General features: G+C 43.6%; 1 pseudogene; it reads left to right on the top strand.

The window, feature by feature from the left end:
• Positions 1–53,229: 53,229 nt before the first annotated feature.
• On the top strand, positions 53,230–53,384 carry LOC114696275 (annotated as a pseudogene).
• Positions 53,385–72,089: the final 18,705 nt, after the last annotated feature.

Raw genomic sequence — 72,089 nt, 5'->3', positions numbered from 1 at the left:
GCGCTCTGAGTGAATTCTGTCCCGCAGCGTCCTCCGGTCCACCACATCGGGGATGTCTTTTTAATAACAGCTCCCAGGATCCACTTTACAGTCCAATGCTGGGAACAGAACCTACTGCTCAAGGAGATAGTAAGAAACTCCAAGCAGACCACACACCCAGGGATTGGTTTTTGTTGTTGTTGCTGTTTTTGTTTGTTTGTTTTTGTTTCTAGTTTTCCGTAGTTGTTGGTAACTCTTCCAGAGCCAAAGTGAGGTAAAATAATTTACACAGCCCCCAGTCCTAGAGTAGAGCTACTTCCAGCTGGATCAGAAGCAAAGCCAACAGAGTCCTCTGCTTCAATATTATGTCCATGGCACATTTTTATCCCCTGCACCAACGTGGTTACTTTCAACACCTCCTTAAGTAATCCAGCCCACTCCATTATTTCCTAGTAAGTTCCATGGGTGACCTCTCTCAAGTGTGGCAGACAGGTGGCTTACTATTAGCTTAATGCAGCACAATTAATATCTTCTCAATGCCCCTTCTTATTCAGCAGGTACTACTGGTAAAAGCCTGCCCATCTTTTAAAGGTAAACCTTGTCCAGTTACACCCAGCAGAGGAATCACTGGAGATCTATGATTTCTCGGAACAGAATATCTCCATTTGCATAAAATATTTTTCCTTTGACAGGGTGCCAGGAAGAAGCACCCCATATGATTGCTCATGGTGCTCTTTCCGGGGCGTTAAAAACAGGAGACATTGCCACGGTGGCCTTAAAACAATTATTCTCTCCCCTGGAACCTTTCTGCCCCTTCCTGACTCAGGATACCATGACTTTGTGAGGGCTTGATCACCCAAGGGCCCAGGATAATGGACAAAGGGGACCGCCTACATGATGTAATTCCACACAAAGGAGACCAGGTCATTAGTGTAATAGTAAGGTCAAATGTAGTGACCATAACCCTTAAGTTGGTTGAGAAATAATGGCTGGAGTCAAAATTTAAATAAAATTGAAATCTGAGCAAGTCAAGAGATCTACAAGCCTTAGAGACAAGTGGTCTAGACAACCAAAATCACACTTAAACACCAAGAAAAAAAAATAGTCTCTATTTTCAAGGGTGTACTGTGTTATTAGCCAGAATATCAATGATTGAAAAACAAATACCTTTCTTTAAAATATCAAGCAGCCAAAGGAATCTGCCTAAATATAAGAGTCTGAATTTATGGGGAAATGGAGCATTGAAGGTTTGGGGTTAGAGACATTATTTATCAATACATAGAGGTGACAATCAAATTTGGGTTGTCCAGACTGGCCACAGTGTCTGCACAGTCACTCAGGCATTTCTCTGTGAAGGGTACTTCCTGAAGATATGAGTACCTGTCTGCCGGGCTGACTCCAGCTTTACAGTCTCTCCTTTGAGGCTGAGTCTCTTCCCAGGAGCTGGAAACCTAAATTTAACCAAAGGCCAGCTTCCACTGAGAAGGGTGTTGGTTCCTCTTGCACTGCTTTTGGGGCAGCGGTGTGTCCTGGCCTTTGTACCTGAGCTGAGAAAGCAGCTCCTCTCAGCCTGGAGCCTGGGCACTAAATTATCCTCTGTTCTGAACCTCCAGCTTGCTCCAAAGTGCAAGCACATGTGCACACCCACGCCCACGCCTGCACACGCACACATAGGTGTGCACTGAATTAGTTCTGTTTCTCTGGAGGATCCAGAGTGGACATTCCCATCAAGCCCTCATCTGACGGCTTGGAACCACCCCGCACACCTCAGTGTGGCATAAGCAACCTCCTCTCTGAAAAGGACAGGGGATCAGCACATCAGAGAGATCCAGAAGTGCTCGCCATGGTTTTAACCAGCGGTGGGCAACAATCCACAGGACAGCAGCAAAGCTTAAGTTCCCTTTCCATTTCTGCACCTCTAAAGAGAATAGTAATTTTTCCCAGTTGCCATTTACATGCCTGCGCTTGGCACATTTTGTTCTGAGGGGACTAGATGAGGCTCTGGCAGGACAGAGGACCCAGTCTGAAGTAGATTTTGCCTCTCATGGGCACCTTTACTACATCTTTAGTTCAACTCTGGAGATTAAAATACTGAGCTAGTTTGAGACATTGTTTACCTAAGGTAAAAGTGCTTCTGTGGGGACTAGGGATTGACTCAGTGAGTAAGAGTGCTTGCTGCTCAAGTGTGGGGGATTGAATGTGGATCCCAGAGTCTATGTAAGATCCACGATGGTTACAGGTACCCACAGCTCCGGAGCTGGGCAAAGAGAACTAGAGAATGGCTGGGGCTGGCTGGCTGCTAGGTTCAGGTTCAATGACAGACTCTAACTCAAGGGAATGGGGAGGGGTGGAGAGAATTCCTGCTCTGGCCTCACACGCAAGTGCAAAAGTGCAAGCACATGAAACCACATTCACATGCATAGAGCCGGATACACACACTGGGGGTGTGTGTGTGCAGGGTTAAGCTAGTCAATTGTTATGTTTCTCTTTATTTTGCTGTGAATATGTATGTGTATATCAAACAAACACCTTTATTCCTTCCTTCGTATTCCTCTCAAGATATCTTGACTTATTATCCCATCTAAGTATTGTTCGGTTTCACCATGGTCCTTATATTATGGTATGTTAAAGGGAAAAAGCTACAGCACTTGAGGATTTCACCTCTTCTTCAAGGGAGAGGTTGGAGCATGTTGTGCTGGATGCTGGATAATTGTGTCAATCAGGAGGCATCAGGTCCTTGGTACTGTGTCTATTCAGACTGCATGTATCATGTGAGAAAAAAATGTGCATGAATGCCAAGGTGATGAGTGGCTTGTGATAGTTAATATTACGTATCAACTTCACCCAGCCATGAGTGGCCAGATTCCTGGTTAAGTGTTTGTTCCTAGGGAGCAACTGCAGATATGTTTCGGAAGCAGAGACTGAGACAGGTGGATAGCCTACAGTGTGGAGGGCATCCTGCTATCCAGGGAGAGCCGAGAGAGCAGATGGCAGAGGGAAAGACTATTCCCTCTGCCTGTTTCCCGTTGATCCGGCCATCTTCTTGACTAAGATCAGAATCTACATTATCAGCCCCCCCCCCCAAGTACTCCCATGTGCAGACAGACCTCCATCACTGCATGGACAATTCTGGGGAGCAGATCTCTTTGCCTTATGTATGTGTGTATGTACATGTGTTCATACACATGTGTTTGTTGGTTTTGTTCCTCTGGGGGTCCTAATGCATCAACCAGACAGCTAAAAAAAAAAAAAAAAAAACCAATAAAAGAAATTCCAAGACAGAATGTGGTGGCTTCTGGACTTCACTGTGGTTCACGTAGATCCACTTTAGAAACAGTCAAGGGACAGGTGCCTGTGAGCACAGCTTATTTTAATTACAGTTGTCATTTATTCCTCCTCAGCCGTCTGAATTTAGACAGGCTACAAAAGCTCACTAAGCCACAGAGTCTGCACATGTGCAATGGGAACCCCATTAGCTTCCCAGGATGACTGCATAAAGCACCGGGGTCCCAGCACCACAAACAACAGAAAGGCATTGACCCTCAGTCTGGAGGCCACAACGACAGTGTCATCAAGGTGAGCTCCACTATGCTCTCCCAGGTAAAATAGTCCCAGGCTCCTCTCCCGTCCTTGGGCAGTGGCCAGCCAGCTTTGGTGGTGACCCTTGGCTTATGGAGATGTCCCCTGGTCCAACCCTCTACCTCTGTCACTAACCATCATCTGACCACCTGTCCTCTGGCTCCCATATGTGTCTCTTCCTCCCTCTCTTTACGAGGTGTTACAGTGAGCTTCATTCTACAGGGTCAGCTACCTGCTGAGCCTCAAGCCTCTTGGGTCACTTATTGCAGGATCCCTTTGTGACAAACGACATACCAGCCCTCTCTCCTTGCCCACTTCTCATTTTCCTCCCCAGCCCTTAGGACCATGTGACCTGTTGTATATTTGTTATTAATAATTTATGGCCTCTTCTCCCTATGGCAATATACAAGGTTCGGGAGACCAGCATACCTTAGAAGTTGCTCGCTTCCTATATCCCACAGCTTCTTAAACCAGCTCTGGGTCCAGCCATCATATGGGGCTGCACAACTGAATGTAAGGGCTGTGAGAATCTGCCACCAGGAAAGGATTTCTGAAAGGAGCAAAACTTAGCTGAAAATCAAACGTGTAATGAATTGAGATTGCATGGGCTGCCTTCACAGAGGCCTTGGTTCTGAACACACAGCACGTGTATTCTGCACCGTGTAGTCTGCCAGTGCCGAAGAGCACTGCCCGGAGCCCCTAGGCTCAGATTGAAGACCATTCTACGCTGCAAACCACAGTGTTTTCACTGCACATACAAAGTGATCTGCTCTTAGAGAAACATAATAGTTTAATTACAGAAAACAGAGACTGTTCATATTTTCATACTGCCATCCTCAGCATGTAAGCACCAAATTGGTGTATTTTTGGATTGCATTGCGTTAAGATGCTAGATTTTAAAATTTGCTATTTGAGCTGCTCACTCAAGTTTCACGGAAAAAAAAAATCACTACATGAATTTTGGCTTGAGATTAGGATAGGATTTCAGCAATTTCTGAAATGGCCCTAAATATAATTCTACCATTTTGTACTACATATTTATGCAAAGCGCCTTTCTCAGCACTAGTGATTATAAAATCAAAATAATGATCAACTCTGAAAAACACTGAAGATGTTCTGCATCCTTCAGTATCAAATATTCAGCCAAGATTTAATTATTGATATAAAAATAAGCAAGCACATCCATCTCATTAGTATGCAGATTTCCCTTCATCTTTAACAAATGGTAAAGTTATACTTATACCAACCATTTTACAATAAATTTCCTTATGAGTTATTATCAGAAAATGTTTGATTTGTATACCTAGTTTACACATCTACAGACCTGGGAATCACACATACACACATAAAATTCTCCAGCAGGAAGAGGTCATGGATAGACAGGGGGTGAGAACGCCTTACTTTGTCCCTGCGGCTTAGGACAAAACAGGAAAGACCAGATTGAGAAACAGAAGCAAGAAATTATCTGAATCGTGAATTCAAGATTCAAGCCACGTTTTTCTGCTGAATGGCCCACATTGTCCATCTGCAATAAAGTCCAGCCTCAGAATGTGGGGACAGCACAGAGTTGACCCAGAATGCACAAGGTCTTAACATTGACATTTCCCTGGTTTGTATTCATATACACCCCAAATACCATGATAGGTAAAAACCACTAATTCAGAAGACTAACATTTATAGGTGAAAAATGTCCAGGTTGTCTGTGACAGGTGCTGTTTGTCCAAATACCATGGGAAACATCAAGAGTTGGAAAATATGAGAGAGGATTTTTGCCTCTAATTCTCGGGAACCATCTGAACCTCCCTTCCTCCCAGATAGTTGAAACACAGGCAGACAGGTTGTACATAGTTCCTTTATATTTTCTTTTATTGGCTCACAGGACATTATGTGGTGTTTCTTTAACAACTGAAAAGGTTGCATGTACTAGAGAACAGTCTACAATTCTTTTGTATCCTTCATAACAGTTATCAAAATAAAGTACTATTATTTCTTAATCATTAATTGTTCAGATTTTTCCCCCTTGAACAGCTTGAATTTTTTATTGTTTTTCAGGATTTGGGAAACAAGGACCCTTTGCTGGGCTTATTGGCCAATTATTTTGCTTTGAAAATATGACAGCAGGAGGAAGTCTGTCTTTGCCAAAGAAAAAGGCCTCCATGGAGCCGGCTCTGCTGGGCCCAGTCAACTCATCTTCAGGCACAGAGCTTGGAGGTTAGGCCAGGGACAACAGGCCTACAGCTATCCTTTTTTCTGGATGCTGGTTGGAAATTGTTCCCTAAGAGAAACATCTAAGTTACTCCGGTGTGTGTGTGTGTGTGTGTGTGTGTGTGTGTGTGTGTGTGTGTGTGCCTGCCTGTGCATGTGCACGTGTGGGCTCACATGCTCACTACACAGGCACAGTAGGTATTTCGGGCTAATTTCCCTTCTCAAGAAGGGCATCCTGTGGTATTTATGAAATGGAGAAATGTAGGTGACCCAGCATTTAACATCGCTGCATTCAGCATGCTGTGGGTAAGCCCAGAGCTGAGAAAAAGAACACCTGCGGGCATTTGTTCCCCCTGGGAAGTGGAAGAGCTCTCCTTATGAATGGCTCTTCTTTTTCTTCTTGTTTTAGCCTAAGGTCCAGCCTGGTGCCTGGGGAACAGAGAAAGCCCTGTGCTAAGGGAGGGCTGACTGCTGAGCTGACACTTCCTGCTTTCCCCTGGGCAGCCCTCTGGAGGGGACACCCTCAATCTGGATGCGGGCCTGCCTGTCAGCTCACGACTGGAAAGGCCTGTTAGACCACACTGCTTTGCCAAATTTGCTGTTAGTAACATTTAGATTCTATATTTACTGTCTGGAGCTCGCCAACCCTGCCACCCCATGAACGCTAAAAATTAGAGATGCCAACAGACGGGAGGGTGGGACAGTCCCTTTCAAAAACCTGGCCGCTTTGGCTATCAACGCCTGGCAAGCCAAGCGGCTCCTGGAGCCAGGCTCCCGCGGGCCCTGCCTCCCGCCCACCATGCTGCCTGCCAGGGACGCTGTGTGCCTCCCAGGAGCCAAGTGCAGCCGGCCTGCCCAAAGCCTTTCAGGGAGAATTAAATTACCTGCTAACTACCTAAACAGCTCCTGTGTGGGTAGGGGTCTTCATTCATTTTATTCCTTGGGCCAGGGGAGAGCTAAGGCAGCAGGAAGGGACACAGGTGGAAATGGGGAAAGAGAGAACTACCCAGGAAGAATACAGTGGCTGGCCTGGCTCCTGGCGGCTGGTCCTGGCAGCAGCTCCCGCGGGGCACAGCAGCTCTTGGGCGAGGCAACCTGGACCCGGTTACCCTGGCAACCCGTTTCCCTGGTTACCCGAGGCAGGCGGTCCAGGAGGAGCGGCAGCACCAAGGGTGAGCTGATGCATGGCTGTTGTTTGCAGGGAGGTGATGATGCTGGGCTCCAGGGAGAAGCGTCCTGGGGAAACTAGAGGGCGCTGCTCTGTTCCGGAGCAGGAACTTAACCCCACAGCCAAGGCCATTGCACTTTCACTTATTCTGCAAGGCCTCTAGGGAGCTTCAGAGGGCCCTCGTGCTTGCAAAGGCAAGAGTAGCGCCCCCCCACCCCCCACCCCCGCCATCTGCATTCTGGACATAAGCCTAAGCTTGTGTTCAAGAACTATGAGAAGAGATAGAAAGGAAAAAAAAAAAAACACCAAAAAACAAAATAAAGGGTTGGGGATAGTAATGGAATTCATAGTAATATAATTAGCATGGAAACAGAAGAGGATTTTAGGGGGAGAGATAGACTCATGGACAGAGGACTTGTGGTGTGGGAGACACTGGTGGGGGGGGAATAAGAAAATACATGGCATACATGCATGAAAATGGCATAATGAAGCCCATCATGACGCATAGTGACTTACAAAATTATTTTTAAAAATAAAAAGAAATCTTTTGAAGGCTTTGCACATCCCCTGGCATGGAGAGTGTATCTTAAAACCTCAGGGCTTGGTTTATATTAGCGTGATTCAGAAAACTGTAGGACAACAGGACATTTCAAAAATGGCAGAAAAGCCTTTTCCTAAAAGGTAGGATAAAATTGGTACATTGTGGTAAGAAGGTGAATTTGAGGTCCTCCAGAGCTTCCTGCATCTCCCGTTCCTATACCCAAATAACTCCGGCATTTTCCCTTTGGTATTGCCCAGTGTCCTTTCATTATTGAAGAAAGCCAGGAAGATTTAGCACAGATCCTGTAACTACTTTCAAAGTCTGCCAGCTTATTTCTTCTTTATAAAGACAAAAGAGACAAATAAAAACAAACCTACATGGCCCAGAAGCAAAAAACCTAGGAGGCTGCTTCCTGGCTAGGCAGCTTCCAACCTCTGGAGAGTGCCTTCCTCAGACACAGCTGGTGCTGCATCTCAGGAAAAGGAGCCATGGAAGCCACCAGGAGCACTGGCTTCCTGCAGGTGGTTTCCTGTGGAAACCCCTTAGGTCATGAACAGATCACCACAGATGTTTATATCGACTTCCTCAGCTACCTGAACACACAACTGTGGCCCAAGACTCCAGTGACCCATGTCTCTAGGGTCTCTGCAATGGCCACATACCTCCGGGGAGGCAAGGATAAGGCAGGGAATCAGAACCCTAACCTGTGAACATTGTGGGAACCCTTCCCCTGGGCTGGCGTGCCCAAAGAGTGTGGCTCTCCACACCTAGAGAGCACAGGATAAATGACAAGACTTTAGCCACTGGGTTGTGGGCAAGGAAGGTGGCAGGAAAGGGAGGCATGGGAGGGGGGGGAGTCATGCAGACCCTGTACCCCTTGGCCCACTGCAGTCATCTAAGCCCTTTACCAAACTTGACTGTGCCTGCTGGGCTAATTCCTGTGGCCTCCATAGTGAAAATGAGGCTGCTTCTGTGTTAGCTGATGCCACTCACACAGCCCTTCCCCAGAGCGAGAGTTGAGGGTAATCACTTACTATTTGTAAATTTGTAATTAGTAAAAGGGTCTGGGGGAAGAAACCATTGTTCATAACTGCTAAATGTTGTTAAGGGTATAACCACCATGATAATGAAATACAAACTACAAATGCCATGATGCATGCCTAATGGATCATGGTCCACAGGCCGGACATCAGCTACACAGTGGAGGCTCTTATGAACACTGGCTCTATACGAGGGTCCTGAAGAAATGAACTGACACAATTGAATTTAGGAAGTTGTTCAGGACTCCAACTTAGCCAGAAATATTACACAGGATCAGACAGAACCCTGCAACTTGGTTTAAATTTTCATTTTATATTTATTTATTTATTATGTGTGTACAAGCCTGTGTGTGTGTGTGTGTCTCTCTCTCTGTGTGTGTGTGTGTGTGTGTGTGTGTGTGTATGCACATGTCATGGCACATGTATCAATGTAGGGGTGGTAAGTTAAGTGTTTTGACAGAATCTACTGAGGAGATACTGCCGTTTGTTAAGTACAAACAGCAGTGATTTCAACAACTCCAAGTTTTTCAGCATTCTCACCAAAGGCCAATCATTCCTATGTCGGGCAAGCAAATGTTTTCCTTTCTGTTTGCTGATCAGAAGACCTGAGTTAGTAACTCACTTGTTAGTGCTGCCATGTCTATACCCTGCATGCTAAAGTCCACATGTGTGATACCCTGCATGCTAAAGTCCACATGTGTGATACCCTGCACACTAAAGTCCACATGTGTGATACCCTACCTACTGAAGTCCACATGTGTCATACCTTGCACACTGAAGTCTACATGTGTTATGCCCTGCATGCTAAGTCCAAATGTGTTATACTCTGCATGCTGGAGTTCACATGTGTGAAGTTTCATGGCCCCTAGGGAAAAAAAAAACTCCTTGAACTAGCTGAAGATGAGCATTCAAAAAAGAAAAGTGAATTATCTACATGTTCATCTGTTTAGAACAGAAATAACTTCCGGTTCTAAATCAAAGACCATTTTCCAGGGTTTGTTCTTGTTATTGTTGTTGTTTTTAGATTATGATTTCATTATAAAATTCTCCCTTTCCTCCTTCCAAACCCTCCCATATAACCTTCCCCACTTTCCTTCAAATACACTTATTGTTATTACATGCTTACATGTATATGTAGAAACATATATATTCCAAAATATAACCTGGTCAGTCCTTATAATGTTACTTACATGTATGTTTTCAGGGCTGACCATTTGGTACTATACAACTAACTGGTGTGATCTTCCCTGAAGGAGACCACCTCTCCTGGTCCCAGGTTCCTCTCTGTGTTGAGGCCTCAAAGGCTTTTCCCCACTCAATCTCACGTGTCTATCGGTGCAGTCATTGTTCAGCTCACATTTGAGCAACCATGTTGGTGAGACTTTATGAGTTGGCTTCTGATATTACTAGGAGACACAGTCTCACAGCAAACTCTCCAGGTTCTTACAGTCTTTCCACTCCCTCTTCCACAATATTCCCTGAGTCTTAGGTACTGGAGTGTTTTATAGATGTATCCACTGGGTCTGAGGCCCAAAACTCTGCATTTTGATTGGTTGTGATTTTCTGTAATGATCTCCATTGGTTGCAAATAGAATTTTCCTTGATGAGGGGTGAATACTACACTTATCTGTATGAATAAGAACAAATGCTTACAGATTGTTAATAGGGATCATGCTGGTTTAGTAAATTAGTGGTTGTAGATTCTCCTCCAATAACCATGGTTTTACTAGTACTGAGTAGTTAGCTGGGTTTCTAATACCAGACATAGTTTTTTGAGCAGTTCTTAAGACCACTAGTGGAGCTGTTGGTTAGTTTTGCATGCCACTACTGCACCCTTAGGGTTATCATGTCTTGCTGGTCATTGATGTAGTACATAGGTGTCATAGCTAGGTAGGAATGGTGATTGCTTATCTCCTTTGGAAGCTTTCATGGCACCTTCTGGTACTATGAAGTTAGTCCTCATGGAGGAGGCATTCAGGTCAGTTCCATCTCAGGGGATCTCTGGGCCCTGTTTCTGAAATGCATGGTGTCTTCAGCAACAAGGACTTACCTTCCACATCTTTGGGGCACCCAAAGATGACAGCAATAGGCTGTATGTTTGGGGAGTCTCTTGGACAGCCCTGGCTGTCAACTCAAGAGATGGCTTCTCATGCTTAATTGGAGTTTTTGTTAGGTTGTCTTTGACTTTTGGAGGGAGCACCATCAGCCCAGATAAGAAAAGTTCATTAAAACTATATGTGTGCATTTATACATACAAATAACATTATAAAGACTCAATAGGTTATATTCAGGAATATATATGTGTCTATACAAATACATATATGCATTCAATAACAATTGATGAAAAAAGAGGCCATGAATTTGAAGGAGAGCAGAGGGTTTTGAAGAAGGACAGAAAAAAATAAAAAGTAAAATAATAAATAAAAGAAAAAAGAAAAATGTTATTAAAATACAATCTCAAAAATAAAAAGTGATGTATGTGTATTTATACACAGAATTATATGTATTACAGTTTGTTTTAATAAGGCAGAAAGTTAATAGTATGATTCCTTTTGGCTTTTTCTTTATTGCTATTTTACCCTCCCTCTTTCTGCATTTACCTCCATCCTCTTCCCTAAAGAGCCCCTCTTTTTCATTCCCCTCTACTCTCCTCCTCACCCATCCCTCTCCCGAAGGAGCACCCTCCATGCACACCTGCCTACCTGCTTCCATCTCCCCTATCAGATCTCTTGATTGTGTGTTCAAACATACACCAACACAAAACTGACAGCCCAGTTGTGGACAGGACACCTGTGGAGCTGAGCTACAGAGCGTTTCGCATTAGATGAAAACAGAAAGGAGAAGGCATCAAGTGTGCTTGGACCTTAATCCCTAGGAGGCAATGGCGTTCTCCTGGGGCTAGGACACCTGTGAGGTGGAGAATGGGAGTACCCCAAGCCCACGATGTAGCAAAGGAAAGCAGGCAGGCAGAGAGAAAAGTAATCCTTCATCTTCTAAATTGATCATTTGAAAAGCACATCTATCCCCCCAAGCACTCACAGGCCTAATTAAGACTTTTTGAACCTGATCAAAACGTTAATTGCTTTGCACAAAGTAAGCAACATGTATAGATGTCAAAGCCTATGAATGTTTCTCTCAGTTGCTGTCCTGGGTTGATAGATAGAAACAAAAACTGCCAGTCTTTGGGATACCACACATCTCTCCTCTCCAAGCTCTCCCAGGCATGGCATCTCACTGACTGTTTTCCTTCACAGTCAACCTAAAGGGATGTTAGAATACTAATTACTAGCAGCTACTGAGCATCTCCCCGTCAGTCCCTCTATCCCAGTCTTCTGTTTATTAATCTGTCAAAGGAATGACAAGATAGCCTTCAGAAGTTTCATGTTACGCGCATTTACACTCAGAGGAACTAAGAACTCAGCAGTGAGGCTCCTGGACCAAAGCCAAGCCCATCAGACTCTGAGGACCGCCGACTGTCCTCTCCCCATACCACGTAAAGCCACTCTGAGAACAGCTGAGTCAGGTTCCTAGCTGGCTTACCTGTGAGCACGGAGCAGCTTCTATTTGTCTACAGTTAATTTAACATTGCTGCTGTAAAGAAATGTTCCTAGAAAGAAACCACTACTTACATCGACTCTTCTACAATTTGATTAACTGATTAGGACTTCAATAACTGTGGAGAAGTAAGAATGTTGCAGGTCCAGATCTTTTAATTACAATTTATCTTGGGCTATCTTGAGCACCTTAATAGCCATTCATTATCCACTTCTGTGTCTGACCTATAACATATTCGTACCTATCAGGTAAAAATCTTTCCGGAGTACATTAACCTAACAGATCACTAGCTTCCAAGAAACAAAAGACTAAAAAATGTTATCAGATAATATCTGAAGCCCATGGCAAAGACTTCCCCACTTAACCATGATGTGTCCAAAGTATTTGAAAAATGTCTTAAAATGTGGTTTCCTTTGTTCCATTAATGTAAAATGTCACCAAACAGTTACCATGTAGGAACTCAGTATTATTTGCAGAATCTAAATCTATGTTTCCAGACCATGGCTAATCTTGTGTGGCTCCTGAATAAACTCTTTTATGCTCTTTGAGGAAAGAGTTGTATCTTCATCTCTTTCCAGTGGTATTTACCCACAATCATGACTGAACCTACAGAGTCCTGGAGACAGGCAGGAAGGTGCTCACAGAAGTGGGTTTCCACACCAGCTCAGGACATTGCTCAGACATGGAATGTGCTGTGCATTTCTTTGAGTCAGCACATGGCACAGGCTGACAACCTAGAGAGTTCAGAACCAGACCAGTATTCTCTGACCCATGGACACGATAGCACAAGCAGCACAGGCCGGTTTCATGGGCTCTACTCACTAGACCCCTACAGAACCTCTCCGCTCTGTTGTAGACAGTACTAACAAACTTCAGACTGTGTTTCCCTTGCCCCGTTGTTATGTGGGGAAAACAAAACAAAACAAACAAACAAAAAAAACCCCAAACAATGAAGAGGCCTGGACTTTCACTCATGCATGGAACTATGGGAAAGGAGCTGGAAAACACAAGAGGAGGCAGAAAGTGTAAAAAGAATCAACCATCACTCAAAAGGCCTCTGGGGAAAACAGCAGGAGTCCTTCTGCTGCCCCCAGGGGCCAGAGCCCTGTGTGATCTGAGAATTAACATCCCCAAGAGGGGGCTCCGGCTGCCTAAGGTTCCCTTTGGCTCTGGAGGAGAGTCCCTGAGAGTTTGGGGGAAGAGCTTCAAAGCAATCGTAACCCCCAGAATGGTGTCTGTGGTGTTCAAAAATAACTTGGGGGAAAATCCCTCATTACTTCATTTTTCTCGGGGGAAGAAGCCACTTTGAAATCCAGTTTCTTCTGACGGGAGGCAAGGACGGCAGAAACCCAGCCTCAGCAGCCTCTTCGCCCACGTTGGCGGCTGGTCCTTGGTGGCACTCATTAGGAGAGAGAACGCCATCTTCACAGACACTTCAGTCAGAGTTGCTGGTTTGGTTTAATGTGCTGCAGGCACGCTCAACCATCCACATACATTATTTATGTGGCTAAAAAAAAAAAAATAAAGATCACTTCCTCCTCACATGTAAATAATAAAAGAAACCGTAAAATCAGTATTTATGCCTAACAAAGCCGGAATCATTTATTCACAGTGCTCTTTATCTAGTAGTGACACTGAAAATACCAATAGTCATAGCCAGCACGTATCCACGCTGCGTGCAGCGCATGCTCACACATTATCTTAGCTAAAGTACAAACCTCAGAAGGCTCACACTACCGTCATTCCCATTTTATAGACACAGCAGCTGAGGCTCGGTGGTGCATGTGGCTTGTCCGAAGTCACGCATCTAGTGAGGAGTCTTGTCCTTCATTCTACAGGTGACTTAAAGTCAGCGAAGAGCCCTGGGAGGCTGAATTGAGTGTGTGGCACCGCAAGCCCAAGGCCTGTCTCACACAGTAGGAGTCACTCTGTAGACAGACAGTCTCTTGGGCGGGGAGATTGCCCCCAAGTGTTAAAAATACTCCTCAGTCTAGAGCGCATCAGCTGAAAGAGGTTGTAACATGAGTGCTGTCACAGGCATTGTGACAAATATCAAGGACATGGCCCGTGGACACAAGAAGCTGGCAGCCTAGTTAAGAGGCAAGAGAAATGAAACAGAAAGACACTCTTGAAGTGGGGAGAGTGAAGTCACATGCACACGGGGGCCAGGGAAACACCAAGGGACACTTGGTGCAGCCTGGATGGCCAGGTAGACCCCTTAGAAGGGGTGAGAGATGGGTGAGTCCTGGATGCTAAGCATTGCCGCATTGGAGAAGGGACAGGTGGAAGGAACATGTCACATGGCAATACAGGACGGGAGAGCTGTAGTTACCTTTCCGGTCAACCGAGGGAAGACAAGAAACCCTTCAGGAAGGGAGGGTGGAGTCAGGATGTGTCTCACACCTTGTACAAGGAGCGTGGGTCTCACCCTTTGGCTCAGGGTTTCTCAGCTTCTGCACTGTGCACATTTGGAGACAGATATTTCCTTTCTGTGGGGGCAGCCATGTGCATGTAGGATACTCAGCACACCACTGGGCTCTTCCCACAAAACCATGGGAGCAAGGACTCCTCTCACTAACGATACCTCAAAGTGCCCAATGTCACTATGCTGTTTGGGGTGGGCAATGTCCCCCACAGGTTCATGTGCTTGACCAACCAGCCCCCAGCTGGTAGTACTATTTATGAAATTGTGAAATCCTTATGAGGTGGAGCCTAGAAGGAGGAACTTGAGATTTATAATTCAATCCCACATCCCAGCCTGTCTGTCCCTGGTTCTCCATCTTTTGAGATGTGAGTAAACAGCCCCCAAATCTCACTACCACAGCTATGAGCCATCACTTTAGATATTCTGTTACGCCATGATTCCCATAATGGATTGACCTAACAATGAGGATAGAGTTCTCATAACCAATTGCTTCTCATGGGCTCAACTCTGAAAACAGATGATTTGGGGGCTGAGCTGTCCACAAATGAGCTTTGGGGGAGCTTTATGATTCACATTATAATAATGTCCTCTATCTAAATGGGCCTCCCAACCCATGGCCTTAAAGGAACTTCAGAGAGGTTCTTGTTCTCTCATAGGTATCTGTCATGTATCTGTGACTATCCATCAATTTGCTCACTGCAGCCCAAGGAGGGTAGACAATGAATCCGGTATTATAACTCGACCCCCAGTGCCTCACTAGTGCCTGGAATAGTAGGCATACAACTAACATGATAATTATCTGACAATGTTAGTTGAGTGTATAAATAAAGGACTGATAACATGTATTATAATTAGAGCAGGAAATTGTAAATACTTTGACAAATGGTCTGTTTTGGCTGAAATTTTGAAACCGAATAGACCAGAGAATTAGAGGAGTTGGTTTGAATCTAACTGGGTTAGATCTAGAAGGGGACCTAATTTGATCTGTGAGTTTGGGCTTCTTCATGACAAACACATAGTGTTCTATGGATTTGAATCAAGGTAGAGACAGCCTTGTTCATACTTAAGTGGCTTTTCCTGTCATGCTGAGAACCCCATGGTGTGGACCTCACTCAAGGCAAGTCCCCTGAGAAGAAGCTTGTGTGTTTTCATAGCAAATAGCTTTGAACATGACATTCGGTTGAAACTTGAAGAATTAAACAAGATATGAAAATATGAGTAAATGCACTTGGTTTTATATGTAATAATAATTTTGTTACAATTATAGCTTAAAAATAATTCCTAGAATGAATATATTTTGGAAAAGGTATTTTTTTTTGGGGGGGGGTAGAATTCTTTCAGCTGATTTATAGGCTGCCCTAACACCTTGAAGGCTCAGTTCTGCTTCATGAGCATTAGTTTATCATTTCCCCTAAAGATCTCCTGAAGTTAATTATTATTCTCCTCCTGTCCAGTCAGTCCCCATTTGCCCACTGCACCGCCATCCCCAAAGCCCTTCCCTGCGGTTAAATCAACAATTGTTCTCAGCAAGGCACCTTTCACAGATGTGTTTGTAGGAGATTTAGGTAATCCCCAATATCGCTTCTATTGATTTCTCCAAGTTCCCTGTATTCTGCAATTTTTATAATGTTTCTTTAAGATTTAGCTGCATTTTCTTATCATTGAGTGTCCAATCCTGCTTTAGTCAAGAGTAAGTCATTGTTCACTCAATGGCAACCGAGTTGGAAACGTGGCCCGTTCATTAGTGAGAGCTTCCTGCTTGGACATCTCGCTTCCATTCCTGTGTGTCTGTGTACAAGGGCAATGACCTCCTCTGTGTGCCATGGTGTCAGTCCATTGAGGCTCTGTGTCCCCCTTCAGCCTCACTCCTTGTATCTTTCCTGTTTGGCTATCAGGAATGCCTCATGTCAGATATTCTTTGTAACATGAATCTTGAAAGGTCTTTTAGTAAAAAAAAAAAACAAAAAACTGGGAGCTGATACTGGGGTGAAAGCTGAAAGATCAGAGAAACAGAACAGCCAGCCACTAGTTCTTAGCTCTAGGAAATCCTCAGTCTAAAGAGAGTGAGTTCCTGTTTCCTCACACCTTATATACCTGTCTCCGACCTGCCATCACTTCCTGGGATTAAAGGCTTGTATGCTGGCACTGCTTGGCTCTGTTTCCAGTGTGAACTTGAGCTTACAGAGATCCAGAGGGATCTCTGCCTCCCAAGTGATAGGATTAAGGGTGTGTGTCACCACCGTCTGGCCTCTATGTCTAATCTAGTGGCTGGATCTGTCCTCTGACCCTCAGACAAGCTTTATTAGGGTACACAGTATATAACACAATTCTATCATGGTTTTGTCTAATCCAGCTAACCAGGTTTAGGTTTACTTCCTTTTTCTTCTGTGCTCTTCTTTTAACCTCTGAAAGACCAAATCAAAATGCCTTAATGTGGTAAACTGAGGTACATTTGCCTGCTAGCACTGGTCTCTCTCAGCTGCTGTCCAGCACTTGATGCTCAACTACATGAGGGAGTCTGGGGCTGGAGATATGGCTTAGGATTAAGTGTGCACACAGCTCTTGCAGAGAAACATGATTTGGTTGCCAGATCCCACATCAGGCAGCAGACAACTGCCCAGTACCCTTTTCTGATCTCTGCAGACACCTGCGCTCAAGTGCACATACTCATACACAGACACACACATGCACACACACACACACACACACACACACACACACAGAGAGAGAGAGAGAGAGAGAGAGAGAGAGAGAGAGAGAGAGAGAGATGTTGTTGGCTTTTTTTCCCTCTTGCTCTTTGCTCTTTGGGGGCCCACCACTCAGTTTCAAAATAATCACATGGAAACTTATTTTTTCTTATGAATGCCTATCCTTAGCTTGGCTTGTTTCTAGCCAGCTTTTCTTAAATTATCCCATCCTCCTTTTGCCTCTGGGATTTTACCTTTCTCTATTTCTGCATATCTTTCTTTCCTTCTTATTCCGTGGCTGGCTGTGTGGCTGTGTGGCTGTGTGGCTGGCCCCTGGCATTCTCCTCTCCTCCTTTTCTCACTCTTCTCAAATTTCTCTTCCTATTTATTCTCTCTGCCTGCCAGCCCTGCTTATCCTTTCTCCTGCCTAGCAATTGGTCATTTATCTCTTTATTAGACCAATCAGGTGTTTTAGACAGGCAAAGTAACACAGCTTCACAGAGTTAAACAAATTCAACATAAAAGAATGCAACACATCTTTGCATCATTAAAGAAATGTTCCACAGCATAAACAAATGTAACACATCTTCAATTAATATTCCACAACACTGACACACTTTTAAAATAAAAGAAAATTTTGAAATGTTTCTTAAAAGAAGAAACCTACTTAGACATCCCCTAGAAAGCACTATGTTTACTTCTGTGTTTTGCTCATTTCCAAACTAGTAGAGTTTGTGCATTCACAGAGTCACAGACACACAGACATGCAATGTTGTGGGATATTTGTACACTGTGTGAAAATCTATTGTTGTGATTGCTGTAGTAAAAAGCTGAATGGCCAATAGCTAGATAGGAGGTATAGGTGGGATTTCTAGGCAGAGAGAGAACTCTGGGAAGAAGAATGTGGAATCACCAACCAGACAGAGAGGAAACAGGAGATGCAAAATGAAAAAGAGGTAATGACACATGGCAGAACATAGATTAATATAAATGGGTTAATTTAATTTATAAAAGGTAGTTGAGACAAGGTTAAGCTAAAGACCAAGCTTTCATAATTAATAAGAAGTCTCCCCATCGTTATTTGGGGCTGGTGGCAGAAAAGAAAGTCTGTCTACAATGCATACCTCCACTGCTTCTGTTCAACTTTATCATAATTCACAGTCTTCCCATGGGTCTTCTCTTCAGAAAGTGCTTTTCTCTGCCATGGTCTGATAGTGTTCTCTAAAATCCACTCCTCTGCCATCTGATTCCTTGAGCCTACCCCTACTCCTGCTGCTTTAACACAGTGGTAAAATGACTCATAGCTGTTTTCAGCATGCTGGTCTCTCCAACTCAGTTGGGAATTCCTGGGGTGATATTGGACTGAACTGTTCTGTACATGCCAAATCTCTAGTAGAGGTTCTCATATAGCTAGTCCATACAAAGTGCCAGTTCAGTTGAGTAATCACACATCACAGCTCTTGATCCTGATTGTGTCTATACAAGTGTACTGAGCTGTGAACTCCTAAACATCACTGCTACACTCAATTAAGATGTAGTTTTGTGGCCAGTACCTATGCTACGAAAGATCTACGAAGGACTTTTCACTTCAGTATATTTCTTATCTTATTGGAGTGTGACTCAGGAGAGCCACTGAATGACAGTGCTCCCCACCCCCAGAAGATTGGACTTGTTAATCCACAGAACCTTCCTCAAGTCAACCACCTTGCATCCTGCAGTGCTTCCTATCCCTCTAATTGAAAGACTGACCAAAAGCAACTTGGGGAGGAAAGACTTCACTTCGTCTTCCAGGGCACAGTCCATCATCAAGGGAAGCCGAGACAGGAGCTTAGAGCAGAGACAATGGAGGACCACTGCTTACTGGTTTGCTCCCAGGCTCATGTTCAGCTACTTTTTATGTACCTGCCTAGTCACAATGCTGCCCACAGTGGGCTGGGACCTCCCACATCATTTACTAATTAAGAAAAGTCCCAGGCAAACACACCCACAGGCCGAATCAATGGAGGCAATTCTTCAAGTAAGGTTCTTTTTCCCAGGTGTTGACAACCAAGACTAGCCATCACATCCTATAAATCATTGAACATCACTTTTTCTGGTCATTTAAAGTTTTGTTACTTATTCATAAAATAATATATTTTAAATACTGAAGTGTACATTTCTCAGGAGTAATCAGTCAATGTGTAGCTTCCTCTCCTCTGTCTGGCATTTAATTGATAACCATCTGGCTTCAGTGACAAGTGAATTCACTATCACTTGCTGAAATTGGAGATCTGTAGTGGGTAGTGGTTTACCTTGGACAAAGTGGGTACAAGGATCTTCTTCTTTCAAAGTACTTAGCCTATTGTTCTAGTTTTATTTCTGTTGCTGTGAGAAAATGCCCTGACAAATGCCAGCTTAGGGGAGAGAGGATTGACTCTCGCTCACAATTCTAGGTGATGGTGTGTTATTAGGAGGGAGTCAAGGCTGGTGGGAACTGGAAGCAGCTGGCCCCGTTACAGTCACGGTCTCAAGCAGAGAGAAGTGAACGTATGAGTGCATCCACCTAGCCCACTTTTCCAGACAAACAGGGAACTGCACTGTCCATCTTCAGTCAAGGTTCTCTCACCTCAGCTAAGGCGATTAAGACAATCCCTCAAGACATGCCCACAGTCCTACCTGATAATCTGTTACTGTGACTCTCTTCACAGTTGACCCTAGACTGTGTCAAGGTAAAAATTAAAACTGTTATCACGCCAACTTTTTTTCCAGACTGACTCCCTACAGTGTTTAAATGTCACTAAAATGTACACAGTACCCTGGATCCTCACTTTGGAGAAGGAAAGACTAGCACCTGAGTTTCAACACAGAGGCGATGTTGACTAGAAGCCTTCACTGGGCCAACAGGACTGGTCATTTGTTTTTTGTTGTTAAAGGACAGACAGCTTGAGCAAACCACTTTCTTTCATGCGTGCCTACTTCTGATGGGACTTCTTCAAGAACAGACACTGCCCGCACATTAGCCTTAAGAGGCAGCTTAGTGTACGCCCGATAAACTTCAGCTGTGAAGCATCAGCCCCAGCATAATAAAGAACACAGTCACCTTCCTGCCAGTGTCTAGGAAGAAAAGTGATGCCTGGAGGCTCCAGTTGGTGAACAAATTCAAGGTCGTTATTTGGTGAAAAGAATATAATTTTCAGAAAGTTAAACAAATCCACAAGTGAGAAATTTGACATTGTAAAAGAAGTGAGAAATTCTGCCTGCCAGGGGGACTTGAGAGGAGGTAAGGAGACGTATGTCTGAGCCGATGTATCATCATCCCAGCATGTTGGGGCCAAAGGCAATGTTGAAAAGGTCAGAGATTGGACTGATTCAAACACAGGATGAAACGTGAGGGTGACGGCTGAAGAGCTGAACTCAGATCTGGGACAGGCGCTCATATTCTGAAGGAAAGCTTGTTCACAGGGAGAGCTTCTGTGCCAGGAGCTGCAAGCGATGCACGGAACCAGCAAGCCTGACATTTGCTCTGATCTTCTAGAGAGGACTGATAAAACTGTGCTTCCTGAAGAGATGCACAAGGAAGGAGCCACGAAGACGGGTCCCACACCACGGAGCCAGGCCTCTGAGAAGAGCAGAGCTCTGGCCTCCATGCACCTCCAAGCACCTTTGAAAACCCCTCTATTTAACCAGCACATTTGCTGATGCACGCTAGGTATGTAGAGTTAAGTTAAGCTTAGTGATGTGGGAAGCATAAAATACAGCAATCTTCTCTCCCGCAATCTAACAATTTTCCCCACATGCATTGAGCGTGTGTGTGTGTGTGTGTGTGTGTGTGTGTGTGTGTGTGTGTGTGTGTGTTTGTGTGTGTGTGTGTGTTATTGTATGTATATGTGTTCATATGCTTGAAGAAGTCAGTTGCAGGTGTCTTTCTTCAATTATTCTCCACCTTCATTTTTTTTTTTTTTTTTTTTTTTTTTTTTTTTTTTTTTTTTTTAGGATGGGATATAGCACACTGAACCTCAAGCTCACCAGTTCATTTTGTCTGGCTGGCCGTTAAGCCATAGACATCCTTCTGTCTCTGTCTCCTGTCGCCCCAGAGTTGAGATCACAGGTACACTCCAGCATGCCTGTTAGTTTGTTGTTTTTTGTTTGTGTCTGTTTTAACTTGAGTTTTCGTCTTGCACAGTGAGCCCAGATCTAGCACTTTCATGAACCACTTCTGGGGCTTTCTAGAGAAATGCTCAATGTGTTTCTTTAACACTCTAGGGTGCTTGGTTTCCTTTCAAGCAGCCTTCTGTTGTTTGTGCTGTCTCCTTTGGCGTAGTGAATAGTACAGCTCAAGTTCCCCAACTCTGAGAAGAACCAAGGGAAGGATGAAGCTGGGGGGAGTTCCTGAAAGGAACCTGTCTAAAATTTCTCCAGCTGATGCTTCTCCACAGAACCATGTCAGATTCATCTTTAGAAGATGTGCCATGCTCATCGTAAAGATGTCTTGTCACTTTGTGTCACATATTTCATACATTTTTTTTCCTGGAAGAGACTCCTGTTGACTGCCTACAGTGTGCTAGCTTTCTGTTACAGCTAGGTTTATCCCACCCTTTTGTCAGAACTTCATGATTGCCTCAGCAATCAGCAACATTAGTGGATTCCAGGCTGACACTTACACTTGAACCTAGAGGTTTCTTTATTTTACTATCCACATTAAGGAAACATTATAAAGAGCTTTTAAAAGAAAACAAATAGCTTTGAGGACAAGGGAGCAGAAAGAATCCCAATTTATCACGAGGCCAGGTTCAACAAATACTGTACCATGAACCAGTAGCCTCCACTGGGGACAGCAGGGAAATGCTAGATAAATATGCCATTATCATTAATTAACTTAAAAAGCAATCGTCCCATTTCCTGATTATAGGAGACAGCCCATTTATGGGTAGCAATGGTGTGTATATTGCTGACAACCACAAAGAAAGAACTTCGATATTAAGGGTAAGAAGACATCTTATCATGTGCAAAACTGGCAACAGATTACCATCCTGACATTGCCTTACATTCATTCTAATTCAGAACAGGGCATCATTAAGAACCACACTATTGCAAAGATGTAGCTAGCATGTATTTAGGAATTTTTATAAATATGGAATGCATGGAGTATATGGTGATCTGAATAAAAAATTACTAGATGTAGCCAAGAGGAAAGCATAAACTAGGAAACAGAAGAGCAACCATATAATTTAGTGTGCTGCATACTTCCAAATAAACTGCTGTTAACGCTATCAGGGTAGCGATGAGGATCAAAGCATGGTATTTGATTTATGATTTGCGAAGGATACCCTCATTATCCTGTGTTCAAATGACTACTTGAGGGACGCGAGCCTATACAAGGAGGAAAAGCATTTAAATTTTAAAATCCTAGCAAAGCAAGGACCTGTGTGGTATTCCGAATAAATAATTGCTATTCTATTGGGCTTAACTGTGAATTATAATGCCAGGGAACAGTGATATTAAAAGCTCTTTGTTTTATTTGTCCTCAAAAATGTAGCTGTGGTCATTTTAATACAGTAAATAATTGTCTTGTTTGGAAATGTATTATAATACAGCTTAAATCCACACAGAAATCATTTTATGAAATTTAGAGCCCACCGCTAGCCCTGGAAGTCATTTTTGTTAATTATTGTGTGTCTGAGGTTGCCTTAGATATTTGAGATTAGTTTTTGCTAGAGGTCAAATGAAAATTTGACTTAGGTAGAAGTGAAAACTATCACCCATAATAAATGTTTCAAGGTTCATAAAATGCTGAACTCCAGCAAAATGTGTGGCTGGAGCTATTCATCAAACATGTTTTGGTTAAGGTAGTGATGGAGAATCATTATATTTTATGGTTATAATGACTTATTTGATCAAAATTGCCAAAATTCACATATTTAAGTTATTGTAGATTATATAATATTTTAAATTGGCAATGACCTTGGTGAATCTAGATGGACAGAAACTTGTAAATGAATCATTCAACACACATGTCATTTGTAATCCCTGCTAACTAACTGGCTTGTTGCTGGTGTTTGTGGAGGTAGGTGGAAGGTCGGTTATGACCATCCTTGAATCATTTCACAGTATCCATTTCAGGTGCTTGTGGAGGATTATGGGTAAAAAATATATACATTAAGGAAAAATGAAACTTTATTAAAGGATAACAAATTGGGCTCATCTCTGCCATCTTGGGATCTATATCAATATGGTTAGCGCATAGGTCTTCTAAATAAATAGATAAAGTCTATTTATTCTCATACTAATAAAGGTGAGTTTTCTTTAGCTTAAAGGAAAATCAAATCTAGGATTCCCAAAGGTTCTTATATAAATATCTGCAAGAGTGACCTTAGATTGAACAGGCACTGTCATATTGGGAGGAGGACACTCTTACTGTGGTGTCTGCCCAGATTTTCACAAGTTATTTGGAATAAATGACTTCTTGATAGCACAGAGAAGGGAAACACCTCCATGGACAGGCTGCTTAGTAAAGCTTAGTAGGCTGGCAGCTATAGCAGACTGTGGGATCTTCCCCGGCAAATGAGAGTAACATGGCCTCCTCCGAGGAACACACCCCTCTCCATGTTTGTCACAGGCTTGCTTTCATCTATGTCACCACCACCCGGCTAGCTTCATCTCTGTGAGCTCAATGTTATGAGAGGTGATGTGTCTAGGGAACGGTGGTGTTATAACAGGTGACGTGGGTATCTGTGAACTCTCCACACCCCAGGTTTGGAGGATACAAGGCAGGGATTCAGTCTAAATAGCCTGGTCCTGCCTTGTTGACCAGCAAGCATCTCTTATGCTTTTGACTGCATTTACCTCCTCCAAGTATGGCTGCCTTCCACTCAGAAGGACTGCCTCTCAGCTGTATCTATGACTCCCAGGCCTGAAGTTGGAGAGAGGTGTGTGCCAGCCACCTATAAAGCCAGTTCCAGTTCCCGCTGCTACACAATGAAGCTTAGGGCAATCCACAATGCCCTGCTTGGAAGCAATTAGTGTGCAGATGGGAAATTAAATAATACAGATAAGAACCAGAACCATGATTAACCTTCGTTCTAAAGACCAGCACATTTCCAAGATGAGATAAACAATGCAGGTAATTTATTGACTGTTGAAAATCCATGTGAAATATCTACCTTCATCTCTGCTGGGCATTTGATAGTTGAGTCTGTTACAGGAAACCTAACTAAATCATTATAAATTAGATCAGCAGGAATCAACCATGTTATATTCACAGCCGGTTTACACAGCTATGGGCTTCCAGCGTTCAAGTTTCTAGGCAGACACATTTTTATTTTAATACAGTAATGCATTAATTATCATTAATAATACTAATATAATAATTAATATATCAATACTCTAATAATGCTGATTTAGGAAGGGCTGTATAAACAGAACAAAGAGACTCTAAATTAACAAAATCATTTTAATTTTAAATAGATACCTACAGTTTAGCCTTAAACAGACACTCACTAGCTGCATATTTGTGAATGAGCTCTCTCAACTACTCAAGAAAATATTATAAAAGTAAATTCATTTCCCACGACTGATTTCACAGGTCCTATCTTCTGTGCTTCTGAGCTATCATTGCACTTGTTTCTGCTCTCTTTTGTGACAGAAAAGGTTCACACAATCACCTGGAGCGGTGAAATGGGAGTTCCCCTGGGCTTTGAATGCCACACCCTGTAGGTTGGTGATTACAATAGCTCTTTTTCATGTCTTTCTTTCCTTTCCTCCTTTTTTAGGCTATATGTAAGAGTATAAGAATGAGCTATATCTCCCTGCTGAACCCTGGAACAGAAGGTAGATGTCAGAAAGACACTAAAGTCATCAAAATACAGTTCAGAGGTAAGAATAATGGCATGTCCATGCCTATGAATTGTTCCATACAACTACTACAGCATGCCATCAGTAAGGGAAAGATGTGTGGAGGATTGAACATACCGAATACTTATTATTTAAACATATTCTATAAGTACATTAACATGCATTTCAAGGTGTATATGGTAGAAGACTGTGTAATGCATTTAGGATCCAGTATCTTCGTCCTGTCCACCAGTCACTCATAACTCAATCCTATTCATTAACTCAATCCTATTCATTAACTTAATTCAATTCATTAACTCAATGTTTGCATTAAGTAAAATGCCTCAGACAACAATTGCAGATTTAGAATTTTGGAATCACACTGAAGAGAGCTGAGAACAAGTGTATTTGAAGGCCCTGTAAGAGACTTTTGTTAACAAGATTTCACACATCACTTACAACTCTATCAAACAGATATCCATTTTATGAGCACACCGAGTTAGGTGGCTTTGTCCAATACAATCACATCATTAACCCTCCAATGCATGCTACCCTCCCCCACCAGTGAGAATCAGACAACAAAGCTAAGCCTACCATGAAGGGTTTTCCCACTAAACATTCAATAGACTACAATAATTCACAGCTAAGACCTGTCTTTACCAGAAAGAACATGGTCACAACAGTTAGGTATCTTTTCTTCATTGTGTTTTCTATGACTTCAAATTCTTAATTTCCAAACAATCCAAGAACCACTTCTGTTTCCTCAACTGTTTGTTTGGTTATTGTTGTTGTTGTTGTTGTCAAAATATTGTTAAAGAAATTGTCTCTTCTAGAAGTTTCATACTTGCCTCCTGGTAGTTGTTTACAGAGCACAGGGGTCAGGCCTCGACCCAGACCAGTACAGCACTCAGCAGTGTTCACTGGGAGGAGTGGAGAAATCTGCCACTACCTGCCCTGCTTTCCTCTGGAACAGATGAACAGCCAGACCACCTGCAGCATAAGCCAAGAGGCTACACCTGCAGGTATGGTGTGATGTTTGTTTTTCTTTGTTGCCATGCCAAGATATCCGACACAAGTGACTTAATAGATGATTTATTTTGACTGATGGCTTCAGGGAATCTGGGTCCACCAGGGTGGGGGAGGTGTGACAGCAGAACCATGTTCGTGCCAGAGGAAGCTTGTAGAGCACCTTGTTCACCTTTTGGCAGATGAGGAAGCAGAGCACGCCAGGCAGAACCCAAAGCAGATGTCATGGGAAAGGCCTACCTCCACCCAACTATTCAGTTAACCAGGTCACCACCTAATGATTCAACCGCCTCCTAAAACAGTGCCACCATCTGGAGACCAAGTGTTCAAACATGTGAGCCTGTGGGGGACATTTCCCGTGCCAACTACAGCACTTGGGGACTACGTCTTTCCCAATGACCAGAGTGTGGTCTGTGAAGTATCTAATGTCCTCCTCCACCATACTGAGCTCTGGGACACAGATTGGGGGAAAAAATGAAGGGGTTTTCCTTTCCTTGTTTTTCCCTTCCAGGGTTTTCCATCCATGGCTTGCAGTAGCTAACCTGCTTATAATTCCCTTGTGGGTGAAGACAGACAAGTCAAAGGTCTCTGCTGGAAAACTTTTGTGCATATTATCAAGGCACTGCGACTATTCATGGTGAACTAACTTGGTTCTCATGCAAAATGTCAGCTGGATGTCCAGGCAGAGAGTGATGTGAAAAGTTTGTGTGGCTTGGATGCATGCAGAGTCACATCTGAAGAGGTCTCTTCTGATAGTTTCTCTCACCAGTGGGGACCATCTTGCTAACCCCTGATGCTGTGCAGGCTTCACACAAGTGTTGTGCTGAGGCTTGGCAAACGGCAGCTGTGTTAGAAGTTTGATTCCTTTCCTCAGATGGATTTCACACTGAGTCTTAGTCTTATTTCTTTGTTTCTTCCATTTTTTCAAACCCATACTAAATTTCAGTGTGGGGTCATCCTTCGCAGCACAAAGTCATCCAAGGAAACATCTCTAGAATCTTCATGGGCAGCAAAGCGAGTGGAGGGACATGAAATTTCCTTCTGAATAATTGCCATCCAAATGTTGATTTTTCCCTTTGGAAAATGCATACCTTGAAAAGCCGGTGTCTGAGCATGCCGGCACAATACAGCCAAGCATCTGGTGCAGAGAGATGCTCTTCTGGCATGTCCTGAGCAGTTCTGAAAACTGTTGAATGTGCTCTTTTGTATTTCAGTGTACATATCTACAAGTGGAAGGAGCCTTCCACAGTCCACACTGAGGCTCAGTTTCCAGAGCCGGTTCCTGGAAGCACCCCACCCCCCAATCCCAGCAGCTGGAGCAGGAAGAACGCACTATGTTTGGGGGAGTCAAGGCAGCCCACCTCCTCCATCAAACACCTTCTGATCAATGTGAAATCTCTTAACTTGGAATCCTGCTTACTAAAAGACATTGGTGCATGCAACACAGCAAATCCCACAGTGGATGGAAGATGAGTGACACTGGCTGTCACCTTCTACAAGATGAGTTATCACCTTCTACAAGCAAAATGCAAGGCAGAGGATTTGAAGGGCAGGAAGATAACTATTGCCCACCTAAGAAGAGGTGGTCTGGGCCTGTGATGATGAGCTCATGGCACACGTCCACACTGTCTTGTAGATGTAATTCTAAACAGTCTTATTAAATAAGAAACACAGAGTCAAATGAAGAGTTAAAAGCCCAGAGATCAAGCAGTAGCCAAGAGCTAAGATCACATTATCTTACCAGTTGCTGCCATCCTTCCCCTGAGAGAAAGACCTTCTTCCTGTGTCCTGTCTTTTTATTGCCTTTCTGTTCTGCCTTCTCATTGGCTGTAAACCCAACCACATGACTTCCTCGTCACTGCTTGTCTATACAGTCCTCCAGGTCTCTATGGTTGTACTGAGATTAAAGGTTCAGGTCACTGCTTGGCTGTGTCCTTGAACACACAGATTTTGCCTGCCATGTGATCAGATTAAGGGCGTGTGCTACCACTACCAGACTTCTGTGTAATGCCTTGCTTTGAGCTCTGATCCCCAGGCAACTTTATTAACATACAAATAAAATCACATTTCAGCACAAATAAAATATCACCATACTGGCTGGGCCTTGTGGCCCACCAGGAACTGCCATTTTCTTTGTATGCTGTTTATTAATTTGTTTGGATTTTTGAAACAGAGTCTCACCCTGTTGGCCTTAAGTCACTATGGAGCCAGGCTGGGCTTGACCTCAGCAATGCTCCTGCCTCTGCCTTCTGAATGCTGGGTTTGCACGCATGAGCCACAGTGCTGGCACCAAAAACGCTCATTTGCAATCTCTTTATTAGTCTTAAAGACAAGAGCTATTATCCTCATTTGAGGATAATTGAGGCAAAGAATTGAAGTAGCTTTTTCAAAGTTGGTCCATTCAAAGACAGACCAGTCAAGAATGAAAGGGTAGGAGAGAGAGTTGTGGTGGCCTTGTGAAGAGGATCGTTTATTGATTGGTGCACGGTAAGCCATGGAAAATTCGGTGGTGTAAGATGACTTCTCATCTTTCTGTAGGTCAGGAATGGGAGGACTGGGCATTCTAGCCTGGGGTGCTTCATGAGGGACAGTCACTAGAAGACACAGCAGCTGGGTTCCCCAGTGAGTGATGCCAAGGAGAAATAAGCAGGCAGCAGCCATCCCCTCCATGGCACAGCCAGCGAGTCACGCAGCATCACTTAGCCCACGCTGTATTCATTGGAAGTGATTTGCCAAGTCCAGAGGGGAATTAGGCTCCACCTTTTGAAAGGAGGAATGTCAACAAATTTGCAGGTATATATTAAACATACCACAGGGACCAAGCACGAGCAAGGATGGAAGTCACCTTGAGAAGACTGTGTATGGCAGGGGTGGCTGGAGAGTGGAAGGGGAAATGGAAGTCACGGCTGGAAAGCGCAGCGGCCATCAGAAGGGCCAAACCTTGCACTCTGGGTTGAATGTGGACTGTATGAGAATGTCACCGATCCCCACAGAGATTTTTAACCGGGTAAATAACGCAGTTGAGCCAATTACATAATGCATATAATCCAGTAAATGTAATCTGGCCGGTGTTAGGTAGAGGGCGGGATGTTCTCATAATCTTTCAGTGATACAGACTCCAGACTAGTTTGGACAAGATTAAAGAAAGCTTTCCTTTGCTCTCTCGAATTCTGCTTCAGCACAGTTCTCCAGGCCAGCTGTTAGCAACGGCCCCATCAGGTGACACGTGCATTCAGCTCAGGGGGACACAGGGCTCTAGAAGATTTGATTCCCACGTTGTTGACATGCAGAACAAGCAATGGGAAATGTGTGGGCTGCATTGGGGCCTCCTGAAGGGAGTTTGCCTATCCCTCCCTCCGACCCTCTGGGTACTGGATGGGAAGGCACTCATTGATCACACAGGCAGGATGGTTTCTCAGGTCCTCAAGGAACGCAGGATGAAACAGCACAAAGGATAGGTTTAGCAAAAGAGGAGAAACAAACTTTGAGTGGACGGAGCTGATCGGAGACTGCCCCAAAAGTGTGCTGGCCTGTGGGAGAGGCCTGGGGTCAGGGCACTAGCCCACGTCCCTACATTCATAGGACAGAGACCTTGAGAGTCACCACTGATGTCAGGAGCAGGTATTGTCTGTAAAAGATGAAGCAAAGGGTGGCAGAGGAAACCCTCAAGGTAGCAAGGGAGACAGTGGTAGGTTGACACACACCCAGAGGCAGAACACTTGGCAAGAAAGTGCAAGGCCCTGGGGTGGAACCTCAGAAACACACACACACACACTTATACACACACACACACACACACACACACACACACACACACACACACACAAACGGCAAGGGACGGAGTGCAGGATGGTGGCAAGTGTGCATGGGAGATGTCAGCCACATGCAAATGAGATGTCTGGTTTTCACAACCATCTTTCTAAGCATCTCAGGAACCTATTAACTCACTGCTACTTCAGAGTCGTAGGGTTCGTGGTCTTTATTCTAGGCAACATGAGACATTACAAAGTATTTATGTGTCTTTCTCTATTTTCAAATGCCCAGAATAAGCCAGGCATGGAGACGCAGGCCTATAATTCCAGCAAGGCAGGAAGGTCATGAGTTTGAGTCCAGCCCAAGACACAGAGTGAATTCAAGGCTAGTGTGGGCAACTCAAAGAGATGTTGTCTCGAAATAAGAAGGCAAAAAAAAGTTGGGCATGTAGACCCATGTTGGAAAACTTCCATAGCACTTGTAAGACCCTGGGTTCAATCTCCAGGTATATAAAAAAAAAAGCCTGACCATAATTAGAAGCCACATCAAGCATGTAATATTCTATAAAATTAACATGGAATGATGGAAATGTGTATATATGTATATATTGGTGATTATACATGTACTATATGATAAATACTGATATTAATATGAGTAGATACTTATATCTGACATATGCATATTTATTTAAAAGCTATGTATGTATGTATATGTGTAAAATTGTCAACATAGTTAAAGCAATTGAGGTAAAATGGCATACTAATCAGAAATTTTGAAATGCAATTATTTTTAATTCTAGGTCTGTAAAATTAAAGCATATTTGTGAATACATGTGGGAACTTCCATGCAATCATAGTAAAAGAAAGTAGAAAATTATGAAAAATACATTCAGAGGCTTCAAATGTGCATTGTTTAATTTTTATTTTTAGCCTATGTTTTTTCACTCTGGTCTACTCTTTTTTTTAATGTTTTACTAAGAAGAGAAAATTTTAAAGTCAAATGTAGATTTATGCTGTAAACTCAGAAATGGGAATTTTCCTTAAGATTCAAACTGCATTGGAAGTTTTCTATATCCAAGAGGGTACCTCGGTACAGAATGGAAGCCAGCACACATCTGTCCAGATGGCCAGGAATAGCCTAGCACATATCCAGACTGCTGGTCCTGTCTTCATGTGGATTTTAGTCAACAAGAAGCCAGAACTCACGAAGTCTGGCCTGCTGTAACTTTCCTGAAAGTTAGCCACAGGCGACGCTCCTGAGGTGGCAGACGGAAGGGCAGAGAAGCAGCTGAGCCCGGTGCTCCGGGTTCCTGGGGCTCCCCGTCAGCTTCATCTGTTTGTAGGGAATTGGCCTGTGCTCAGAAGCTTTGCAGTGACCGTGACCCCCGTTCATACCCTAAACTCTTTCCATCACGATGTGAACACTTTCCTCCAAGGCAATGAAGAGCAACCCAGAGGCAGAAGCACCAGGAGAGCAAAACAAAACTCAGTGTCAGGGCTGGAGAGGCTGCTTAGTCAGCCACAGCCACAGTCACAGTCAGTCACAGTCACAGCCACAGTCAGTCACAGCCACAGCCACAGTCACAGCCACAGCCACAGCCACAGTCAGTCACAGTCAGAGTCAGTCACAGTCACAGTCACAGTCACAGCCAGCCACAGTCACAGTCACAGCCACAGTCAGCCACAGTCAGCCACAGCCACAGCCACAGCCACAGTCACTGTCACAGCCACAGTCACAGCCACAGTCAGTCACAGCCACAGCCACAGCCAGTCACAGCCACAGCCACAGCCACAGTCACAGTCACAGCCACAGTCAGTCACAGCCACAGTCACAACCACAGTCACAGCCACAGCCACAGTCATAGCCACAGCCACAGTCACAGCCACAGCCACAGCCACAGTCATAGTCACAGCCACAGTCACAGTCAGTCACAGCCACAGTCACAGTCACAGCCACAGCCACAGCCACAGCCACAGCCACAACCACTGCCACTGCCACAGTCAGGAACAGGAAGAAGTCAGTACACAAACTCCTACAACTCTCTCTGCAACCATGAGAAACTGAGTTAGGATCCTAGCACTCAGCTCATTGATGCAAAAATACTCAATAAAATATTGGTAAACAGACTCCAAGAATACATCAAAACAATTATCCACCATGATCAAGTAGGCTTCATCCCAGGGATGCAAGGGTGGTTCAACATACGAAAGTCTGTCAATGTAATACACCATATAAACAAACTAAAAGAAAAAAACCACATCATCATCTCACTAGATGCTGAAAAGGCCTTTGACAATATCCAACACCCCTTCATGATAAAGGTCTTAGAGAGATCAGGAATACAGAAAACATACCTAAATATAATAAAGGCAATTTACAGCAAGCCAACAGCCAACATCAAAATAAATGGAGAGAAACTCAAAGTGATTCCACTAAAATCAGGAATAAGGCAAGGCTGTCCACTCTCCCCATACTTATTTAATATAGTATTTGAATTTATAGCCAGAGAAATAAGACAACATAAGGAGATCAAGGGGATACAATTTGGAAAGGAAGAAGTCAAGCTTTCACTATTTGCAGATGACATAAGTGACCCCAAAAATTCGACCAGGGAACTCATACAGCTTATAAACACCTTCAACAACATAGCAGGATACAAAATTAACTCAAAAAAAATCAGTAGCCCTCCTATATAAAATGACAAACAGACTGAGAAAGAAATCAGAGATACATCACCCTTTACAATAGCCACAAATGATATAAAATACCTTGGGGTAACTCTCTCCACTCTTATACAGTCCAGGACCTAGTTCCAGGGGATGGAGCTGCCCACAGTGCCTAGACCTTCACACATCAGCAAATGTAACCAGGACAAACCCTTATACGTATAACCCCAGGCAAACCTGATGTAAACAATCCACTATAGAAGCTCTCTTCCCAGATGACTCTAAAGTGTATCTAGTTGACAATTAAAGTCAATTAACCAGCACACACACACACACACACACACACACACACACACACACACACACACTGGAGAATCTGGAGGAGAGCTGAGGTGACTGCCTGCCTGGCTCTTTCTGAGCTGCACGCTACCTCTCCAGTGGGCAGGGCTCCCAGGGGACATCCCCCAGCCCTCGTGTGGGGACAATGCTGAGAGCTGAGTGAAGTCACCAATTCACACATTTTTAATTTCTAAAATATTTACTTTTAAGCCTGTAAGACTATGAAATGAGAGGACATTTAATTCTCCAGGTGCTTATTCCCTTGAAACTTAAAGTACTACTAAAGATGGAATTGTTTACCTCAGACTATAGAAATATTGATAAGAGAATAATTATAAGAAGTACCTTTGCTCTTAAATTGTCAGGGGGGGAAATGCTGTTCTGTATATTTGGTTTATTTCCATGAGAACTTCCTGCCCTGGAAAAACATGTCATGCTGTGTCATAGAGGTCACAGGTCAACTCAGATCTTTGGTGTACCAGCCAGGACTCCTGCTGAGCTACACACAGGTGGGAACAGGCTTGCAGGAAAACCTAGGACACCCAGCAATTTTAATGCTAAGTGGCTTTGCATTGGAGAAATGCCCAAGGGTCATGTCTAACACAGCCACTTGCTGATGACTGATGGGCGATCAATAGGAGCAGAGTGGGGAAGCCACTTTGTCACCAGGATGCTCATAGGCCGTCAGCCTGCACGTGAACATCCAGCCCACAGCTTTGTTCCATCTTGGCATACAGGCTCTGGGCTGGAGCCAGTGGCCAGACATGTCCACAAAGATAGGACGTCCCCCAGAGCTGCTGATCAGCTCCAGCAGCAGCAGCAGCAGCAGCAGCAGCAGCAGCAGCAGCAGCAGCAGCAGCAGAGGGAGGCCGACTTTTCTATTCTTTTCCTCCCGATTCACTGTTTGGGAATTTCATATATGCGTAGACTATGCTTTCGATCATATCCACCCATTCCTCCCCTATCGTTCTTCCTGTATCCCTCACCACCACTTTACTCTCCCGTCTTTATGTGTTCTGTCTTTCTAAACCCACTGAGGCCACTTAGTTCGATCTGTATGTGCAAGGGCGCAGGACCCTCTATTAGAGCATGGATCCCTGAAGAAAACTGTCTCTCTCTCCCCAACTGCCATCACCTGACAATAGCTCTTCAGGTAGGGGTGGGACTTCATGACCTCCTTCCTTAATGCTGGGATTTTGACTGGTTTGATCCTGCACGGGTCTCACGCATACTGATATATCCGGAAAACAGCTTTTTATAGGCGTCCACTGTGTTCTTACCGTCTTTCCCACCTCTCTCCGGTGATGATCCCTGAACCCTGGAAGAAGGAGCATGACACAGATGTCCTACTGAGGACTGAGCACCTGTCCCGGTTGTAAGTCTCTGTGTTCATCACCACCTGCTGCAAATAGACGCTTCTGTGATGAGGACACAGAACAGCCGTAACCAGCGAGTAGAACAAAGTCTTTAGGCATACTGTATCCGCAGGGATACTGTATCCATCAGACAAAATAATAGCAGTAGGTTTCCCCTTCAGTCTATGACCTACCTAGCCCCAGGTTCTGGGCCCTATTAACGGCGTCATGCGTGAGTTCCATCTTGTGGAGCGGGCCTTAATTCCAACCCCCAGAGATCAGTTACTTCTATAACACTTATGGCACCATTTTACCAGTAGGCCAGCTGTTAGCGTAACTTGGCAGGGCCCACAGCTGGGTGAGACGGTTTATTGTGGGCTTTTGTGGGGGTCCTGGGGGTCCAAACTCAAGTCCTCATGTTTGCACAACTGTTTTAACCCCCAAGAAGTTTCCTGTGACCACACCTGCCTAGTCCTCAGCAATCGCCAGCCCCCAGGATGCTCTCGGTCCATTTTCAAGATGGTATTTTTAACAGTTTATTCTTGAGCAAACAAGTGGCCTGTTCCCAGGACCATGCATTTAGAAGCTTCTGGATGGCATCCCATGTGGGAACAGAAACCCCAGGTGACTAAGTGGTCTTCCAGCCCGTTGCTTGGTCTAGAGTCTAGGTACAGTCTGGTTCCTGTTATAGCAAATGGGGCAGCTTCAGGTCACGTGATTTCCAGTTCCCAAGCCCAGGCCAGCATCTTTCTCCATCCACACCTTTCCGTCTGGAAATCATTGCATCCTCTGCTTACCTCATGCAGAACTCTCCAAAACCACCCACTTCTAACTTTCAAGTCTTTCCATTGTTAAGCTATGCCCACAGTTAATCACTAGGCGAGGACTGTGTCTTGATCTTAGGTGAGCATAAATTTCTTATGTATGGCAAGTAGGTCCATAATTAATATAGGACAGTATGTGTTCACCCTGAAGAACTGCCAGAAAGAGCTTTTAGTCTTAGACATCATTGTCAGAAGGATGGCAGCACCCAGGAAGGTGTGTCCATGATGTGTGTGTGTGTGTGTGTGTGTGTGTGTGTGTGTGTGTGTGTTCATGTGGGTGAATGAGGATACACATGTATGGCAGTCAGAGGATGACCTTGGATGTGAACCCCTGCCTTCTGCTTTTTTAGAGCCAGGGTATCTTGTTGGCCACTGCACAGGCCGGGGTAGCAGGCCCTCTGACTTCTGGAGAGTCTCCCATCTTTAGCTCCCATCTTGCTGCAGCAGTGATGGGATTCAAGTGTCTAGCTTTATATGGTCCTCATACTTACTCAGCAAGTGATTTACCCCTGAGCCATTTCTATAACCTCAGAGATTAGCACTCTTGATCAAAACTTCTCTTTCCTTTAATGAAGACAATGGGTCAATATATGAAATGTGCTACCAGGACATCCAAAGGAGATTTCTGGGGAACGGCACAGAAAAATGGTGCCAAGGTGGCATACAGAGCACTCTTGTCTCCTAACTTGTAAAACTGATCATCTATCAACATAGCCACATGAGCTGGAAAGGGAAACACGGGTTCCTGTAGTGAAGGGAGAGGTCAAACCCAGGTGTGAAGGGAAGAAGACTTCTAGACTAGGCACTAGACTAGACTAGACTAGACAGGGGTCTCTGGTTTGCTGTGGTAGTAGACATCGTTGCAACCTAAACCAGGGCAGCATACTGTGAATGGTCAGAGGGAGAGAGGAAGACCAGCAAACTCTCCCAGCCTGTGCTGGGACCAGCAGGAGAGCATGTCACCTGGCCACGGAAGAAATCATCTAGAAAGCCGGAAATGTGGCTGTGGTGCTGTACTGTGCATGTACCCAGTGGTCATCTGGACCCAAGAAATTAGAAATCTCATGCTAGAAGCACTGAAACTCTGGCGTTCCACATGAGAGGGGGTAATAAAAATCAAATAAATCACAACCTAGTGATACACAGGACGTCAGAGAGCAAACAACCCATCTGCAGCACACTAACAAGCCACACTGTGTTACAGGAGGGGGGACCCAGGGATGGAACCTGGAGGAACACAGGACCCTCAGGGACCAGGATGTATGCAGCCGTGTGAATCAACAGGAGCTGGTGTTCAGGCCTGAAATGGTTGGAGTTCTTAAAGAGAAATAGAAAGTATAACCCTTAAAGAAGGGAAGACACCATCACATAAGACCGGCGGAAGTCTAAGTTTCATCCTTACCTGTTCCTGAGTGTGGACTGCGCTGGTTGTCCCGCTCCCCAAAAGCTGGGGAGCAGAAGTGACCACTGAGTGGATCAGTCAGGCGGTCCAGATCCAACTTCAGAGGTAAGTAATGCTGATCGCCTTCTTCTAACTAGGCTGTAAGTCCTAAAGTTTCCAGAACCTTCCAAAACAGTACACCCACCAGGGGACATGAGTGTAATGGGGTGTGGTGGCTGATCTTGGGTGTCAGTTGACACACCTGAGAAGGGAGAGAACCTCAAGTGACCACGGTTCTTTCAGCTGGTCAGTGTGGTCGTGTCTTCGGGGCATTTTCTTTTCTGCTAATTGATGTAGGAGGCTCCGCACTGTGGATAGCACCATCCCTAGGCAGGTGGGCCTGGGATGCACAAGAAAGGCTGCTGAACATAAGCCGGGAAGCGATCCAATAAGGGCTGCTCCTCCACGGTTTCTGCTTCCATCCATGCCTCCAATGGTTTTCCTCAGTCAGCGGTGAATTGCTACCTGAAAATGTGAGCTGAAATAATCCTTTTCCTCCCCATGTTGCTTTTGTTCATGGTGTTTACCACAGCAACAGATTCCCTAACTAGGACAGGGAGACCTTGCAACCACCAAGGGACATCTGAGAAATTATCACAGTCAGAAGGAGCCTAAAGGAACTGCGGATCCAACAGGGCATGGTACCCTGCCTGGGATCCCGGGATAGAGGACACTGATCAGGAGAAATGCTAAGGAAAGCTGAACAAGCAAGCATGGGTTTGCTGCTATGAATATGCCAAAACCGATTTCATGCGTGGCCAGTACGTTGTGGAATAAGAGACACTCATGCACACACATACACACACACACACACACACACACACACACACACACACACACACACACACACACACGGAATTGTCTAGGCTGGCTTACAGGCTGTGGTCCAGATATTCCAACAGGGGCCATCCCACAACAGAAAGGCACAGAGTCAGGAGTTACTTGGTCCATGAGGTTGAGGGTAGATGACACTAATCAGTCCCAGTCTGATGTTGGAGTCCTAGAAATTCCCGGAGAGCTACTGATCTTAGGTCTACAGTGGACTCCTGGAGAAGTTGGTTCCAATAGCAGAGAGATACCTCAACAACAGGGCAGAGAAACTTGCCAGAGAAAACGAGGGGAGCAGGCAGGCAAAAGCTCCCCTTTTCTGTGACCACTTGTGTGGACTGCCACCAAAAGGTGTGGCCCAGATTTAGGGTGGGTCTTTCTTCTTCAAATAACCTGGTTAAGAAAATCTCTCACAGGAGTGCCAGGCAGGTTGGTTTTAGTCAAGTTGACAACCAACATTAGCCACCACAGGAAAACAAGGACTCTGCACTACATTCACAGCCCTTCTGCCCCCTTGGAACTCACCTAACAATTTATTACTTTTTTTATTTAAAAAATTTTACACTAAATATATTTTGATCATATTCTCTCCACTCCCCCAACTCCTCCAAGATCCTTCCCATTTTTCCACTCATCCAACATCATGTCTTTCTCTCTCTGTCTCTATCTCTTTCTCAAAAAAGTAAAACCAAACAAACAAACAAAAAACAATGGTCTAAACCAACACAAAATCAAAAAGACAAAATAAAATAAAACAAAACAAAAATCACACATGCATGTCATACACACACAGAGACACACACACAACATGGAGTCCATTTTATGCAAATTTTTGCTTCCCAACTCCTTCTCAATAAAACATGCTCCTCACCCAACATTCAGGGAATTTCATCAAATTGGGAAGACACTAGCCCAGAGTGTGAGAAACTTGATTTTAGAGAGGCAACTGCCCTTTGTGTTACTGAGCCTTCTCCTACAATAGGAATAATTTCTGGAGAGAAAGATTTCAACCAAAGGTTTCAGAGGGACTGTCCATGGTCATGTGCTGGGCCAGGCCATCTTGGTAGCTGTAATGTGTGTGAAAGCTGCTCAGTTTCCTAGACAGGAAACAGAATGAGGTAACCAGGGAACAGGTGTCATGTCCCCGGTGACCCTCTAACAAGACTCCATCTCCTAAGGGTCCCAGTACTTCTCAGTCTACTATGACTAGCTGGAGACACAAGGATGGGTAAGAACGTCATAACAGCATTCCATAACTATGAATGATTTGAATCCTAAGGGTTCCACTAAAACGTTCCTAGAGTCTCCTCTCCGATCTCTGTTTAACAAGGACAACCCTGCCTGGGAGGTGCAGAGGGAAGTTCCATGTTCATGTTCAGCTCTTATTTAGCATTGTGGGTCTTCCAGGCATTAAGTAATAACTCGTGTGTGTGTGTGTGTGTGTGTGTGTGTGTGTGTGTGTGCGCGCGCGCGCGCGCGCGCGTGCACATGCACATGTGGTTATAAAAATTAAATATGGGAACCATATTTTGTAAGTGCTTTTTTTATTATTAGAAAGAGAGGAAGTTGCACTGTTTGGAATGGATACTGAGGGAAAGGAAGCACTCTGCAGAAATCAGTCTCCTGCTTTTATACACTCCCAAATTATACTCATAAAGAAGGGTCCTGCAGCAGCGCTGTCAGTCACGATAAGGCAATCAGTCTGAGATTTATTATGAGTTTTCCTTTCCTGTATTCAGTGGAAAGCATCCCACAGGTGTGTTTATATTACCAGAGATAGATGGAGATTAATTGTGTGCCCAGGCGCTGAAACACATTGACATCTTTTCTGAGATTTAGGTTGTGATAGGTCTAGTGATTTTTTTTTAAGTACTGTCCAGAATACTCACATGGGGAGGGAATACAATATCCTCAGTGCCTGAAAAAAAAAAAAAAAAAAAAAAGCAAGCACACAGTCATTTACCCTTGGGAAACAGAAGTCACCTTCTCCCTTTCTGCTCCCCAGGAGCTCCCCTATAGGGTGAGAAAGTGTCCTGAGACCTCTTCAAGTTCATCTCCCCACTCCATATGATATACCTGTTCGTAAGTCATGTTTCAGTAAGGGCCTAAGCCTGTCGACACTGAAACACAACTTCATTCACAAAAGAAGTTGGGTGGAAGATGCTTTTATCTTTGCTTTCACTGCAGCGGGAGCTGTAACCGGAAGAGTGGGACATCCTTCACATGTGTTTAAACATGTCGAACTTGGACAACAGAATTAGTTTACATCCTACAAGACGTATGTAGCTCTTACAAAAGTTTTGTTTTGTTTTGTAGAGAGACTTGATTCAGGGAGAGACTTTGTGATTTGGGAGAATTTAGGTGACACTATTAGCTTTTCTCAGCACTACTCAAAACACCTGCCAGGAAACAGCTAAAGGGAAGGGCTGGTTTTGGCTCACAGTGAGGGTCAAGTCCATCATGGTGTGTATGGAAGGCATGGCAGCAGAGGAGGGCTGCTCACCTCTGGGAAGACCAGAAAACTGAGAGCATGCTCTGTCAGCTTTCTCTTTCTTTTTCCTTTTGGTGAAGACCGGAGTCTGTGGGGATGGCATTGCCCATATTCAAGGCAGTTCTTCCCTCAGCTAAACCACATGAGCTGTTCTCACAGACACACTAAAAGGCGTGTCTCCTGGCTGACCGGATCTAATTGAGCTAATGGTTGGGACGAACCCTCACGAAAAGGAAGCAGATAGAAAGGTTGTGTGGGGGAAGGGTCTTTGGAACCTCCAGCTGTGCTGTGTAGCCACTGGGGTCAACAGAAGAGATTTTAAACTTTCTGTTTGTATTCTGTGGGATTGACCAGCCCTGGGATGGTGTCAGTCAGAATGAGGGAAGCCTCTTCTCGGGGGTCAGATATTAAATCCTCAGAGAGCAGTGCATTTCTCTTTCAAGAGACAGAAAAAGCATGGAGCGCTGTGGTCCTCAGTCCACATAGTGCGCTGTGGGCCACAGGAATATATCACAAGAACTCAGCTGGTTATGGCAAAGTCACTACCTGGAGGGATCAAGGAATTTCTTCAGAGGAAGCCACATTCCAAGGAGCTTTTGGTGTTATTTAGCTTGTTATATATCACCTGTCTTCTGTTACGAAAATCATGTGTGCCTTCATAGTTATCCCAATTGATTTTTCCCTAAGAAGGGCTAACAGTGTGAACTGATCACTCTCTGGACATACACATTCAAGATATTTGGAGAACAGCCTCAGGAAAGGCTTCCTGGGGAATCAGATATGTCCCTTTGCCACTTTTATGGACTAACAGTAATAACAGTTCACATGCTTGTCTCCTGATTTAAGGTAAATTCCATAAGAAGACACCACCTAGGTCAGGTAGACATTAAGTAATAGCTTCACACAATTTAGCTCAGACCCTCATTTCTTACAGCCTTACTAACTTTATAGACCTCTAACTCCTTACCTAACCACTTCTAGGAATATTTAGATAACCTTCTGCACTGACAGCTATGGTTAGCCAGAACCCCAGTTCAAGCCTCCCTGTAATTATCATCATTGGCAGCATCCAGCCAGGACCATCCCCAGACAGAGGAAAGTACCTTATCAGAGATACCTCTCTACTCTCTAAGAACAGACTTAAGCATCCAGGCTACTTGTTTGAGAAGGCCTGGCGGATGTACCAATTAAGCTTAACTTTCTCCTTTCCCAAATCTTACCTTTAGTTCCAGATCTCCCTTTAACTATCACCAGAGGCATCTAGCTGTACACAGGTTGCCTAGAGACTGAGCACACTTTCCCCCACCCTGCAGAAAAAACGGCAGATAGCTTGCATAGATAGGAGCTACAGGAAAAAAAGAAGACAGTTTTATTTTCTCCCATTGACCTAGCAACTTATAGATTCTTAACATTTTCTACCAATCACTTTTAAGGTTATAGTTGAGCACATAAGATCCCTCTTCTTAGATATTACCTCAATTTAGCCTTTAGTTAATTCAGTAGTCACTTCCCTTTTGGGTTGCAAATGATAATTAACAATTACTGCCCCTCTTTGTGATCCTTATCACCCTCCGTTTGACCCTGGAAGCCTGGTGGTCACTGCCTGAGGAAAATTCTTACCTACCTTTATGATCCCCATAGAATTCAAGCCTGGTGACCTTGCTTGATCAGGGGATTGCTATTGCTTGGGTTTATAACTGGACTCCTGAGAGACTTGAGGGACAGAGAGATGGAGAATTGGGAGGGAAAAGGAGGATTTTGACCAGAGAATATGTGTGGACGAGATGGAAGATGAGGAAGAATCAGATGGGGAGGTACTAGCTGGGTAAGAACAAGATGAAAAGAACCTAGATGAGGCAGAATTAAGATAGAACTTAAAGGGAGCAGTAGATGAATATAGAGAGAAATCAGGCAAGAAAGGAGCTAGACATGAGAGCAGAATAGAAGCTGTGTAGAGAGAGAACTCACACAGAATAATAAAGTGTATGGGCTTAGGAGTTTTGTGTACATAGATTCATTTCTTTTCATCAAAGATTAACTATCAGCTGGTTGTAGATTCTTCCCGGACCCTGGGAGGGGATTATCGAGGGGCTGGACCCCCGTAGTCCCTGATGATAGCGTGTCTCCTGTTCTTTCATCAGGTGGCCCCGAACCACATGTGGCACACAGCGATCCTGAGTGCACTGCAGATTGCTGTGTCCAGAGACCTCACATCTCTGCAAAGACAGTGCCCAGCAGGACCTCTAACATTTGCCATCCACTCCTCACAAAAGAGACCGGAGGCCATACAAACAGGAAGGAGTCCATGAGCTGTTTTCCTACTTCCACAGTGAACTCAGCCAATCAAATGGGGAAGGTGAATTTCCATAACACTTGCCAGGCGGTGAGAAGGAAGACACAGAGTCCGTTTCTGTTCCTGATGCCCATGTGAGCTAGGAGAGGAGAAACAGAATAACAGTGGTCATTCTGGTGCCATGAGGTGCCAACCCAGAAGGAAACACAGTTATGCTAAGCGTGGGCGACAAGAGAGCAAAGCCTCTGTCCCTTCCTGTGAGGCTGCATGCGGATATATCCTGCCCAGTACCTTCATCGCTCAGGCCGCCAGTAAAGACTTCTGTCGTCTGCCTCGGACACGCTAACGGATGCAATTTTATTTACAAACTGAAAGTGCTGCTTATTTTAAAAAGCAGATGGCTGTGTTTCCTCAAAAAGTAATGATGTAAGTGATTTCTCTCTCCTCCCCTAGCCAAACAAAAAGTAATGCCATAGGCCATAGCTGCATACTCTAAAAATTCGAAGCAGGGGGCTGGGGGGTGGCTTTGTGGGTAAGACTGCTTACTATGGAAACTTGAAGACCTCAGTTAAGTTCCTCAGCACCCATGTTCCAGCCTGGCGTGGCTGTGCATGCCTGCACTGGGGGGCAGAGGGACAGAGGGTCACCGGGGCTAGCTGGCCAGCCGACGCAGACAAATGGTGGTGAGTTCCAGGTTCAGTGAGAGACCCTGTCTTGAGGTAACGAGGAGAAGGACAGAGGAGGACACTGGGTGTCCTCTCCTGTGCTCTGTGTACACCCACAACATGAACTCACACACACACACACACACACACACACACACCACACATACACACACACACACACACACCACACCACACACACACACACCACACACACACACACACACACACACACACACACACACACCACCAGAAACAGTGTTCTCTAAGCTGCCTGTAGCCTCACTCCCACAAACAAATACGATTGCTTTAAGGCCCATCCTTCTCTTGTGGAGCCGATGGACAGAAGGAAGATGGAAGGTTACCAGCCCAGTTCTACAAGGTCATTTTGTAACAGTTAGAATCAGGGCTGGAAAAGTTGAAACAATCGCCTAACTGTGGGTAAGATATGGTGCCTGTCTGCTTCTTCCCTTTGGAAGCGATTTCTTTATGCGTGCTTAGTGTTTGCTTCTTAACTTTATGACCTCCATGAACTCTAACAGGAAGAATACCCTGAACTTACAGGTGTCTGAACTGCCTTATCATAAACCCCCAGTTTTCAAAAAGAGTCAAACACGGGTCTCCCCATGTTGTATTGCTAATAAAAGTGTCAGTCTGTCAATGTGCATGGAAGAATGACGGACTGTTGTTTGAGCTCATATTCTAAGATTTCTTTTTTCTAACTGTTTTAGGATAGCACGTGATTTATGGTTGGTTTTTATAGCAAGCAGATACTCCACATGTTATCTACAAGGAAGGGCCCACATTGCACATTTGGGGATTTCTGTGCTTTGCTCATCATTGAGATGCATGATGCATGTTCTTGCCACTGATCCCATCCCTGCTCCCACCCCCACCTGCCTTTCCCAGGAAAGGTTGAAAGCCATGGAAACCCCTTCGTCCCCCAGCTTGTCACCCTGACGTTGTCTCTCCCTCGTCATTTTCATTAATCTACTCATTTTGCTAATGTTACAAAAATCTTAGAATATGAGCTAAAACAACAGTCCGTCATTCTTCCATGCACATTGACAGACTGACACTTTTATTAGCAATACAACATGGGGAGACCTGTGTTTGACTCTTTTTGAAAACTGGGGGTTTATGATAGGGCAGTTCAGATACCTGTGAGTTCAGGGTATTCTTCCCGTTAGAGTCCATGGCTGTCATAAGGTTAAGAAGCAACACTAAGTATGCATAAAGAAATCACTTCTAAAAGACAAGCAAATATTTTAGAAATATTTGACATATTCGTCAAGTGAGAAAGTTGAAACTGTAGCAAGTGATTGACCAATTGGTTAGTATTTGTGTTAATTTCCCTCTACTGTTTCTATGACATCACCATGTTATCTTTCTACTGTTTCTATGACATCACCATGTTAAGTTATCACTCTACTGTTTCTATGACCATCACTATAATGGGAACCCAATTCCAAGACCTCATTTTAGATGCTGAATAGAAAGTTTCCATTACTCCCCATCCTCTCCTTCCTCCCAGAGAGAAATAAAGTCACCTGGAGGGTTGTACAGACAAGCAGATACTTTCAACCAATCCAGGTTCTGAGATTCAAAAATGCCTTTAGCTGCCCCAAACCACAAGATCTGTAATGGAGTAGGCACTACAGAAATGCCCACAGACAGGATAGAAAGTCTTATGCCTCTCCCTCCCTCCCTCCCTCTCTCTCTCTCTCTCTCTCTCTCTCACACACACACACACACACACACACACACACACACACACACACACACACACATCCAAATCTTCTTTCTTAGTCATCCTGAGATTTCAGGTCTTATTTAGGAGGTGTAGGCGAACAAGAAACCTCTTTGGGCTTCAAGGAGGTCCAGATGCTTGGCCTTGGAAAGTCAGGGAAGGGCTTCCAGCCTCAGCCAGTGGGTGGATGGCAGTTGCCAGCACTAACCCAGGTACTCCATAATAGAAAGTGGGGAGGTGCCTCACTTTTCAGGAGCCTATCCGTCTCTAGAGTGGTCACTCTGGAGGCATCTCCTGATGCCACTTCAGACATTGCCACCCACTCAGGCAGCTTCTGAACATGCTTACTTCTCTTATCTACTCCGATGATAGAGCCATGGGAGTTTTAATCCTTCAATGATCCTTCTCCTAGAACTCAGGCCCACCATTTCAGAGACAAGATAGAAGCTTCAGGAACATATTTCCTCTTTCTCGTTTATTTCTTCCACAGGACAGATACATCTCAAATGATACTGGTAGCAGAGATGATGTTTGCAAACTTTCCTGAGTCAAGTCAGGGCAAATGTCTTCCTATCTACATGTCGGCCAAATTCCCGTGTATGAGACTGGACAAGTCTCTAGTGCCATGGGGATCTCTCAGTGCTGGCCTCCTTGAAGAAAAGAATTCAGTTGAATGACACAGACAGTTCAAAGAGTTTGTTTAGCAAAGCAAAGCAACCCAAGAGAGATTGGAGTGGTCTGACCTAAGCAGGGAACCACCCCGTAGTTCCGGCCTTGTGGATTTACATGTTTCACGAATATTCATGAGGTTAATGGTATATTCATGCAGCAAGGGAATCCATTTCCCTCTCATAAAATGTGGTGGACCAGATCTCCCTTTAGGGTGTTTCTTCCCATGATCCCCTAGAAAAGTCAATAAAGGGAGGTAGCCACACAACAATGTAAATGAGACTATAATAAAGATGAAATGTCTTGAACATACAGATCCTCATCAGCTGACGTGTGGAAACATGCGCCTCAGCTTCTGGTGTGGTAGAAACAACCGAACCACACAGCTAACCACAAAGGGCATTGTGACCCTCAGGAGACAGCTATAGTTCAGATTTCCTCTTATCTGGCCCCTTCTTGAGTCTGCTCACATTCTCCCGATTGCTGTCACAACTAAGGCAGTTAATACGTTTTATTTATTTATTCTTAATTGAGGCTTTCCATTGAGCGCTGGGGCTAGACTCCACTACCACCATGTCTGGACAGGTCCCTGCACAGGCAGGAACAGGAGCAGTGTCTGACAGGGCTCCTTCACACCGCCACTGCCCCTGTCTGTCTTCCACCTAACAGTAGAAATAAGTGGAAAGATGTGCAGCTGAGGAAATGAACCCCATTCTTCCAAACTCCAGAAGTTCCATGGAAGCACTGTTTGCAAAAGGACATCGGTCAGTTTGAAAGAAAAAAAAAGTGAAATGAGATATGGTGTCCCCGGATTTATTGGTGCAAGATAAAGAAAACATCAGAAGAAAAAGGGACCTGGTGACGTGGCAAGCCCAGGAAGGTAACCTCTAGCACACACTGGCCCTGGGAAGTTTCCATCCAGCAAAGTCTACTGTGTCAAGGGAGGTGATAGGACTGATCTTGTAACAAAAAATTATCTCGCACAACTCTGGTGGCCTGGTGACTGACTGCCATACTTCCTGTCTGAAATGGACTTCTTCATCAAAGCAGGCAATCAAAAACGGCCTCATAAAAAGGCTCACAGTGCCCCTAGCAAACCAGCCCCATTTTCAGTCAGCTCAATTATTAAAGAGGAGGTAAGTCGTCTCTTCCTCAAATTGACCTTTCCACCAGGAACCTGTTTAATTTTTTAATTGTCTTTAAAATTACCATAATTTTACAAAACGAGCCATGATTTCCGGATAAAAGCTCTAAGCCGGGTCTAACACAAAATAACAACTTTAAATATTTACCGTTTTGTCGCCGAGCAGTTAAAATCTCTCTTGGTTTGTTTTCTTCCACTATATCGTAAGCTGTGAAGATGATCACATGATCATCTGAGCCCTCTGCTCCGCAGCAAGCAAGCTGAGGTATAGTCCGGGCATCAGGGTAGCTGGGCAGAGCACTTGACCTCTGAGTTTGTAGGAAGAAGGGACAGAGCTGACCTACCCACAGGGCTGATGGGAGCTTAAATAATCAATAATTGCTGAGCACTTTGAAGACGTGAGGTGCCGAGGCCCCGCAGAGGAGTGACTAATGCTTCGATGGAAATTAGAGCTAGCAAGTATAATCACTTTTGATCCGAGAACATAGAGAATATTCTAGAAAGTCTCTCTTCTGTTAGATTCATTTAAATCATAAAGGGGAATAGGCTTTGATCCTATTGTAGGATCCAACAATAGGAACTTTCCACTTTATTTCAGGGAAGATGAACTCATAGAAACCCCTAGAAAGAAAAGAGGAAGAATATCATTTGAGGGTTTTTTTTTTTCAAGTCTGTAATGGACTTGAGAAGACTCCATTCTATCTAAACCATGTGCCTTCTCTTGGATTGACCAAACATCACACACACACACAAAAGTAATCTTCCGAAAAGACAACATAAAACCACTATTGGTTTTACCTTTTGAACATTCTGAAGTTATTTGAGAAATCATTGCCTGACCAACTGTACTCCTGTCCTAAATATGTGGCAAAGCATTCCTCCTTGTAATGTATAAAAAGAACACTCAGATTTGAAAGCACACAGACACAGGAAGACAAAGACAAATTTATCGACAGCAAGATTCTGAGCCTAATTGCAGCCGACGGCGCTCACAGTAGCATTGCTCTAATCAATTCACATCTTACAAAGCACTTTGAGATTTTTTTTCATTTAATTAAACATTATATTCATCTGAGCCTTTTAGCAATGTGGGTGGGGAAAATCAGTTTGTATAGCCTTGCCTAAAAATAATGAAGCTTACAATTTTTGGAATATTCTCTAAAAGCATGTACTAGTTGGTCCTTATGTTAATGAATTTGGAAACCATCTAAATTTCTTCTCTAATTAGTATTTTGTATGATATATGAAATAGTCCTCAAGTGGGAGTTCCCGGCATCGTTTTTGAGTACGCAGAACTCCTGTCTCTAAATCCTCGTTCGCTGCTGACATGTCTAATATCAGAAACTGTGCTCCTAAGTGATTCTTACTGTGTTGAATGCCCATGCCAGGAGTTCACAAACTACAACACGTGTGGTGTGCTCCAACAGACCAAGAGGGGAACTTTTATAATTAGAAACATTAAAATTCAGGTGTGAATACTAAAGTGAGCTGTGGCTATCCCAAACATAAAAACCTGCAGTAATGGAGTGTGGCTTTGCACCTCCCCTGGACATCCCTGTGAGCTTTAGAAGAAAAGGAAGCAACGATTCTGAGGCTCAGTGCAGACCAGGTGCCTGGCAGGGAGTGTCTAAGGTGATCAGAACAATAGCTGGATGAAGACCGGGTTTTATGAATGAGGAACTCCAGATGTGGAAGGTCCACATGTTCACATGGAGCTCCCTTCTCCTCACCGCACTTCCTGTTTCTCCCCAGGCTGCCTCCCAGGTGGAAGTGCCTTTTGTTTTTGCTTTAAATTATATCACAGTCATTACAGTCGAAGACTAATACATCATCAGTCTCTCATTCTTTGCCATTTGATTTATCTGAGTTTAACTTCAGTCTGAATATGTTAAATGAAATGTTATAGAAATAAATAATTCATACATTTAAGTCATTTTTATTATAGTATAATTTTGTAGTGTTTCTATTTTACTAATTACTATTATCTTACCATGCCCATGCCTAGTTTATGAATTGAGCTTTACATCACAGGTATGTATGCATTAAGAAAACACAGTGCACACATGATTGGTACTGCTTGCTGTTTAAGGGATACTTAGTGGGGTGGAGGGTTTAGAACATGCCCCTGTATGAACACAGGGAACTGCCAGGGTGGCTCCATCTAGCATGGCATTGTTTGATAAGTTCGGGCTGTCGCAGCAAATGTTTTCTTTCACTCCAGTGTCTGCTCCTTGTGTGCCAAAAGAGAAACTATCCAGAAACTCAGCTACAGTTTGGGACATTGCCTTCACAGACAATGTCTTAGCTTTAACTATATCCACGACATCAGAACATAGATGCCTGATTTTGTCCTTTAGACATAACCCAATGACAGACCAATATTGAAAGTAAGCAATTGCCTGAAGTCCATTCCAACTCACAGCATCCAATATGTCGACTATAAAATAATAAAGTGTTCCTAGAAATATTAGGAGAAACACCATTATTTAATTACCATAAGGCCTTCCGGGACAGAAATAAAACATGATTTAGGTGGATGAGCAGTGGGTATGGGGGCAGAGGGGGATGGAGGCGGATTATACAGACGAACCAGGCAATGCTAATGGGAAAGACAGCGATTGCAGATGAGCCAGTACAATGATAGATGGAATGCGAAAATGAAATAAAATCATGAAGAAGGAGAAGTGGATCCTAGAATGCGACTTTGTAGTGTTGAGGCTGAAACAGTAGCATAGTTAGAAAGGAAGTCGGACACTTCAGAGATGAAGTAACCTCTTCAAAGCCAACATGGAGAGAAGTCCAAACTCTAGTTCCTGCTCTCATGAGATAGCATGCTTCTCCTGAATCGGGCTTGCCCAGCAGCTGGTTTGATTGTGAAAGGCGATGTTCCTTAGAGTGGTTTTTGACTTGGCTGGCCGGCAACAGAACAGCAGTCAGAGAGCCAGAAAATTGTGACAGCCTGGTTAACAACACACTAAGACATCCTCTGTGAAAAGATTTATGCTTCGATCCTGTCTTTGGTCACTTCTTACTGTAAACATGAGAGGCAGGTTTCTCCAGCTCACAATAGCCTGATCATTAGCTCTCCGGTATTATTGGGAAAAGGGCTCAAATTTGCCACCTAAGACTTCAGACAATCTAGTAGTCCCTTAGTTATTTATTTTCTGATTAAAAATGAACTAAGTATATTTAATTTAAAATAATTTAAACAACTTTAATGAGATTAATTAACAACATATAAAGAATCGATCGTAAGTATTGGATACTAATTTTAAGTGACACAATGAAAGTCAGTTAACACATCCACCAGAGGGTGCCAGCTAAGTTCTCCTAAGACCCAGAGTGACTGAAGATGATTGATTGCTCCCCAAAGTCTCCACTGGGGTCAGCTGGTGGGGGTCCACCTTCCAGTGGCAGCGTTGACCCTGACAGTTGCGAAGGGTGCAGAGCACAGGGACAGGGCAAAAAGAAACTCTGCCTTGGATATCATTTCCCTGCTCATAAGGCCAACCCCAGGAAACTGTCCCCTGCCCATGGCACATCAGGGGTTCACTCAAACTGCCCCAAATCCTGTAGTGATGCAAAAACCAGGGGACAACACCATCCTAGCTGGCATGGGATCCATTTAGTAACTCAAGCACTTGAGATGAGCTCAATGAGGCCTGGCAGGTAAATATTCAGTTTGAAAGACAGAGCTTATTTCAAGGGACAAAGACTGTGACATCCACTTGGCAGCTAGGGAAATACTGCCGTCCAGACTCTGAACAGGACAAACCCTACTCAGAGTCTTTCCGGTGGGCAGAAGCGTTACTGAAAAGCAGGAAGGGTAGCGCAAAGTAAGTAGATGGAGAACACGCCCGCTGCCCTTCTGCTGGGCATCGACGCAGCAGAAATACCTGAGCAGCCAGGCAGGAGGACAGGGATGCCTAGGGATGGGAAAGAACGCAGCGTTTGCAAGAAGAGGCATCGATCTTCCGAATACCTGAATGCTGTGTGTCCGCCGGGTATTCTGCCCCGGAAACCTGGCCATTTTCTGCAGAGGGTCAGGCCGAGCACACGTTCCCTGCACGATGTGGAGGCAGTGGCCAGGCCTCCTCTCAGCTTTCTCTAATCTAGGCCTAGGAGTCCCGGCCTTCCCACCTTTCATCTGTCTGAGAACACGAGAGCACTTTTCTCCTCCTGAAAGTCACTCCTGTGGTCAACTCCCGATCCACCCGTCAGCAGAGACCTTCCCACCGCGGCTCACAGGCAGCTGTGGCCACGAGGGCAGCTGTTTCTGCCCTTCGATTAAGCTGTGTGCATTTCTTTGATGCCTTAAGCTCTATTTTATCTTAAGGATAAAATATTTTATCCTTGTGTGTCATCGAAGCAAATAAAGCTGGGGGTGGGGTGAGGGGGGTGAAGCCAAAGTGAAATACAGCAAGGGCCCCAAGAGTGACGCTGCAGTGACCACGGGGAGGAAAGGGAGGGAAGAGTAGCTTGGTAGGTGACTAAAAAGTGGAGGAAAACACAGAGTTTGCCCCCACTGTAGACCGGAAAGAGTTCTGAATAAATCAAATTAAAATGGAAAAGAAGGGGGAAAATAACACCGCTGGGGGAGGGGTGAATGTCTGTACAATCTCAGATTCAAAAAAAATCTTTTCCACATGTAAAATTAATGAAAGAAACTCTAAAACAAGCTGTTAATAATGTTTATTTGGACAAAAATACACCATGTGATATCCACAGCTTCATGGATAAAATTTGAAGTTTACCTTTTCAGTAAAATGGCAGGTAGGAAAGAGATGTTTTTTTCTTTCATCATATATATATATATATATATATATATGATTATAATTTAATTATGTCATTTCTCCCTTCCTTTGGGAAAAAAAGATCTTTAACCATAGAGGACAGTAAAACATAAAGAATTCATAGGACACACATTTTAACTAAAATATTATTACACATACTCATTTTAATGATTGAACCATGTTTAGTCAAACTGAAATTGAAAAGCTGAACTTTGCAAACAGACAGTACACTCTAACCCTGCGCATAACTAAGTTGAAAATAGGAATAAAGTTACATAATTCATAGCCTACGGTCTCAACACTCCACATTAGAAGTATTCCTCAAAAACATAGTCGTGCTTTAAAACATACGTTTTCAAGGATGTCCTTTACATTGTTCTTAAAACTGAAATACCAGAAGCGGCTTCCTCACTGCAAACGGAACAGCTAGCTGAATTCGTGATGATGTACCTCAGCTCTCAAAAGTGACAGCTTGACGAGGTCCAGGAGATGCCCCGGTGGAGTGCTCAGTGGATGGGATGCAGCAGAAGGAAACATCCTGTGTGGGGCAAAAGTCCAGAGCCTTCCACAGGAAGACCAGACAGCGACCTGTAATAGCCATCCCTCCAGTGCAGGGACAGCCACCGCTCTGTCTGTTCTTTAGACACAACATCTCCCAACCTTTCTGTGATGAAGCTGTGCAGATTTTTAGCACTATAAGAGAAAATAGAGAGCTTAAAATTATTTCATAATATCGGCATGGATGCAACAGATTGGAACACTCAACCACAGTGAGGACAATAACCCTGAAATCACTCAAGGTCACAGCTGTCCCTTTCAGGACCCTGTGTCTGCCCTTTGAAGCAGTAATTTTACTGAAAATATTAAAAAAATAATTTCTCTACCTAAAAGTACAAGGAAACTGGGAAGAAAAACTGTTACATTTGATTGTGCAAAAATATAATGCTTTTTTAAAAACACATAGCTATCATTGCAAGCTAGAATGTCATCTTCTCAGACAAATAGTGTGTGGGAAAATAGTTTTAGAAATGCATGCAATACTTTATAATAATAGGATGTATCAACAAATACTTCTGTTCTATAAGATACGTTTACAAACATATGTTAGAATGTACTAATACGAATAAATTGTGTGTATGCTTTTTTGGACACATTCATCATAGCAGAATCTTAAAAACATCTAGAAATTAATAAGTATTTAATTTAAACTTTTTAAGTTAGAAGGATACTGGTTGGTAGAAAAAGAGAAATACTAAATGATTTTAACACAAATTTAAAATTCTAATATAGTTAGAGATTGCAAGCTCCAATGATCTTTCAGACCACTTGCATTTATTTCTTGCATCAAGAATTATTTTTATCATGAACATATTGGTCTAATTATTAATTAATAGGCATAATACTAATGCAGCAATTAATAGATATGTAGCTTTAACAGCAATTCACAAGAGATAGAGACATAGTTCAGCAGTTAATTGTGTTTTTGCTGCTCTTTCAGAGGATACAAGTTCATTGCCCAGTGCCTATGTGGGACAGCTCACAACCACATGTTACTCTAAGCCTATGAGGAGCCCATGCCTCTGGCCACTGTGTTCACCTCCACCTGAGTGCACATACCCAGAAAAATACACACACACACACACACACACACACACACACACACACACACTTTAACAGAACAGCAACACACACTCCCCTCACAGTATCTGCAATAGAAGGGCAGACATAGCTCAGAAGCTTGTGAAGTCCCCTGTAACAAGTGAGGAGTCTGAGCAACTCACCTGTGCACTGGTTTGTTAGGGGCACTCCTCTGAAAAGGACGATGGGGTGGACTAACAACTCACTAAGTGACACTTCTCACTGTCGGCCCTTACTAAGGAAGGACCAGCCTCACCTTTCAGCCCCACAGCAGGGGGATGTGGAGAAGCGTGATAGAGACCAGCCAAACCCTCAAAAGGAAAGAGCCTGTGAGTGACAGGAGTGGGTGGATGGACAGTAGCTGCTCGCAGGCTCACAACATCTTCTCACTGCTGAGTTATCTGCAGCCTTGAAAATATTCACAAGAGGGGTGAGAAGCTACAGCCCCAACTATTGTCTGAAAACGCAAACTGTTTTCATCTGGTCATGATTCTGGATTCAATGCTGAAGTCATTGAACACCCAGGAACACCGGTGAGAAGACACAGTCACTCAAGTAGGCATTATCTAATGCTTACCTGGCAGCCAAGATACCATGATCCAGAAGGTGGTTTTCCCAGGGTGAAGCTTATCAGTTGTATGCCGAGCCCTGCAACTTCCCCAAACACAGAACATCCGACTGCACAACTTATGGTACTGGGGACTTGTGTTCATGCTTTTCCCTCCTACAAATATTTTCCAAAAGAAAAATACACCATCTAAATCTTCAAAGATAGGCCATACCATTTGTACTGAGAACTCACATATGCTGAAAGCAGTCCCGCAGTCTGACGACTTTTAAGTCCAGCTTTGTGATCCACCAGTCCGTCTCCTGTCTCATCTGTACAATGGGCGTAATGACAAAGATTGAAAACTGTGCAGTTTGAAGCTTAAACATAGTAACCCAGGATGACAGCCTTTTGTAAACCACGCAATGCAGGGTTTTAGAGAGAGCAAGAACAGTATGTCACTCATCAAAGCGCCCAGCAGTTACCTGCCTGGGACTGTGCTCTGGAGAGCTCCACTGTTGCGGCCATCCTGATTCATTTCAAAGTAGAAGGGGACTGCGGATGCATCCTCCGGAGCTGCCCAACGTAAACGCGATTGTCCTTCAGGATCTCGCCACCCATCGAGGCAGCACCCCCTGCAAGATCAGCATTAATCTTCAGCTCTGTAGAGGGGTGCATTATGCTTTTGGAAGGTGCTCTTTTACCTTCTTGGGATTCTGCAGCCACCTCTGTCCTGACCCAGAGAACCTCGCCAGAAGTCAGAAGGAAGCTAATTGCTTTTTTAATTAGAGCGGTGGGGAAAACGAGGCTCCACCACACACCATTGGTGATGGAAGCGCCTAAGAGAATGGCTCAAGAAGACTCGTTTGGACATCTGTGCATTGAAAATGGACTTGTGCACAACTCACACTAAAGTACCTGGGAGTCAGTGAAAGGAGAGAAGTCATCTCATCCGCTGACAGCAGTCACAACTACAGCTGCCTCCTGCCTCCCCTTAAAATATGAAACCTTTGCGTTTCCTTTTCAGTGACTCGCCCTGTGGCTTCTTCATAATCTATACTGAAAATCACAACACGAAGCCCCCACTGGGCCTTGAAACCAAGAGGAGGGAGCTATGCATCTCATTAGCAATTAAAATAAAATGGGGGATGATGTGCTATTTCTTCCCTTGTCCTCCCCCATCATTTTCCCTCTCTTCCTTCTCCTTCCCTTCCTTGCATTCTTCATCTTGAATTCAATAAATATTTACTCACTATTTACATGCTATGCTTAAGGGAATACAAATATGAAACAGAACTATCGTATTTCTGAATATAACACAAAACCGTAAGAAAGGAGACGCACTGGATTTATTACGTGTCTTTCAGGGGCTTTCAGAAATCCTTTCTATGGTGTATATCAGGGAAAATATATAAGAGTATAGGGAATAGTGGAATCTGATTCTCTCCCTAAACTGGCAAGAAAAGCAACTGAATTCAGGGCCAGTGTATATTTAAATCCATCAATTCGAGAAACATGTGTTCCCTGGATAATAGGAAATAAAATTAAGGAATGGGTTCAGGAGTTGGTGTAGAGTCTATGGGAGTTTAGAAGAACGTATTGCATCCTGTAAATGTTGGTGTGCTCATGGTTCACAAAAAAAAAAAGCATGCAGGTTTTGCAGGACTGGGGTTTGGACAAGAGTCCTTTTCTGCTCCATGGAGAGCCACATAGAAGTAGATCCCATCCAAGGCCCTCTGGGAGCTACAAGGGTGAAGGAGACCTGGTTCTCACCTTCACGAGGCATGTGGCCAGCAGCCGGGGATGGAGAAGGGAGAGAGGTGTGTTCTCCTTCAGAAAGGATGGCAAGCCAATGAGATGAGCCAAGATGGACGGACAGACGGGACTGTCCCTCCTGCCACAGCACTGAGACTGCCTCAGTGGTAGGGATGGCTCCCACGCGAGTGTGAGGAGACGAAGTAGGTTTAAAAGGGGGTAGAAGAGGACCCGCATAAGCACTAGGACTCAGCACACATGTGAAAAGGTGGCCATGGTGGTCCATGCTTGCAGTCCCAGTGCTGAGAAGGAAGGAAAGGGAGAATCCTGGGAGCTTGATAGCCAGCCAGATTAAATGAACGGGAGTCTGAGGTTTCAGTTAGAAACCCTGTTTAAAAAAAATAAGGGGGCTATTTCCTGAGGAACAGTACCAGAAGTTACCATGCTTGGGTATCTGCCCTTCCCCCACATTCATGTACACACACATACACATATGCATTCACATGCACATGTACACACACACATGCTCATGCATACACACACAAAATAAGGTTTTTTGTTTTTTGTTTTTTTAAGAAGAAATAAAGGTGGAGAAAAGCAAGGCAAAAGGGAGCTTCAGGAACACTGCAATTCAAAACAAGAGGTGACGAAATGTGAAGAGCTTCCCATGCTCCTGTGGGGCCCAAGCGGGTAGAGCAATGGGAGCTGTCTGGGGGAAGATCCACGAGGCTGAGCACGGCAGCAGGCAGGGGGAGGGTAACTTGGCTGAACGACCAGATCCAGTTTTGCCGGTCATCACGGACCCTTTCTGCATGCTGCTGGTGCAAAGACTGTTCTCAGGTCCAGAGGCTGCAAACGCCATTGCTCCAACAACCCACGGGCTTGTGGGACACACTGCTTCACCAGGATTCCATGCTCACGTGTGACTTGAGAAAGCCACACGAGGAAGTATATTCCTGTACCCTGCATCCATTCTGTCCCCTAGACAAGAGAAGGCCGTCTCTCATCAAAAGCTGTCCGCTCCCTGACCCCTTAACCTAGTCACACTTCTGCCACAGTGTCATTTCATGGAACTTCTAGAGCCACAGCTGATTTTGGCCAGTCCTTGAAAATGGGGTCCTGGAGCTGGGAATGTAGCTTCAGCTGCTAGAATGCTTTTCTGGTATGTGCAATGTCTTGGGCTTTATCCTCAGCACTGCATTTACTGGATATAATGGTACATGTCTGTAATCAAGAGGTAGAGGCTGGAGGATCAGGAGTTCAAGGTTATTCTTGGCTACATAGTGAGTTCAAAGCCATCCTGAAATAGCTGAGATTTTACTTGCCTAAAAAGTAAAAATAGAATAAAATAAAGTAAAAATAAGGTAAAATGGAGAAGAAAATGGGGTGCTGCCTGGGATTTTTCTGTAGTACAGCAGAACAGGCATTAGCCGGCCTCTAACTCTCTCTGTGGTCACACCTCTGTCACAGCCACTTGCCACATTTTCTGTGTCTTTTAGAAATGCAGGTCTTGAATGCTTGTCCCTTGATAAACAGTAAAGAGTTAGCACTGTTTCCTCTCACCTGAGAGTTGAATGAGGATCATGTGAAAACTGCAGCAGCAGAAGAAATCCTAAAATTTCAGTTACAGGAAATCTCGGGCCACACATCCCAACTCAGGCTTGAAAGAAAGAACAAAGTGATACCCACAGTTTTGTTTTGCTTTGAACCCCTGCCTAACTGGATCATTAAGGGCCAGGGGAGAAAATGGGGAAGGAATATGCCGGTTAGGTATAAAAAGTCACAGGCTGTAATGGGAACAGAGCATTGCCTCATACATTCCTACAGCAACTAAATGGGTAACACATAACAATTATGTTCACAGAAGTTATTTGAAAGAGCTTTCTTGATACCAGATATACCAGTGGGTGAGAAGCTGGGACAGATAAACAAAACATTTGTTCTTATAGTTCAGGTTTGATCCGCCATTTGTCTGGGCTCTTGATCCCCCATTATATACTGAACCCCTCTAGAGAGAAGGGATCCCCCTTTGTCTCTTTGGCGGAATAAAAGCAACGCTTTATCAGCCTTTCTCCACCCTTTCTGTCGGGATATCGCTTGGAAGAAGTGGAGTGTTTGTCCAGCAGGCACAACATCGGCAGCATAGGAAAACTGCCTTGGAAAGTATTTTCCCATAATGAAAAATTAAATTAAATTAAAAAAATATAGTCAATGAAGCCGGCTACAGAGCCACTGTGACTCTGAAGGCTCAGAATGGGAGGTGGCTGGAACTTTACTCTTGTAAAGTTCTTTATGAAAGAAACATGGACTAAATTTATCTTCTCAGATTGGAATGTTTTTATTCAAACTGAACTTAGAAATATTTTTTTGAACTTTTTAAAAGCTCTTTGGTCTGTATATTTAAAACACTCCTAAAATTCAGTGACTCGGGACACTTACCTCCAGCCTGCCTCTTTTTCTTTTTCTTTCTCCTTTCTTTTTCTTTCTCCTTTCTTTTTCTTTCTCTCATTTCAAGAAATGTGGAAAACATTAACGAAAATTGTGTTGGTCTGTACAATTTTATTCTGTTAAAGACAGGTTTTATGATACATTTAGCCTTTTAAATGCCACTAATAGTCTCTAGGGACACACGGTTTTTCCTCTAGTGCAACAATTAAGTCCATTTCAATGCTATTTGGATAAGTTGAAACAATTCAGTCACTGTGTGCCTGCTCTCAGGTACCCACAGCAAACCCAGAGGGGACACCCAGCCTTACCTGACTAATGAAGTTTTACCAGCTTCAGACATGTACCCAAGGATTTGACTTTTCCGCATTCTTCTTGCTTATTTTCCCCTCATTTCTTACAGAAGGGAGTAATGAGACCTTCCACACCGCGTGCTGGCCAGAAGAGTGACTTGGTAATGAATGTGATTAATCACAATTGCTCTCTTTCTCCTCCCTGTCTGGAGTTTGAAATGTGTTTCCCACTAGAACCCAGCAAGGCTTCTTTGATTTATTTATTTTATTTCTTCAATCAAGTTAGAATAAAGATGGGGGGGGATGTGCTACACGTGTGCATTCTGCTTTTTGGGTGAAAGTGTATTTTGGTAGTTGGAAATCCGTTCACAAAGCATATTTGCATGTTGCTCAATTATGAAGCTCAATTATAATCAAATTATCTCTGACTGAGGCATAAGGATGTCAGAGGAAGTAATTTTGTGAATTCCAGATCCGTACACTTAGCTCATACTTTTAACTTAAAGTTTAGTCACTTGGAGAGAAGTAGGAATCCAGGAAAGCGGCTGGATCAGCACCAAGTCCCCGAGAAAGAATTACTCCGGTCCCTCGAACATGTGATCTGCAGAATTGGCTCATTAGAAAAAAATTCTTTCCTTCTTTCTTCCTTCTTTCTTCCTTCTTTCTTCCTTCCTTCCTTCCTTCCTTCCTTTCCTTCCTTCCTTCCTTCCTTCCTTCCTTCCTTCCTTCCTTCCTTCCTTCCTTCCTTCCTTCCCTTCCTTCCTTCCTTCTTTCTTTCTTTCTGCAGGCATATGTTCTTTTGTTGTTTGATGGTACAAGAAAAAGAGATTCTTCACCAAGCTGGGAAGAAATGACCCCAGGACTTTGAAGTCCTGGGGGCATTCATTCCCAGTGCCTTTCCAGACTCTTCCAGCTGACCTTGCAATGCAGAAGGGACTCCAAATGAAACGAGTCATCAGAACGAGCAAGCTGACCACACACAGGACCAGCTGTGGAAACTTGGTTTTAATTGCTAATCAAATTGTGATCTGGGCAAATATATTTCCACAGATACAACTTTCCCTCTTAAATTCATTCATATGATAGTGCTTAGTAATGGCAAAGCAGCTTGTCCTTGGTCCAGAGTGAATAAGGAGCACAATTTACATTCAGTGTTCATGCTTAGAGAACCAGGGTGCTAATGAAACACATCCCTCTAGCCCATGGCAGTTCCCATTCCAAGAGCCAGAGTCCCCCATCAAGGACTAAGCGTGTGGAAGCACAGGGCATTGCTTGGCTAGTCCTTCCTGTGGCTAAGCAGGGCCACTGTGGTTTTTACGTCCTTTCTCCATGGGTGTGGGGGTTACAACTCCCTTCGGCAGTAAAGCCAAGAGCTGCCCAACCTTCTGTGATCTGAGGATTGAAATGTTTGGGTGCTTTGCAATGAGTAAGCAGAAAGTAAAGAATCAAAGAACCTGGAGTTGATTATACTTCACCACGGAAGCATGGAGAGAGAAAGGACTGGTAATCCAAAGGGCAGACTGAGTAAACATTGATCCATTCCCTGCCGTGGTTTTTATTGGAGGGAATGAGGTCTGGGGTTAAAAACTGAGACTGCTTGTGTCTTTGTGCAGGGAATGAAGACACGGGTGCAGCTAGTTTTGAAGAAAAAACATTTTCTTCAGCAAAATTCCAAGTTCAAAACTGTAGCGTAGGATTTTACTATTTTAGAGAGAGAAGCTGTAAAGATAGATGGAAATACCTGAAAAAACTACAGTACTAGTAAAAAAGGCAATAGGGTTTTTTTTTAATGCAATACATTTGAAACTGATTAATTTTTGTGAATGCTTTCAAATTGTCCATGAGAATGTAATTTCTTTGGTAAATGTGAAGTTGAGAATTGTACCAGAACTTCAATACGGGGAGGCTAAGGGTACATTTTCTCTTTCTTTCTCTGTGTAATTGGATAAAGAGGAAGTTAGTTCAGTGCCCAGACTAATACATTATAAGAGAAGATGGAGATCAATACAATTTTCAAACTAAATAAGCTCTGCTCCGGGTTTTATTTCTCTTGCCATTTACAAAACAAAGTGACTCCAGTGTTTTGTTCATGTCTGTCTGTAACACACAAAGCCGACAGAGTCGCTAACATGAGGACAGTGGCCGCTTACATTTCTCCTGGGTGTTAGGATGCAAAAATAGCATTTCATATTTATGAATTTTGCATCCTAAACAGGAGTCTTGCCCCAGATGCCTTAGAATTACTAGCATTATCAAAATTTACCAAATATCTGAATATATGTGATAGGCTAGGAACCATGTAAAATGGGAATTAAAACTAAATAAAACATAGTATTTGTAATGGGGGAAGCCACAGGGTTTGGCTAAGGCTGAATTCAATTTATCTGTGATTTCTGACAGAAGGAAATGTTGGCCCGAATTCAAAACATTCTAATCCCGGTGGGGAAAAAAAACCCAAGGTTTTACTATTCATAAATTTATTTTATTATTTAATAGCATTCAGATTCCAAGTTTAACCTTGAATCAGAGTTAAAACAAATTCAAAAATTCGGAGGAATGCTGGTAAGCAGAAACCCTTCACACAGCAGAAATGATTGCATAGTCAAAAATAATCTTGCTTGTTTTTTTTTTCCCCTTACAAAGTCTCCCTACAACTTGAAGATAATATTTTCTCATCCTAATGAGGAGAGCACAGAGTGAGTCGTCCACACCTCAGGGCTGGCTCTGACTGTGTGTGCTTCTTCCCAGCTCAGTGATATAAGGGAGATTGCTCCCCTGTGGGAAGAGACAGTATTTTAAATGCTTAGTGTCCTGAGCAGGTTCTCCAATGACCAAAGGATGCAGACCTTGGAAGGCACTTGTTACATTTGAGGCTGTCACTCAGAAGCCACTGAAGACAGCTGAAGGGCCGTCACTCAGCTTGGGTTTACAGGCACCAGAAGGCAATAGCACTGAATAAGATGTGACAGTGGGTACCCTTCCTGCCACATGCGTAGATATTTTGTATTGTGAGTAGTTGAGGTTTGGCCTTGATTTCACACTTCCCAGAACTCGCTGCTTACAGGTGAGGTCATCCTCGGGCATCTCATTTCACATGTGAACAATTAAAGAGGCTGATGACTTTGTTTTGTATTTCCGGTAAATAGCACATGTTGGCTTTGAAATCTGTCAGGAAAGGAGCTTGTTGGTGACAAGACTCGACATGCCTGCCTGCCAGGAGGAGGTGGGGACTCCAGCATCTGCTCTTCCAGAGTCAAGCACTAGTCCGCCGCTTTGGATAAAGCAATCTCCCTGACACTTAGCAAGTCTCACTTTAAAGTGGGTTATCGGTGGGGTTGGTGTGATGGTTCAACAAAATCACGAAGAGCTTGGGGCGGGTAAGTTATACAGATGGCAGCAGCTGCAACATTGCTGTCGCTGACGTCTGTAAGGACAGCGAGGGAGGTGGCGTGGGAAACAAACTATTTTTTAAATTACAGAGCATTGCTCTGAGAGAGTTTGGCTAGCTCCAGCAGCTAGAGAGGTGGCTCAGTGGTTAAGAGCACTTGCTCTTTAAGCATAAGGACCTGAGTTCGAGTCCCTTTTTATGTGCACTCACGTAAAAAGCCAGGCACGGGTGTGCCTACAATGCCAGCACCTACGAGTGGAGACTGGCAGATACCAAGCATTCACTGAACAGCCAACTTAGCCTGCGCCGCAAGCTGCCAATCAGTGAAAGGGCCTCTTTCAAGGTAATGAAGTGGAGGGGGCAGAGGGAGAAACCTGACGTCCTGTTCTGGTTTTTGCTTTTGTGTACACTCCCACACACTCATAGGCACGTGCTACATACAGAGACACACCCATACGTGAAACACACAACACACAGGCATGCACATGCACACATGAAAAACAAAACAAAATACTCAAGGTCCTTCAGCTCCAAAAGGCAGACAACAGATGTAACACTGAGAAAGTTCAAGGCTGAAAATATGTATTTCAACACCCTGGCAGATCCAGTAACTATAACCAGAAATCTCCATCCAGGCAAGCCTTGGCCTTGTAAGTATCGTGGAGTTGCTATTCTGATACAGGACATAGTCATAAGAAGTCCTACTAAGCATGAGGCTCCTTGTTAGTAAGGAAAACATGAGGTTTGAACTATTTTTCCAAGACCAAAAACAACCTGAGCAAAGAAAAAGTGATTTTGAGATTTGAAATGTAATGAGGAAGGTTGTCAAACATGCCCACATCATCTTTAAGTTCTGTTCAAGGGATGGCAGCATCACTCAGTGAGACACCGTCCTCGACGCAGGCACAGGAGCAGGCCTGGACAGCTGCTGCCAATCCCCCTGTTAATTAGAACTATTTAAAAGTGTAAGCGGGTAGACCCCATTCACCACAGGGATGGTCAAATAAATCCCTGTGTTCATCAGTGCCTTTCTGTCATAACAGAAGGCTTCCTTCCCCATATTTCTATGCTTGAAGTGACCCCTAATATTCCCACACACTCACAGATTAACATGCTTGAAGAACCTGAAGTACATCAGCTCAAAGCTACTTGAAGAGGCTGGATGGTCCCTACATCGTGAACCTTCTCTTACATTTCTGAATCTCCTGCTCCTGCATCACAACACACAGTCTTGTATACAGTGCTCAACTGGATGCATTTGCTCATCAATTATCCAAATATTTTGAAACATTGGAGAATTGTTTAGCTACCCAGTCTCTTCAAATATGGCTTCGACAAATTCTTAGACCTTGCCAGTGTGCCTCAACCAGCTTTCCTACCTTTAAGGGCCTCTGCCCACCCCCAACCACCGTCTGTAGAGAGCTCTGTTTCTGGTGTTCCTGGGCCTGGCTTCTAGGGGTTTAGACACTGCCTTGGAGGTTTCTGATTGGGTAAGACCAGCTTCCAGGCTCCTTGGTTCTCCCTAGACTTGATACTTTAGCAACACCTTCAGTCAAGGCAAGAGCCCTGCTTTGCCCATGCCAAGGAGGGGAGTCAGGTAGGAGAGGTATAATATGGACTCTTCAAAGAATCCAACCTCCCATCTTTTCCACATGCTGTCCATGTTGCTCCTGACATTGACACTTGGTTTCCCGACCTTTCTTCAGAAACTTGTGTCCTTAAACCATCTTTCCCCAGTATCTGCCTCTCCGTAGTTATTAGGCATTTTGTATATTCTTAGATTTTCAGTATCTTTTGTAATAAGTGTGTAATTTCTGAAGCATTGTACTATTTCATTAAATTATAAACTCTTTATCAATAAGAATTAATCACTCTACTTTGGGTCCTTGCAGTTCACTAGAGTACCTACCTGTTACATGGTTTATAAAAATAAAAATGAAACATCTCAGTGTTTGTTTAATGAATGCATTAATATACTCAAGGTGTCTATATCCAGGTGGGTGCATTTTTGTTATGCACTTTTTTTCTGCATAAAACACTCAGATCATGTCTATTTCAAGTCAAGGTATGGCTTTCATGTGAATTCTAGTAATACACTGGTGTCCTTGGAGTCCAATGATATAGTTTGCAATTTCAATTAAATTAATCACAGCTACCAGCTCTGCCCAAAGAGCACTGCTTTATCTATAAGTGAACATAAGGCTGAAGGGGGCTGTGTGTTGGGATCTGTGGCCGTAATAGACCTTGGGAATTGCAACTTTGGGATTGAAATGTGACTTCCACCCATTGTCTATTTCCCTAGGCTTATGTCAGCCTTTGGTCATGGACCAGATTCTGAATGCTCCTTTCCTCATTTTGGTACGTGACCTTCCATGTTAAACTCCCACAACAGAAATTACACATGAGCTGAAGTGAAGGGAAACCCAGAATCCAAAGGTTGCATGATTGCCCTTTAAAGGACACCCAGTAATAAGATACGATGACTGAATGTCTAAAATAAAATCCAGAGAAATAGAAAGAAGAATGCACTTCCTTGTCTCCCTGGCCCATTCTACTCCACCACACTCTCCCCCATTGAATCCCTTCCTGCTCACCAACTTCATTCTCTTGGAACAGACATCCATGGAAAAAGGATTTCGGCGTGGCGTTCAAGCCTGTTTGAAGAAAGACCACGGCCACGTAAGCAGGGATGCTGCCCTTCAGGCTCCCTTACCCATTGTACCGTCATTTGTTGTTACTAGTCTCTGGGTTGGGACTCGTCTGTCACAGGGTGGATGTAATAATGCGTTGCTCAGTGTTTCCTGAGGAATGAAGCCTCAGAATGACAACGCTGGTCATTGCTTTGTATGAAAACCCTGTGCTCACGTGGGGCGTCATGAATATTTAACTGCAGATATCTGTCTGTGGTGCGTGTCTATGAGCTGGTGTCTGCCCGACCATGAAGTCCACAGTGAAATGACCCCTCACCAAAGCAAGCGAATAAACAACTATGCAAATTCCAGACACTGCGGGGTGTCGGTATTTGCAGTCTGGGATGTGATTAGCTTCACACTTGTGGGACTCCGAGAATCCAGGCTTTGCCTTGGTGGAATTGAGTGCACAGTGGGAAAATGCCGAAAATGGAAAAAAAAAAAGGTCAAAAAGGAAAAAAACAGTGGAAATACATGTGAGTCAGACGTCTCTAGTGTCGAGGACCCTCATTCCACTCAGTTGTGACCAAATATAAAAATGGATTTGGGATTGAGTTGCACAAAATGAGACACATTAACAACACCCTCTGGAAGGTTCCATTTGAGGTTCGGAGGCACATAGTTTTGTGTTTGGGGTTTTCTACCCTTGTGAGCAACAGATTTTGGTAAGAGAGAATGGAGAGGACAACAAATGGACAAGGCAGTCCCACACGAGTCCTCTCTACTCAGAAGTGTGGTGAACACTGCTTCTGTAAGGTCAGACGGAAAGAACCATGTAAACACTTCATACAGGAGGAAAACAGTGGGTGTCTCAGGGCCACTCTCCATGAAGTGAACTGCACTTTGGCAGCCAGGAGAAAGGATTGAAAGACTAATGTGGACCCCCAAAATAACTGCCCTTCGCCTTCCACACTATAGCACCCATAATGCTGTCAGACTCTGTCAGCCAGTGTCAGACTCCAAACTGTGTGACGCTGGGCAGAGCGCCTCACCTCACAAAGCCTCAGGTAGAACGTGAAGGATATGCAGGCTGGCAAACTGTTTCTTTTTAAAAGTGTGTGCGCATGCGTGCGTGCGTGCGTGCGTGCGTGCGTGCGTGCGTGTGTGTGTGTGTGTGTGTGTGTGTGTGTGTGCAGGTACGCAGGCACACTCTTTCCAGAGCACATATGTGGTGGTCAGAGGACAACTTTGAGAACTGGTTCTCTCCTGCTACCTTGTAGAATCCAGGACTTGAACTCGGATCTTCAGGCTCAAGGGACAGCGCCTGTACCTGCTGAATCATCTCTCCAGTCCTCTCTCCAGCCGTATTCATATTTACAACACTAGCAAAACGATTAGATGGAAGGAAATTGCTCTAGTGGGGTGTCTTACCACTGCCCTGGTTCTGCTTCGGCAACAGGCAACATTTGAACCCAGTGACTCCTTTCCTAAAATTCTTCCCACCCGCTTTCCCTCAGTAGCCTTTGATAAATGTCCACACAGGTCCTGAAGTCCCCTTCTCTCTGAACTCTCCCAGGGTAACCAATCTGATGGATTATAGGCCTATCCTGAAAATAGTCCTGTTTTCTTCTGGGGGAATAAAAAGTGCTTAATTCAACCTTCTGCTCTGGGTTCACTCTGAGTTACCTTCCACGTGAAGTGGAGTTAAAAGGGCTCTTCTCCCTGTTTCCAGTCTTTGTGGGAATCAACTGGTCCTCCTTGTGTGCGTGATCGCCCCGCCCATTGCTCCGCTCATCTATTCTAGGTCCTGTGTACCTCCCTCCACACACCCCACTGCTCTTGGCCAAGCAGTGAGCCTTAGATCCAGGCCAAGCTTCTCTTTGCCCTTCATTCATTTTCACTGATGCTTTCAGCTGTCCAAGCTACAACCCATTCATGTAAACTTTAGGATAATTGTCCAGACTCCTGCTGGACTTTTGATAGGAAATGAGTTCAATATGAGCATCAGTTTGCAGAGGAGTGGTATCTTTTCTCTGTTGCTGACATCATGTGCTCCGCATACAGCCCCAGCTCTGCTTCCCCGATTGGGTCGGAGTTGGCTTGATGTTTTTCCTGCTTTCCCTTCGCAAGGACCACGCTCTCCAACACTGAGTTGTCCAGTGGTGAGGAGAGGGAGTCTCCTTCTCTATTTCTCCACCGTAATGAACGGCGCCCAGTCTTCCATCACTGAAGACAAAGCCTGTAGAAGACAAACCCTCTGTAGTCTTAAAGATTTTGTCAAGCTGAGAGCACAGACCTCCAGTCCCAGCTTAGAGAGGATGCTATCCTTAGGGGGTCCTAAGTTTTGTCACGTGTCTGTCTCAGTTGGTATGGTCACGTGGTCATTCTGTTTTATCTTTCTGATGCATGGATTGCACTCACTGGATTTTTAAAATATTAAACCAACCTGGCACTCCTGCAATAAAACTCACTTTACATAGGATGGGATTTGTATTTGTTTTATTATTTGTTAATTATGTATATGAGTTAGGGAGGCATTTACTCACAAATACAGAGGCCCAGAAGAGAGAACTGAATCCCTTGGAGCCAGAGTTATGGCCAATTGTTGCTGGGTCCTAAGGGCTCCCTCAGGGGAGGAGGTGAGAAGGTGGGGTGTCAACGGCACAGACACTAGGATTCAGGTGAAAGCAAGCAGCAGACTCGTTTATTCAGTAATGGGGAAGGCCTTATATACCCTCCTCCGAGCACCCAGGCTATGTCCCAATCTGGTGACATTGCGTGGTTGTCCATCATTAGATTCAGGACCCCTGACAGCGCCTGTTGCTAGGCCCTCGGGCAGACTCCAGCTTGACTCATAAGGAAGTAGTTATGTGCAGGTCTTGACAACAGGTTTGAGCCAGTTTCCTGGACCCTGTGGGCCTGTCCTACTACAGGCAATCTGATGTGAGCTGCCTGATGTGAGTTGTGTTCAGAACTAAACTCAGGTCCTCTAGAAAAGAAGCAAATCTCTTAACTGCTGAGCCATCTCCACCCTCATGGCTGAATTTTGCTTGAAATGTTTTTTAAATTTTTTTTTACATTTGTTTATTTTTATGTGTTTGGACATTTTGTCTGCATATATGTCTGTGCAACGTGTGCATGCAGTACCCATGGCGGCCAGTAGAAGGAGGCAGATACTGAAGTTTAACCTGAAACTGGAGTTACAGATGGTTGTTAGCCTCCATGTGGGTGCTGGGAATCAAACCTGGGTCATCTGGAAGGACAGTCTGTGCTCTTAACTGCTAAGCCATGTCACCAGCAAAGTTTGAAATATTTGGATAATCATTCATCCACATTTCTGAGGACATATGTGCATGAGGTCTGTGACTTGCTTGGTTGTTTTCAGTGACGATGGTTTTGTTGTTGTTGTTAAACAAGAAACACATTTCACTGAGCTTTCTTCCTATTCCAAATTTCATTGATTTTTACTTTCTTTTATTACTCTCTTTCTTTTATTTTCTTTGAGCTGCTTATCTTTCTCTTCTTTTCTAGTGCTCAGGCTATCCAATTTTGCTTCTTTGCTGAGCTACATACTGTGTACAGTTAGTTTTCCCATCTACTGTGCTTTAAGCTGCATCCCACCAGTTCTGAAGTTAGGACATTCTTTCCATTTTTAATGGAACTACTTTAACTTCATCTATTGCTTGTGTCAAGGCATCTGGCATGGTGTAGTACTTTGTTTGCATGTTATTGGGATTTCATGTCATCTATAGGTTATTGGTTTCTCATTTGATCCCTCTACATGCTCTCAATACTTCAAAATTATGGAGATTTGAGTAAGGGTACCAGAGAGTCTGTGTGTGCTTGTTAGGAGCTAGTAAAGTTGAGCAGGTTCTTTTGGGAAGAATGCTGTTGAATTCTTTCATATAGTTTTGCTGGTATTTTCTCTGGTTATTCTAATAATTATTGAGAAAGGTGCTTTCATTTCTCCAAATAGATTTACAAGTTTCCTTATTGTGGTAGCTTCAATGCAATTGACCCCCATAAGCTCATAGGAAGTGGCTCTATTAAGAGGTGTAGCCTTGTTGGAGGGAGTCTGTCATTGTGGAGGCAGGCTTTGAAGTCTCATATATGTTCAAGCCATGCCCAGTGAGACAGTTCACTTCCTGTTGCCTGCAGATCAAGATGTAGAACTCTCAGCTCTGGCATCGTGTCTGCCTGCAGGCCACCATGTCCCACCATGATGATAATGTACTAAACCTCCGAAACTGTAAGTCAGCTTCATTAAATGGTCATGGTGTCTCTTCACAGCAAGAGAAACCCTAAGACGCATATCTTCCTCCTTAGTTCCATTGGTTTTTGTAACTGTTCTTAGAGTCCCCTGGGACTGTTTAGTCTATCTGGTGGATTAACGTCCTTGTCTCTAATGTCTCTCCTCTATTTACTGGTAATTTACTTCCCTCTAAAATACATTTTATCATTGATATAGCTATTCTTCATTCTTTTAAATCATGTGTACATGGTATATCTCTTATACCCTTTTAGATTCAAACTACTTACATCTTGACATTTAAATTGAAATTCATGTAGTTGAACTATAGCTGGGTTGTTTTTATTCATCCTGTCAATCTGTCTCTCACTCTTTTAATTCAGATCTTATTCATTACTGTAACACTTTTAAATCATTTGTTAAATTAATTGTCAACTGCTTATCTATTGGTGCCATTATTTTTATCATAGTTTATTTGGTCTACTTGGGGTTTCTCTGGTTTCTTTTTTCTGTGTTCCTGGGGATTATCAGAATTTAATTTGATACATCTGTAATATTTTGAGTATATTTCTTTGGATGGCTCTTAAGTGACTGCTCCAAACATGGTATGTCCAGAACATATCACAGTCTAAACTGTCAACATTTTTAGTAAGATCGACATGTAGAAACTATCTCCTTTGGGGTCCCTTTACCCTCCCCCATTCACAGTATTTGCCCTGTGTTCCTGCACCCCACATTAGACAGTATCATGGTGTGCATCACCTGTCACACACAAACACGCAAACATGCAGAGAAGTAATCTCTGCTCTGCTCACTCTTTCCTGGTCTTGTTTTAATTCCAGATATTCAAATTTCTTGCATTTCTTGTACCTTCTGTTTACAAAAATTCCTGTAGCCGTTCCTGCATAGGTTAGCTGACAAATGAGTTTCCAGTTTTTGTTCCTCTGAATCTGTCTTAACTTCTCCACCATTCATGAAAAATATTTTCCTAAATATAGGATTCTAGTTTGCAGGGATTTTTCTCTTTTTTTTAAAAAAAAAAAAAACTTATTATTATATTTATTCACTTTGTGTGTGTGTGTGTGTGTGTGTGTGTGTGCACATGTGTGTGTGTGTGTGTGTGCGTGCGCGCGCGTGCGTGTATGTGTATGTGTGTGTGTGTGTGTGTGTGTGTGTGTGTGTGTGTGTGTGTACACATCTCATCACACACAAGTAGAGGTCAAAGAACAACTCATAGGATCCAGTTCTCTTGGTTCTCTTTCCACCAAGGATTCCAAGGATCGAACTCGGGTCACTTGGGTTGGTGGCAAATGACATTTCCTGCTGAGCCATTCTACAGACCCAGTGGTGTTTTTCATCTAGCACTGGGGGAAATGATTCTTCCTGCTAACCTCTGTGGGGAAGTCCAGATTTACATCTACACTCTCACCAGGACATCTGGGGTGAAAGGCACCATTCCCCAGAAGGGGCCTGAACTCCTGGGTACAGCCCAGCAAGATGGGAGTCAGTCTGGGACCATTGCTAGGTAAACATATGTCTGTGTATCTTGTTGGAGTGGGATGTGGAGGATGTTTAAAAGTTTCTCCTTTCTTATCCTTTGCCCCAAGAGAACAGACTGTCCATGGTGGGCTTATTTGTTGGGCTGTAGGTGCCGAGGAGTGGTTCTGAGTGACTCCCTTCTTCATCTCCACCTGTTGCACGAACAGGGCAAATAGAGGACCCAGGTGGGGCAGCCTCCATCATCCTTGGGCACCAGGGTCCATGACTTCTCTGTCTTGCTTTAACTCAGAGCTTCCCTGTTGGTTCCACGTATATACCTTCAGAGGGTCTTAGTTGTGTTTAATGAGAGAGATAGAAAAAGTATGTCTGTATATTTGAGGAAAGAAGATCTATGTGTCAATTTCGAAATATGTTTCCACAGATGAAAAACCTTCTCAAACTTATACCGTATTCTCTGGTGCTGAGGAAATAATTTTAAATGGAATTTTAAAAGCTTTAACGAAGGCGATGTGTCTGATTAACAAATAACCTCGACTCAGAAGCAATCAGATCACTCCAAGGTCTTTAAAATGAAGGATAATGGAAAGTTTGTGCCAGATTGTCAAAGATAGAGTCAAAGGGAAATTTGTAGACATGGTACTTTAATTTTTAAACAAGGAAAGGTGAAAATAAATTATTTAAATGTTTAGCTCCATAGATTTTCAAGGGAGAAGCCAGGAAGTCAAAAGAAAGAAAATGAAGATTAATCAGATTGATAGATCAGAAACTAAGCAGGGGAAAGTTGCTTTTTTAGGTTCATTCAACGTTAATTTCTGAAATAACAAAATGTGTAGACAAATTTTTGACAGTTATAATCAAGGTGCTAAGATGCCAGGCAATCAAAAAAAAGGAGTTCTCGCTATAGAAAATATTTTGAATTATTAAAAATAATTTTAAGTTTTACATTAACAATGAAGTTTTTGTAAAGTGAACTATTTTCTAGCAGAAAAATTACCAAAGTTGACTGATAAATAATGAGAACATTTTCAAGTAGTATAATTGAAATGATTACTACAGAAATAATCTCAAAACTGCAAATTCAGGTTTATTTTCTACTTGAAAGAATGGGATATTTTTATCCTTCACATTGCTCTATAGTGCATTGAAGTGGGTAAGATTTCTAATCTAATTTCTTGATCATTTGCTGAGTGCAGAGTTCTCAGCAGAGTCCAATGGATGAGCTGCCCACAAGGAGCTGGCCTCCCAGAGAAATGAGAACAGCCAGGGGCTGAGCAAAGGTAGACACTGATCCCAAAACTATACTATGCCAATCCTGACTGTGTCTTTTCTTTCAGAAGCCTATTCAAATCAATACGGATAGACTATTTCCTTAACACTAGCAATGAGTGAAGCCACATTAAGTAAGTAGCATGCACTTTCAATGGAGAAGCAATCCATTTAAAATCAGGCCCAATTTGAGAAGGTCTCCAGATTTAACATATTAAAGAATGTTTCTTTTGGTTTAATGCAATGAAAAGGAGCTGTAAATAGTAGGTTTTGAGATAAACTTATTATAGGTTTGTCATAAATAGTGATTTATCGAGATGGCTACTTAATGAATATTTTTCAATAAATAAAACACATGGTATCAACTAAAAGGAAGAGTTGAGAACTATAAATAAGTCGAAAACAGTGACAAGTTTTAAGACATTTAGAAAATAAAAGCTCTTTATTTACAGCTAAAAAACCCTAGAAGAAAAAAGTAAGCAGAAAATTATCTGCCACAGCTTCAACTTGAACATGTGCCACTGCGGGGAGGGGCAATTAAAACTCTTGAAGATATTCAAAAACCTCAGAATATATAAAATCTCTAATAAATGAAAATACAAAGCCACATTTTCCTATGGGATGAGTGAATATTTTTAAAGATAGTATTTATTCTCAAATTAAAACATTAAAATGCTAAATGACCTAGAGACTAGTGAATGTGTCATATATAAAGACTAGTTTGAAAAAACAAGAGTATAGGGTGCACACATTTAACTTGGCCAAATGTGGGCTAATATTTGTGAAGCTAGCCAGAAACACCACTGAGCAGAGAGGAGAGCCAGAAGGAGACAAATTCTTTACATATTTTGTCATTCAATAATCCATGCTTTCCTTGTCATTGAAGAGGTAACTAATCAATTAATTATATAGAGAACAAAACTTCTGTCTTGTCCACCCAAACAGCACAGTGTACAGCAGGCCTAAGTATCCCATTATAAGTCATGAGACAGTAAGAAGTTATAGAGATCCCAGGTCAACTGGGGACTTTGAAGACCCAAACACAAAATAATAGTGCATAAACAGTTGCTTATGGGATGTTTAATCAGCATGCTAGCAAAAAACAAACCCATATCATGAACAAATGTAGAATGTCAATGGCAAACAAAAAGTTTGCATAACTTCTGACAAATTAATGATCTCTTTAACATATAAAAAGCAGAGGCCCCAGAAAATACAAATGGATCCTGACAACTAATGATTACCAAACTTCATTCTTCCCAAAATGACTTTTAAAAAAAAGCAAAAACAAAACCAAAAACTCTGACATTGAGGATTATCATAATACATATATTTTAACACAAAATTAAATAAATG

Source organism: Peromyscus leucopus, chromosome 19 (genome assembly GCF_004664715.2).
Source record: "Peromyscus leucopus breed LL Stock chromosome 19, UCI_PerLeu_2.1, whole genome shotgun sequence".
Lineage (NCBI taxonomy): Eukaryota > Metazoa > Chordata > Mammalia > Rodentia > Cricetidae > Peromyscus > Peromyscus leucopus.
The sequence above is the reverse complement of the archived record's forward strand: the minus strand, read 5'-3'. Positions and strand labels throughout refer to the sequence as shown.